This window comes from Nelusetta ayraudi, unplaced genomic scaffold (genome assembly GCF_046127955.1).
Source record: "Nelusetta ayraudi isolate G7.1 ecotype Tasmania unplaced genomic scaffold, CSIRO-AGI_Nayr_v1 ptg000018l, whole genome shotgun sequence".
Classification (NCBI taxonomy): domain Eukaryota; kingdom Metazoa; phylum Chordata; class Actinopteri; order Tetraodontiformes; family Monacanthidae; genus Nelusetta; species Nelusetta ayraudi.
Window position 1 is genome coordinate 4,492,914 of NW_027466068.1, and position 70,801 is coordinate 4,563,714.

The 70,801-nt window shown below is 45.1% G+C and overlaps 4 protein-coding genes across 7 annotated transcripts in view; 3 read left to right on the top strand and 1 right to left on the bottom strand.

The window, feature by feature from the left end:
- The window catches only part of LOC142887979 (tRNA (32-2'-O)-methyltransferase regulator THADA), a 17,475-nt gene extending 7,979 nt beyond the window's left edge, over positions 1-9,496 (top strand). For both annotated transcript variants that reach the window (XM_076025982.1, XM_076025983.1), the window contains 14 exons: positions 33-181; positions 256-393; positions 473-577; positions 670-882; positions 964-1,114; positions 2,252-2,510; positions 3,389-3,625; positions 3,713-3,926; positions 4,486-4,674; positions 4,972-5,225; positions 6,288-6,446; positions 7,391-7,672; positions 7,771-7,973; positions 8,820-9,496. In XM_076025982.1, coding sequence (XP_075882097.1) covers positions 33-181; positions 256-393; positions 473-577; positions 670-882; positions 964-1,114; positions 2,252-2,510; positions 3,389-3,625; positions 3,713-3,926; positions 4,486-4,674; positions 4,972-5,225; positions 6,288-6,446; positions 7,391-7,672; positions 7,771-7,973; positions 8,820-9,085 — 2,819 coding nt within the window. In that variant the 3' untranslated portion in view covers positions 9,086-9,496. The remainder of the gene's footprint in view (positions 1-32; positions 182-255; positions 394-472; positions 578-669; positions 883-963; positions 1,115-2,251; positions 2,511-3,388; positions 3,626-3,712; positions 3,927-4,485; positions 4,675-4,971; positions 5,226-6,287; positions 6,447-7,390; positions 7,673-7,770; positions 7,974-8,819) is intronic.
- A 3,342-nt stretch (positions 9,497-12,838) lies between these two features.
- pik3ip1 (phosphoinositide-3-kinase interacting protein 1) lies at positions 12,839-21,543 on the top strand. The gene is made up of 6 exons (XM_076025988.1): positions 12,839-13,127; positions 13,348-13,476; positions 13,826-13,942; positions 15,897-16,076; positions 16,502-16,580; positions 19,842-21,543. The coding sequence occupies exons 1-6, from the start codon at positions 13,019-13,021 to the stop codon at positions 20,062-20,064; spliced, it is 837 nt and encodes a 278-aa protein (XP_075882103.1). The 5' UTR covers positions 12,839-13,018; the 3' UTR covers positions 20,065-21,543.
- Positions 21,544-23,141: 1,598 nt separating this feature from the next.
- limk2 (LIM domain kinase 2) lies at positions 23,142-45,364 on the bottom strand. The gene is made up of 16 exons (XM_076025989.1): positions 45,097-45,364; positions 44,738-44,849; positions 36,582-36,717; positions 30,876-30,985; positions 29,928-30,113; positions 28,798-28,903; positions 27,862-28,076; positions 27,592-27,781; positions 26,800-26,886; positions 26,489-26,620; positions 25,598-25,654; positions 25,220-25,285; positions 24,462-24,636; positions 24,312-24,367; positions 24,036-24,193; positions 23,142-23,443 (listed from the first exon to the last, which is right to left on the bottom strand). The coding sequence occupies exons 1-16, from the start codon at positions 45,110-45,112 to the stop codon at positions 23,224-23,226; spliced, it is 2,022 nt and encodes a 673-aa protein (XP_075882104.1). The 5' UTR covers positions 45,113-45,364; the 3' UTR covers positions 23,142-23,223.
- Positions 45,365-46,324: 960 nt separating this feature from the next.
- Positions 46,325-55,717, top strand: LOC142887987 (sodium- and chloride-dependent GABA transporter ine). Of its 3 annotated transcripts, none has more exons than XM_076025991.1 (13): positions 46,325-46,723; positions 47,952-48,086; positions 49,885-50,101; positions 50,254-50,386; positions 51,124-51,258; positions 51,859-51,962; positions 52,069-52,193; positions 52,299-52,411; positions 53,196-53,336; positions 53,435-53,534; positions 53,643-53,743; positions 54,533-54,700; positions 55,279-55,717. In XM_076025991.1, exons 1-13 carry the CDS (start codon positions 46,483-46,485, stop codon positions 55,369-55,371), a joined length of 1,806 nt encoding a protein of 601 aa, XP_075882106.1. In that variant the 5' UTR covers positions 46,325-46,482; the 3' UTR covers positions 55,372-55,717. The 3 variants fall into 3 exon arrangements, with proteins under 3 accessions (XP_075882106.1, XP_075882108.1, XP_075882107.1); XM_076025993.1 differs by lacking the exon at positions 46,325-46,723 and adding an exon at positions 48,683-48,805 and having other exon boundaries at positions 47,954-48,086; XM_076025992.1 differs by lacking the exons at positions 46,325-46,723; positions 47,952-48,086 and adding an exon at positions 48,301-48,805.
- Positions 55,718-70,801: the final 15,084 nt, after the last annotated feature.

Here is a 70,801-nt window from a genome sequence, read left to right on the forward strand (position 1 = left end):
CTTAAATATGTGGTAAACATTCTTTCTCGCAGACGCTCCGCCTTCTTTTTGCGATATGGGAAACGCGATCAGGTCCCTGATAGTCCAGGCCTCAGGGGGAGGTGATGAGGACGGAGACGAGCATGTGCTGCTGTCTGAAGAGCACAGCCTCGTCCTCACCTGCTGCTGGGTCTCCCTCAAGGTAATACTGAGTAGCTAAACAAGCACATTCTTCAAGGTGCTTAACTTAATATATACTTAATATATTTTCGTCAGGCAATCGGGATCTTATTAGGTTGTTTGGTGGAAAGAATTCTCAGTGAATCCAAAGCTGGCATGTGTCTTCTGACAAAGGAGGATCTAACAAGAGCTTCAAAAGTTTTTGAGAATATTCTTCTCAAGTGCCGTCACTGGGTGAGTTCTGGCAAGAGTTTCTTTGCTTTTTCAAATTTCAAATATGTCATGTAATATTAAAAATAATCCTGTCCACCAGGGGGCAGTCGAGGGTGCTTGTGTGGGCTTCACAAAGTTCTGTGCTGCACTGTTGAGCAGCAGCGATGCAGAGATCAGAGACATTCCAGCCCACATGTTAACACAGGTGAGCGATGATATCTTTTTTTCAATGCGTGTTTTTATTCAAATTCCCCCCCAAAAGAATGCTTTCAATTTTCTGAAAAAACTCAACCTTAGGGTTTGAACGTGGTGCAGTCTCCTCGCTCCACCTCCGTGACCCGGCGGGCTGCAGGCCTGCCGATGCTCATCCTGTGTGTCCTGTCGGCCGGGGAGGCCGGGAAAGCCGGGAAGGGCGGGAAGCCTCTGCTGGCTCAGAGTGTTGAAACACTGCTGGACACCGCCAGGAGGCCTCTGCAGGACAACTGGGACCAAACGGTGGACCTGCCACAGGTCTGCAGACACCGGGACTCACAGAGAGGATCCGAGAAGAAAACCAACTGCTCACTCACACTGTCTGGCCCTCCTCCGCAGGCGTGTGCTGTTCACATTCTCCAGGCCCTGGTCCGGGGTTCCGGTCTGGCTGCCGCTGTCCTTCAGTTCGCTCCCTCTATCGCCGTCCTGTCCCTCACTCTGCTCAACTCCCCCTGCTGGGCGATGCGGAACGCTGCCCTGCAACTCTTCAGTAAGTCCTCCAGCCTCTGCAGCAGGAGTCACCAACGTGGTGCCCGTGGGCACCAGGTATCCCCTTAGGACCACATGAGTTGAAACGGTACAACTCTTTGAGCTGTGTCTAAAAATTCAATTTTATCCAACCTTGCTCAGTCATTGTTAATTGAGAACTTTGAGAACTCGATGAGTGTCTTCACATAAATGAGTATCTTTAATAATAATAATAATAATAATAATAATAATAATAATAATAATATAAATAATAATAATAATAATAATAATAATAATAATAATAATAATAATTGTTATTATTATTATTATTATTATTATCATTATTATTATTATTATTATTATTATTATTATTATAATAATATATAACTCAGAGAGTTTGTTGTTTCAAGAGAGTCTAGCAAACTGGTTGTCCTTCATATGACTCGCGGTGTCAAACTCTGGCCCGCAGGCCAAATTTGGCCCGCAGTGTAATTATACACTGTGTGGCCCACGAGGCAATACAAAATCACCAGAGCTGGCACAGCACATGCACCTGCTAATACCGCTAATACTACAAATTCCAGAATGCTGTGCTGGTATTATTCAGGATGTTCATTGAAGTATATTATTATTATTATTATTATTATTACTTAATTGGTTTATTGTTATTTTATTTTTACATTTATTATCAACCTGTGGAAAAAGGTTCCTGTTGAAATTTAAATCAGAAGGCTGAAAATAAAATAAGGGTGCTTTTTTTATTTATTTTTTTATCAGTGTATGTTTAATTCAGTAGCATGCAAGTGACTAAAACTACAAATGGAATCAAATTAATAGTCCTTAACCAGGGGTGGGCAAACTTGACTGGTGGGGCCACAATGACAGAGGGGCCAGAGTAGGAGTACATGGATGGAGGGTTTTGGTGACGCACCTATGTGGCTCTTCATTGAAATGACTCTTGAAACACTGAAAAAATGGATGAAATACAGCCATTTTATTACTTACTTACTTTCTATTATTTCTTCAAGTTCAGTGGGCCGGTTTAAAAAGCTTGACGTGCCGCATATGATCCTCGGACCGTAGTTTGCCAATACCTGTCCTAACCTCTATCTGTGCATCTTACCAAATATTTCAATGATTTCGTTCGACATTCCTGCAGGTTCTCTGTGCACGCGGATGCTCGGCCAGCGGACAGGCGCTGATGAGGATGGACCCAGCCAGCAGGGCGGCGGCATGTCGCCCGCCGCCTTCTTCCACCACTACCCCTCGCTGCAACCCTTCCTGCTGGGCGAGCTGACTGGGGCGGCACGATGCTTGCAGGCTCCCTCCCAGGAGGCCAGGCTCCACCTGCAGCCCTCTCTGTTCCCCGTCCTCACACTGCTGGCTCAGCTGCAGCCCGGCGTCCAGGACTCGGCACAGTGAGTCTATTCAGAGCACCACTGTATTGGTTCCCTCAATTTAAAGGTCCAGTGCATAAAATTTGGCCTGATTTACGATTTTTTTTTTATATTGGTAAAAGCTTAATATATTGCCTATAAACATGTTAATTAAATTGTATACTCACAGTACAAAAAAGTAATTTGGTTTTCCTACCCATAAAACAGTTCTTATTAATATATATCCACTGGACAGAGCAATAAGGGTCTTGGTCCCAGTTCGTTGCCATCTTTCCATTTTTCTAGGACGCCTGACAGCACGTTTCCTATTTAGTGTCACCGCTCAAATAAACCAGCAAAGACGAAGGAGGTTGTGTGCGCAGACCACCGTAGTTCACACACAATACATATAAACACATACCTATAGTGCAAGGTCGTCACTCCCATTTAGCTGCCATCTTGCGTCACCATATTTCTGAGGAAGCCAAGTGTGGACAATCCAGCTGCCTAAGAGTGTGTTTCGTAATTAGGGCAACTGCTCGCATTTTCAAATAAACCAACGAAGAAAAAGTTGGACGAGGTTTCCAGATTTGGGTGTTCAGGCCACCGTAGCTCACTGGCCAGCTTAGGAGGGGGAGAGATCTAAACTGTAACCACTTGATGTCATTGCTTCTTCTGAATTTCTGTGAATATCACACACTTAAAGGTCGAGCGTGTACAATTTTTAAGGAAGCCCAGTATTCAAAGTAGCCTGCGTGACAGCACGACAAGCAAACTGTTCTCAGGGTAGGAAAACCAAATTACTTTTATTGTACTGAGACTATACACTTTTTTAAAAGGGGCGGGGGGAGAAAGAATGTTTACCATGAATCGAATGCCTGAATACCTCACGTTGCTCGTCTTTCTGGTTTGTTCGTCAGAGTGTCGTCGGACTTCCTGCCTCCGCTGCTCCATCTGTCAGCCAGTCCAATCTACAGTGTCAGAGTTGTGGCGTCCAAGGCGCTGTTAGCCCTGACCCCCCCGTCAGAGTACGGCCGCATCCTGACCGAACTGACGGTTGGACTGCCGGCTCCCCTGGAGCGTTGCAGCCACAACCGGCTCCACGGGCAGCTGCTGCAGATCAGAGCTCTTCTAGAAAGATCTCTCAGCTCCGTCAGGTGAGACTCAACAAGTTTGTTTGTTTGTCGCACACTGTCGGGGTCTTTGAACCACCCGCCCTCCCCTCTCTTTTGTTGCATTTGTAGCTGCAGTGACACTCCTGCTGACCTGCGTGTGGCGCTGAGCAGGATAGAGGCCCAGCCCTGGCTGGCCACTGAGGCTCAGCGCTGCCCCCTGGTGAGGGCAGCCTACCTAGGAGTGGCTGACTCGCTGAGAGGTTTCTGCAGCGAGACGTTCTTGATGGAGCTCAGTGAAACGGTCGCACGGGGCCTCAAAGGAGCAGCCGAGGAGGAGCTGCAGGTGCGAGACAGACTCTCACTTGAATACAAGGACATTTTATATTATTGAGTTGTGACAGAAGTCCCTGAAGAGTCGCTGAATAGAATAGAATAGATTTTTCTTTTATTGGAAACTAATTTGCGATCAAAAAATAATAATGTAATTGCATCAATAGAAAAAAATTAACTTTACAGGAATTACAAGACACATTCAAGTCAATCTACAGTGTATACAACAAACAACAACAAAACAGACAGTCAGTTGTGCAGAGGCAGTGATAAGTAAGGTTTTTTAAACCATTGGTGCAATATTTGCCAATAAGTCCAGAAAAAGTCCAGAATCAAGGGGACTTTGTGTTCTCAGATCAAAGGATTTCGAATTTTTGAGTGACTGATCATTTTCTGTAACTTTAGAGCAAACTTCTTTGTCAAAATCCTGATTTCACCAGTGGAGGGTGTAGTAAGGATTGCCAAAAAAAACTGCCAAAAAACTGCATTAAAGTAACGCAAAAAGAATGAAGAAATGCAGAAGAACAAAAAGGATAAACTCTTCAGTCAATGTTGTTCTGTCATCTCCACAGATCGGGTTGGCATCCTTCTACCAACAGGCTGTTAGCTTTCTATGCGCAGACCCAAGGTGGGCGTGTCAGGTGTGGGACCACTTCCCTGCAGCAAACGTCGACCTGAGACTGGCACTAGTGACCTGGGTGGTGGAAGGAGGGCGTTTGCAGCAGAGCAGCATGAGGGAAGTGATCCGGAGGGTGCTGCAGGTGAGACGTACGCCACTCAAATTGAGCTAGTCAAGCTAAAATATTTTGCCCCAATTATTTTTCTCGGCATCTCCTTCAGTCTGACGCCTGTGACAGCTGTTTGTAAGGAGTGAAAGGAAACGGAGGAGAAAGTTTTAATGATGTATTCTAATTATTGACAGTTCAGGGCCTTTGTGTGAGTAAAAATTTAACCCAGCGACATGAGCGCACAACAACTGTCCACCAAGAGCCTCTAAAGTCCAAGTCAAAGTGACACGAGTGGACTAAAGCGACACGCTAACTCCCTGCTGTCTCCAGTCGAACCTGAAGGAGGCGCTGTCGAGCCACAGCGTGGACTACCGCAGCCTGTACCTGGCAGCCCTGGAGGCGGTGATGACCGTGGAGGATTCTGCTGCTACTCGACTCCGTTCGGCCGGAGCGGAGGAGCCGCTGCTGCCGGAGTGTCTGCAGCTGCTACTGGAGGAGCTGCAGCAGCAGCGAGGCGGCTCCGAGTATTTGTCCCGGGCTCTGTGCACCGCCAGCCTGCTGCTCTCCCTGCAGCCACAATCCAGGTTGGGAGCCTTTAATTACCGTCGGTGGTAAAAAGTCCCCAGACTTGTATTTAGGTCTATTTAAATGTGCAGTAACTCAATGTATAACTACACAATAGTATTATTTAATTATTATTATTTCTAAAAATAGTATTATTATTTATATATACATCCACATGTTTACATTATCATATGTCATACACTTATTCATGTCCTTCTGTATTTTTAAATTTGAAATATTTATTCATACCTATTCACATTCGTATTGTGAGAGCTTTGTTGTTCACCTTGCAACTCACTCTGGCCTGTCTGCCACTCTGGCTGCTTCCACTCTTCTCTCTCTCTCTTTCTCTCACTCACTCACTCACTCACTGTCTCTGTCTGTCTGTCTGTCTCTCTCTGTCTGTCTGTCTCTCTCTGTATGTCTCTCTCTCTCTCACACTCACTGTCTGTCTCTCTCTGTATATCTCTATGTCTCTGTCTGTCTCTTTCTGTATGTCTGTCTCTCTCTATATGTATATATACAGTATGTCTCTCTCTGTATGTCTCACTCACTCACTCACTCTCTCTCTCTCTGTATGTCTCTCTCTCTCACACACACTCACTGTCTGTCGCTCTCTGTATATCTCTATGTCTCTTTGTCTGTCTCTTTCTGTATGTAGGTCTCTCTCGCTATATATATGTCTCTCTCTGTATGTCTCATTCACTCATTCTCTCTCTCCCTCTCTCTCTCTCTCTCTCTCTCTCTCTCTCTCTCTCTCTCTCTCTCTCTCTCTCTCTCTCTCCCCCTCTCTCTCTCTCTCTCTCTCTCTCCACATTGTTTTGTATTTCAATTTCACCCCAACTGGTCAAAGCAGATGAGCGCCCTCTGGAGTCTGGATCTTCTCCAGGTTTCTTCCCACAGGGGAGGTTTTCCTGGCCACTGTTGCACCTTGCTTGCTCTGCTCGGCTCAGTTGGTTTTCCCCTGATTGTACAAAGCACTCTGAGACGCCTGTGGTTGTGATTGAGCGCTGTACAATTAAAACTTGATTGACGGAGTTGATTGAATTGGCTCCTGATGCTTCTCTCTTTCTTTTGTTCAGTCTAAAGGCTTCGGCGCTGCAGCTCTGGTGCGACGTGTTGGAGTGCCAGCGGTCACCTGACGCCACGGAGGTGCTGCGGATGGCGTGCGGCCGAGCTCTGTGTGTGGCCGGAGTCCCGGTCATGAGCCTGAGCCAATGCAGCGAGGCCGTCGCAAGGAGGTGCGTGGAAACGACCTCTGCCAAATTCTCCCCCTTCCAATCCTGGATAAATACTTTGTACATGGACAGCAGCAAAAATAAATAAATAAAATACAGTCCACTATTTTCCATTTAAGTCTATTTAAATGTTTAATAATTTGAGGAATAATTATGACATAACATTGTATTTATACAGTCAGCCAAATTTATTCAGACATCACAAGATTGATACCAGTGACCTTTGGCCTCTGCCATGACAAGGGCTGCTCAAAGTGGTGGCCATTGGCCTCCAGACATTGATGTGTACAGCCAACTACTGTTGGCTAAGTGTTGTTACCTCAACACTTGTTGATGCCACATTCACGAGGGTAGCACCACCCGCTGGGGAAACATGGTACAACAGGACACATTGTTATTGTAACATGATCAAACTTAGGAAGAGTTATCTAACTGTATAGAAATACTTACGCTATACAAATGAAGTATTTATGCAAGTTTTTCTTTTCCTGATGTTTGTGTTCATTATTTTTGGCTGACTGCATTTATATATGTACATGTGCTTATGCATGTCTTTCTATATTTGAATTATTTGTATATACATATTTATTTTATATCTTTACTATGAGAGCTTTGCAATTATTTGGTTGTTCATCCTGCAACTCCCTCTGCCACTCTGATACTTAATCTCTCTCTCTCTCTCTTTATACATTCTTTGTATTTCATTTTTACCCCAACCTCTCAAAGCTGTTGAGCGCCCTCTGGTGTTCAGATGTCGTCTAGGTTTATTCCTACAAGGTTGGGGGGCTCCTGGCATCTTGCTTGTTTTCGAGGGGGTTCAGTTGGTTTCAGCGATTTCATTTGAGTCAGCGCCGTACAACTAAAATTTGATTGATCAATTGACTGACGTCGAACTGACTGAAGAAATAGAATGAACGTGTCTCCTCCTCCTCCTCCTCCTCCCCCAGGTTGATCTGCACAGGCCTGCACCTGCTGCAGGACCAGAGCCTGCAGGTCAGAGCCACAGCCGCCACATTTGCCTCCCTGCTGCTGCAGCGAGAGCAAAGACGCGGCGAAGGCCAACTTGGCGGCGTCCACGTGCTCCAAGTCAACCAGGCGTTGCCTGTCCTGCTGGACCTGCTGCTTCACCAGGGCCGGGACAGTGGCGGCACGCTGGAGGTGCTGCTGTCGTTCCTGCCTCCGTGCGACATCAGCACCGTGGCGCGGGAGGCCTCACCAGACTCGGCGGCGTGAGTTCACCTTCATTAAATAAAATGCAAAAAAATGATGACGGCTGACCTCAATCAAATAATTTGATCCCTGACCCCTGACTCCTGACTCCTCTTAGCAGCGCCGCCTTGTACGAGCAGGACGAGGCCAACGTGTTCGCCGAGCCCTCCGTGATGGCGGAGCAGCTGCTGCCGTACCTGCTGCGGACGGTGGACCGTTACCCAGAGGGCCCCCTGCTGGTGGCGCACCTGACGGCCTGGGCCCAGGAGAACGTCCTGCTGGTGCTGGACGGCCTCGCCGCTTGCAAAGAGCTCATGCCAGGTACCGCGCTTCGTTTTTTTTCAAAGGTTCACAAAGTGTAAAGAGAAGAGACGCTGTAAACGGTGGCTCTCACCCTTCCGTCTGCGGTCGGGAGGAGCCGTGTTATTATTATTTATCAATGTTTTCACACAGATCAGTGTCATTATTAATGACCTATAGCTCAGGGCTAACTGAGAAACTGTGTTATTTCAGAAGAGTAATGGTAGCAAACTACTTGCCCTTCATGTGACTCAGGACCCATGAAGTAGCTCTCAGGTTCAAACTGGTTGGTGACCCCTTAGTGCAGGGGTGGGCAAACTACGGCCAGGGGGCCATAGGCGGCCCATTAAACTTTTTAATCCGGCCGGCCGAAATGAAAGTGTTGAAATTATGTTAATAGTGAGGTAGTCATAAAATAGCTGTATTTCATCCATTTTCCAGTGTTTTAAGAGTCATTTCAATAAAGAGATAAATACCGTGGGGCTTCAAACACACATATTTTCAATTAAACATTAAAGCACAGGTTTTCTACATATCCGATGATATTTTTCTTCCTCCACTGAGGTGGGTCACCAACACACTCCATCCATCTGCTCCTGCTCCGGCCCCTCTGTCAAATTTTTCAACCCATTGTGGCCCCACCAGTCAAGAAGTTTGCCCACCCCTTTCTTAGAACATTAGAGGCTTGGCAGTGAGTCGAGTGTAATCTTCGCTTCAGGATTTTTGTGTTCTTTGTTTGTCTGCACTTGTGTGTCATGTGTCCACCTTTTGTTTTTTTTGTTTTTACAAGCGAGCAGCTTTCCTCCACGTCTGCATTACCCTCAGGTCACTCTGTCTCACCCCATCCACCTTCCCTCCCCCCTGCAGCTGAGACGCTGAGCCCAGCCTGGCTGTCCCTCCTGGTGCACCCGCGGCTCCACAGCTCCCTGTGCGGCCTGCTGGCTCGGACCGCCGTCCTCCTGCGGCTGGCCAGCAGGAGTCGGGACGCTCTGCAGCGGCTCTGCGACCCCTCGTCCCTGCAGACGAGCTCGCGGGAACTTTGCAGCCTCCTCGTCCAGAACGGCGTCCATCTCCCACCTGCTCTGACGGCTGCTGCTGCTGCTGCTGCTGCGGATGCACAGCAGACTGTATGACTGGGAAAACTTCTTTTTTTTTTTCTAAATCTTTTTTTTTGAATGCTCGTACTCGGTATAGTAGCCGCGGATGAAATTTCCTGTTTATTTCTGGAGCGGCAGAGTCATCGTTATGTGTTGCTGCACCTGCTGATGCTGCAGTACTCCCAACAACTTGGCAGCCTGTCCCAGTTATGTAATGGATCAGTGCCTTCATCTTGCTGCATCCATAATTATAGTAGAGTAACAGGAGGGAAACACACATGGTGCAAAACAAATCCCTTCCTGCTCAGGGAGGTTGTTTTCTTTTTCTTTTCTTTTTTCACTGCAGTGCCCAGAGTAAGGCTTCATTTTCTCAAGCTTTATTGAAGAGACAGTTACAGCCAATCACCAAACTCCCCTTTAAATTAAACATTGATTTTAATTTCCAGAGCTTTATTTCAGCTCACAGTGTCCAGCAGCAGGTTTTAATGCTCCATTAGAGGCTTTTCTGCCTCTTCTGCTCATTCGGTGTCCATTTTCCAGCCACTGGAGGGCCAAGTATGATTGACTGGGCCTGATATGGAGCCGCAAGTTGCCTCGCAACCAGCGATGCGGCGTCGCGGCGGCACTCTCACATCATTGCATCGCCCACCGCCTTTGTTTGACATGGATCTTTCAGCGATGGACAAACGGAAGGAAAAAAGACACCATGTGTCATGTTTGGCCCTGCTGCTCCACTGAACTGACACGCATGTCAGGTTTTATCACTGGGCCGTCACAATTTCTATTCCCCATTTACTGTGATTGAATTTGTTGTTTCACATTTTTGCAATCAAAAATATTACCTCTTCACGTGGTGTGATTAGAATTGATTGAGATCCAAAAATGTGAAAAAACAAACCACAATCACAGTGAAAGGCTAAAAAGAATAAGTCATTTTGCGTATGATGAAGCACTGTGCATCCAGATTATTGTTATTATTATCGTGTAGGATTGAATCACAGTCGCAGGAGTGAATCACACTCATGCTGTAAGTTTCCCTACGACCAGTGCTAAGATGAAGACCTTGTGTGCGCAGTTTCGTGCCAGCTACGGGCAATGATTGGCACCCAAACAGAAAGAGCCAGGTGGGTTTCAGCAAGTTCACTCTCTGAATGATTGACACCCCGGAAATGGCTGTCAATCATTGCCGCCGAGCCCACACAGTCTGGAAAAAAGCAAAAACCCAAGCCTAAAGTGGGATGTTTCGGGTTTTGTGTGTGTGTGTGTGTATATATATACATATATATATATATATATATATATATATATATATATATATATATATATATATATATATATATATATATAAATATATACATATATATATATATATATGTATATGTGTATATACATATATATATATGTGTATATATATATATATATATATATATATATATACAGTATATATTTGTATATATATATATACACACACACACATTATATATATATTTATACATATATATAATGTGTGTGTGTGTGTGTGTGTGTGTGTGTGTGTGTGTGTGTGTGTGTGTGTGACAGCTGGGGGATCAAGCCCCCACAACCCTGAGTGCAGGAGGAAGCGGGTACAGAAGATGAAGAATGAATAATATGGATTTTACTGTTTGAAATTGAGTGGCTAAGGACTTTCGAGATTTCTCCTTAAACCTAAATGGGCTCCATTTGAAGTCGACCTTGATGTGCGTTTATCGACAAAAAAAAGTGGCCAAGGTTTTGTGATCCCGCTGGAGTTGTTTGATTTGAGTTGAACCCGCGGCCTTGTGTTGACTGGAAAAGTGACTGAAAATCAGCCTGAATGAACTGAAGGCTCCAGTTGTTTTCACAGCAAGGACTGTCTCAGCTCTGGCAACAGGCAGTGGGGGAGGGTCCACTGCTCCTCTTCTCCTCTGTGTTTACAGACATGTGCGCACCATTTGGAGCATGAAAGTGCTTTTCCACTGAATAAGCCAAATTTAAAAATAGCTCCACGCGCAGTTTGTTTTTAGCGTGCTGCAAATGTGATAACGGCAATAATGTGGAAAACTGAAATAAATGGGATTCTTTCACAATTCACGTGTTCTCTCTCTCTCTCTGTTTGCTTCTCTTGATGCCGAACTCTTAATTTAGATTTGACATCACTGTAAAGATCTAGTTTATCTTGTATGCAACGGTTACTGTTGCACCATAGCCTCCAGTGTAGTTGAACCGACAGACGGCTGGAGAAAGTGTCTGCTTGGAACAACATATCCTAATAACCACTTCATGATCAAGGACCCACTTTTTTTTTTGTTACTTATCATTTCCTTATCACCAACTCACGACCCTTTATTCCACAGCACTCAAATTTATTACACAAAAATAGAAAAACAGTGCAACAATCAGAATATCCAGTCATAATCATCATATGAATGAATTGGGTTGTGTATCCTGCAAAAGAAACCTTCAACATTTTCTCTATGTATGTATGTATGTATGTATGTATGTATATCTCCATATATATATATATATATATATATATGTATATATATGTATGTATATGTATATATATATGTATATATGTATGTATATGTATATGCATATATGTATATATATATTTATGTATATATATATATATATATATATATATATATATATATATACATACATATACATTTATCCATCGAAAACCCATTCAAAACAGCTCCATGACCCACTTTTGTGTGACGACCCACAGGTTGAGAAACACTGCTTTTACAGGTGTGTGAAGTCTGCAGCCTCTGCATGTCCCGTCGCTGATGCATCTGCTCGAAACACTGATGCATTTGTGGTCGCAGATGCACGAATCCTCGCTCACACAGCCCTGTGGCTCCTGATGGCGCTGGCTGCTGTCCAGATGCACTCTGTTTACTCTGCTGATTGGAGAACCGGCTAAGTACCTATTTGAAAAGTGGCTTAGCGAGCATACTGTCTGACCCAGGCGTTGGCAGCCACTTGGCGGCCTCGCTAACCTCTAACATTGACTGACAACAATGACCACGGGGCCTCTCTGCTTCTCAGTACACAGCTCCCTGTATGCACACACACACACACACACACACACACACACACACACACACACACACACACACACACGCTGCTGGAGGTAAACACCAGCAGCACTTCTCCAGGTTTCCTGTGGATTCCTCCTGATACCCGCACCAGTGGAAAAAAACCAGGGGAGTGCAGTAGGAGCGGGTGGGGGACCCTGTGAGGGCCTGCACGGTGTTGTCTGCTGACTCAGAAGTTCAGGGAGGTGGAAAAGACTGCAGGGATTTAAGAAGAGCAAAGTGATGTCTCAGAATGCGGGGCAGGAACCCTCGGATAAATTGTGTTCAATTTTTATCTGACGTTCCAGCACCTGTGCCTCGTGTTCCACTCTGCACAGAGAAACTCAGTCAATCCTAAATGCAAATCCTAATGCAGGAAAAAGTCCTTAAAAATCCTAAAAGTGAAAGTGTGTTTGCCCTATGTCTGCATGTTTATAACCTCTCCCATACATTTAAATACAACAAAAACTTTTCTTTTCTTTTCTCTTCTTTTAGTCCTTTCCTTTCCCTTTCTTTTCTTTCTCCCGCTCCTTTTCTACTGACTCAGTCAGATGGACGTGTGAATTAATCTGAACGCAGACCGGGTTGGACACCGGCTGCTGAGTTTGCGTGAGATGGAAGCGGGTGAGGCTTTAGGACCTGGAGGGAGCAGCGCCTCCTTCCTCCTCCTCCTCCTCCTCCTCCTACCCTCTCCTACCCCCACTGAAGGCTGTTTACGAACGCTGAGAACCTTCTGACAAAACAAGGGCTGGGACCAGAGCTGCGGCAGGGAGCAGTGTGTCTGAAGCACATTCAGCACAGGCTCTTCGTGCTTCGCTTCTCGGCTCTTTTGTTTGAATTTTGCACCCCTTTCCTTCTCGAAAATAACGCGCATCGGCGCAGCGGGATGTCGGTGGATTCAGCTCGTCAGCTGTGCACGATGTTTTTCTCGCTGCACGTTGTTTTCCTCACCGTGGCCATCGTGGAGAGCAGTGCAGCAAATGCGAGCGAAGAAGGTAAAAGCTGAACGACAATAACAATGCATGATTGCATTGACCTTTTTTTTTTATTATTAAAAACAAAACAAAACTGTATTTCTTTAGTCACTTGGTGCACAGCGGAGGAGAATTTCCTCATTATTGTTGTTGTTGTTGTTGTTGTTGTTGTTGTTGTTGTTGTTGTTTTGGGATTGCTCACGTCCCCCCTCCTCATGTTTGTGTGGCTGTGCTTCTCCAGACTGTGTGAGATCCAGAGGTGTTGGCTACAGAGGAGCCCGGGAGAGCTCCTCCTCCGGTCTGTCCTGTCTGAACTGGACCAACACCACCAGGGACTATGACCTCAACATCCACCCTGACTCACAGACAGGTAGACCTACACGGAAACCTCCATTGTGCCCACATCAGGGCTTAGATCAGGGCTTAGATTGGACTGCGATGGACTGAGTCCTTGTTGCTTGGTGTTGTTTCCCTGCAGCCTGATAAACACCTACGGCTTCATTTTGCACCGGTTTTGCCCAAAACCTACCACAGACCAATCTCTGTACAGGGTTTTAAAGGGACGTCTTTGATGCACTTCCTCTGTCTTTGTTGGCCCGTTCACCGTGCCATGATAAAGTAGTGTTAATGATTCATGAATGTCGTGGTTTTCCAGCCGGCCAGAGACGGACCTGCTAACAGACGTGCATTTCTCTCCTCCCCTCCTCCTCCTCCTCCAGGAGTTGGAGATCACAGCTACTGCCGGAACCCGGACTCCTCCGAGAGGCCTTGGTGCTACATCTCCGGCCCAGACGGGACGGTCCAGAGACAGTTCTGCACCATTGAACCATGCCAAGGTTGGATTATTGGTCGTTGTTTTATTTGTTTTGTTTTGGGTTTTTTTGTTTGGAATATTTGTCCAAAATGAACAGTCCTACAAAGGGTAAATAGTCAACAATGTTCCAACACACAAGCAGCAACAAACTAATACTTTCTCTTTCCAGAGAACCTCTCATTACTTTTAAACAGAGACTGCTGCGGCAAGATAATGAGATGAGCGCTGATGCACTAATTATTCAGCAAAAAGCAGAGAGGGTCTTAGTGAGGGGGATTCATGGATCAGCTTCAGAACTTGTGAGAGAAGTTTCCGTGGGTACTAGTGGCCTACAGTGGGTCAGTTGGTCAGTTTTAAAGCCGCAGTACTGAACAGCCTCCACGACCTCTGGCTTTGTTTCAGTCTGGGCTTTAAATCTACTCTGCTCAACAACAAAGAGCAGCCAGCCAGTCACATGTTGGAAACTTTAGTTTCCTGAAGGCTGTTGGCCACGCCCCCCGCCTCCTTACCCACCATCCCCCCTGGCCTCGGCTCATTGGCGGACATGGAAGACTTGTACCTTGGAGACGGAATCTAATTGGCTGTTTAAAAAAACCCTGCCGTCACGCCCTTTGACTGCCACAGACTTCATAAACAACTTGTGAGAAGGAAATGGAGAGAGAGAGAGAAAGAGAGAGAGAGAGAAAAAAGTGAGCAGCGGGGCCTTGTTTACGTCTGGCACTGGAACAGCTTCGCCGTGAACTGGATTATTTTCCCAGCAGTTTATGGAGAACAGGGTCAGGACGCTTGATTGGTTCTTTGTGTCGTGTTGACATAGCTGCAACCAAAAACCACCGTGGTTTTTTTTTTTTCATGTGAAGTGTGTCTCCAGTGCTGTGAGTTTAAATCAGAAACTAAACAACTAAACAAACAACTGAACTCAAAGTTTGCGTTTCCGTTGCGGGAAACACGTCACAGCCGTTTCGCACCCAGCAAACTCAACACCCCCGGAAGTGCTCTCGCACGCTGGAAACAGCTTGTCGTCCAGGCAACCGAAGACTGAGGGCCGTGTCAAGTTGTTCTTTACTATTGATTAAAAGCAGGTGTTTGTTGTGACACTGCTTTTACTAACCCGATAAAGTAAGCCTTTTTATAGGCAGTGCAAGCAAACCAGTGAAACACACAGTGTGTATTAATGTCTTTTTAAAGTGTTTTTAGTGCTCCAGGTCAATTCCTTTTGTTAAAATCTGATCAGTCAGTGGACTAAATAGATTTATGTCTAGCTAGAGCTCGCTAACAGCCAATGAAAAAAGACATTGGCCACCATCATACAAGCCTCAAAAAGTCCTGTGACATGAAATTACCATGACGAATGCCTTTGGAATGATTTTTATTTTGTTTTATTTCATTTTGTTTTCTTTTACCATGCACATTTAATTGGCTATATAACATGGGAGACCTTTCAGAAACAACTAACAGAGCCAATAAGCAGCCACAAACTCTGGAGGCCTTAGATTAGAGGGAGGGGACCTGTACAACCCCCCCACAAGCCATCCGCACTGATCTGCCCTCAGTTTCCAGTAAACCCGCCTCGGCCACACTGGAAATAATGAAGTTGAGGTACTTTATTGCATTAATAATCCTTTAATAAAGTAGCACTAAGACCCCCTGGAGGAGTTACAGCTGTGTTATTGTGGTGTCTTGCACATGGCCATAAAATAATTTATGGGCATTCCATGTCGGCGTTGGTCGGAGAGGGAGGGTGAGGGTGGGGGTGAGGAGGTCTCTCAGTTTGGAGCTCCAGGCAACGGTCTTGTTTGCAGACCCCCCCTGCAGTGACTCTGACCAAGCTGCTCTAATATGAAATAAATGTTCAAGCGGGAGAAACTTTGGTGAACTTCCTTGCTGCTAAACCTTTTAATGTTGGCTAAATCTGTTTTCAGGTGTAATGCAATAATTCTTTGGTCATTTATCGCCGCCTTAATCTTAATCCGTAGACCAAGCTCCCACTCTGCCAGCCGGAGCAGCAGAATCCCTCAACTCAACAGGAAGTCCAAGATCCTCCACACGCAGCGGCGTCCAGGCTCCTCCGTCCCAGGGGAAGGCGCAGCCAGTGATGGGAATCAGCCAGCGGGTGCACGCAGGACCCAAGAAGAAGAAAGACCTCGGGACTCTGGGTAGGTTGCAATCATAGGCCGAGCTAAGAACTAATAATAATGGATTGGATTTATGTAGCGCTTTTCAAGGCACCCAAAGCACTTTACAGTGGACCCATTATTCATTTACACCACATTTACACTGGTGGTGTTAAGCTACATGCTGCCCTGGGGCAGACTGACGGAGGCGTGGCAGCCAATCTGCATCAAACAGCCCCTCTGACCACCGCCCAGCATCCACTCACATCTGTATGAGGCAGTGTGGATTAAGTGTCTTACCCAAGGACACAGCGACAGACTATTTGAACCGCCAACCTTTCAGTCACAGGACAACTTGCTCTACCTCCTGAGCTACAGTGGCCCTAGCCCCGAAACTAGTCTGTCAATGGACATTTTTCCAGGCAAACTAAATTGAGTTTTTGTCTCTTTGTCTTTTGGTTCATCAGGCTACGTCATCGGCATCCTCATGATGGCCATTATAATCGTCCTCGGAGTTGGCATTACAGTGGGCTACTTTTACAAGAGGTGAGAATTAACCTTGTAGCAACATGTAGACATTATTCTTAATTCTTTACATAGACTCCCCATTATAGTGCATTAAAGGTCAAGTGTGTAATATTTGGATTTTGAAGAGGAAACTGAGAAAACAAGGGGTTACAGTTTAGATTGCAGCATCTTTCACTCTCTTTCCCCCTCATGAGCTTGCCAGTGAGCTACGGTGGCCTGCGCACGTAAACCTGGATACCTTGTCCACCTTTTTCTTTGTTGGTTTATTTGAAGATGCAAGCCTGCACCCTAATTATGAAACGTGCTGTCAGGCAGGCTAGATGGTCCACACCAGGCTTCCTGTGAAATATGACAGTGCAAGATGGCAGGAGCTAGGAGCAAGACCCTTATTGCTCTATGTGCATTCTTGATCCCATATATATGTATGTGTGTATATATATATGTATATATATATATATATATATATATATATACATATATATATATATATATATATATATATATACATATATATATATATATATATATATATATATGTATATATATATATATATATATATATATATACATATATATATATATATATATATATATATATATATATACATATATATATATATATGTATATATATGTATATATATATGTATATATATGTATATATATATATATATATATATGTATACATATATGTATATATATATATATATATATATGTGTATATATATATATATATATATATATATATATGTATACATATATATATATATATATATGTATATGAGAACCGTTCGAAGGGTAGGAAAACCAAATGACTTTGTACTGCGATTGTACACTTTTGTTAATGTATTTATGGGTAGTATGTTAAGCTTTTACCAATATAAAAATCATAAATGAAGCCAAATATTACACACTGGACCTTCAACACATAACACATCTCCCCACTCTCTAAAGAGCCAGTTTTTTTTGTGTCACATTCGTATTGCAGGCAGTGCTTAAATACGTGTTGTGAACCCAGGCGAACGCATGCACACCAATGGCACATTTTAAATTGAGGGCATCAGCTGTTTGTCACATTCCCTAGCTCTGCTCTGCTCTGCTCTGCTCTTGCTCTTGCTCTGCTCTTGCTCTTGCTCTGCTCTGCTCTGCTCTGCTCTGCTCTTTCTCTGCTCTTCTCCATGCTCACCCACTAACGGAATGAGGTGGCGTTATTGCTTTTACTCCGACGACCACACCAACAGAAGCCTGGCAGGCTATTGTTATTCCTCCATGTATTTTTTTTTTATTCTTGAAAAGAATGGCAGAGGTTAGTAGGGAAATCAGCTCTGGGGTGTCACTGGTGCAGCTGTTGTTGCATAAGATGGTGACCTGTCCTATGAGTGTTGCACAGGAGGTAACGCTGGTAGACCAGCACACCATGAACACTGTAGAGCACGCAAATCTGATTAGCCGTGCCCCTGTCTTTGTTTCCTATATTTAGGTGGTGATTATTAATAATGCGAGCGCCGAGCGGTGCGTTATGTCAGTGTTTATCAGCTGCTGACTTGGAGTGTGCAGCTCATCGACGTGGAGGATGGCCAGCAGGATGGCGATGCAGCTCTTTCTCACGAGCGCAGGCAACAGTGAAGTCTTTCGCTCCAGTCTAGTGATTTCTGCGAGCCCCTCTTCCTCCGCTCATGCAGTTGCATCCCTCCGTTACGTTACAAATCTCATAAAACAGTTGCGCAAAAAAACGTTCTTCAAAGTAACGCCACCTGTTGACCGGTAGCGATCACTGCTAGCAGGGTCGGTCGACCCGCAGGCATTGATGGTGGTGATCTGTGTGGAGCATTTTAGCATTTAGCCCAGGGGTGGGCAAACTATTTGACCGGTGGGGGGGGTTGTAAAATTAGACAGAGGGGCCGGAGCAGGAGCAGGTGGATGGAGTGTTTTGGTGACCCACCTCATAGGAGGGAAAAATATATGTACATGAGATATGTAGAAAGCAACTGATAATGAACAAAAGCAAAGTTACAACAAAATATTTTTGTTGTAACTTGTTGTTTCGCTATTTATTGAAATGACACTGAAAAAATGGATGAAATACAGTTACTTTATGACTTACTTACTATTAATATAATTTCTTCACGTTTGGCGGGCCGGATTAAAAAGCTTAATGGACCGCATATGGCCCCCGGGCCATAGTTTGCCCACGCCCACGCCTGGTTTAGCCTGTTGCCAAATCACACCTGGTAGTTGAATATGTGCGGTTCGCTCGGTGCTTTTCAGGAGAATCTCAGTCCTCTTGGTAGCTTTGCAGCAGACGGAGAGCAGACTTTGTTTGTGTTTTCGGAGGGTTGGGTGTATTTATGCCTGGCTTTGTCTATATACTTGACACCTTGAAACAATTGTATTGATGACAGCAGGACGTGAACTACGCTGCTGCTGATAAGGGAAGGTTTGTGTTGTGCTCCCATGTTATGTCTTTGCCCCAGTGGAAGGGGAGTGCTGCGTTGCCCCGGAGGACATGAATGCCCTGCCAGCTTGTCTGCTCTCTTTTTTCCTTTTTACCATCTGGCCCTAATGTTTGCTGCAGAGCCGCTGCATGGTGTGTCCTGTGTTTTCCAAACACTGGACGAAGGTCTCAGTTCACACCATTGGCTACTGTTACTGAAGGAATCGCATGAATACAAAATGAAAAATCAGTGACTAGAATTGATAACTTGATCGCAGTTAGATTTTTTTTGCACTCTTGTTCATTAAGACTTTGCTTATTTTTAATATTTACTCATTATTAGCGTAATGTTTTTTTTTTTCCATCATCAGCCATCGTCACAATTTTGAACATGGTGCCCCCTACATTGTGCATGGCCTCTCTCTCTCACTCTCTAAATATATGTATATATATATATATATATATATATATATATATATATATATATATATACATATATATGTATATATACATATGTATGTATATGTATGTATATGTTTATATATCTATCTATATATATATGTATGTATGTATTTATGTATATGTATATATATGTATATATATATATATATATATATATATATATATATATATAGATATAGATATAGATATAGATATATAGATATAGATATATAGATATATGTAGGAGGCGCCATGTTCAAAATTGTATATATACGATAGAAACTGGGCTAGCGTTCATTTTTTGGAATAAATCTGGGTCACGATTTCATTAGGAAAAATTGAGAACCGCTGGTCTAAACAGCCTCAGAAACACAAACTAACCCTTGTGGTGTGTCTGGATGTCCAGGGGTCGAGACTTGAAGAAGCAACACGAGCAGCGGGTGTACGAGCGCGAGATGCAGAGGATCAACCTGCCGCTGTCGGCCTTCTCCAACCCGTCCTGCGAGCTGGTGGACGAGAACACCATCGTCATCACGGCCGAGCAGGAGGCCACACCCGACCAGGAGGGTGGCGACGGCGGTGGGGATCCACTGATGGGCCAGCAGCAGGCCGGAACGCCGGGGGCGTGAGGACGACAGAAAGGAATGATGGTGGATGTTTGTGGACCAAACAAAACAGAACAAAAAAAAGGCACCGCTGGTTTAGAGGGAGTTGCTCCAACGTCCTAGACTCAGTTCTTCTGTTGTCGTCGTCCCTTTTCTAAAAAATCTCTATATTTTAGGCACACAGGATGCAACCCAGACAGCTCCAAACCATTGTGAGGTATCTTCTTACAACAAAGGTATTCACTTGAGGTCTTCAATGTTTTTTTGCTTTTGATACGTTTTAACAACCAAGAAAAGTAACGGGGTGGAGAAAAAAAAAAATCTCTTTGAATTTCTGTGCACTGTTCATGCTGGTGTGTAAAAAAGCCAGTTCCTTGTGAAGAGGTTTTGTTTTGGTTGTTTTTTTTAAATTGGGGGAATGTTTAAAACATTTTGTTTTGTACTATGGGAAGGTTGTTGTGTGGTTACAATATTTTTCTACTGACTTCCCTTCTACCGTGTGGAGGACAAGTTACGACACCGGACTGATCTCCGTCTTCAGGGAGAAAAAGATAACTGTCGTCCTCCTCTGAGGGGAGGATGACAGAACAAGCGGTGAAGGCCATTGAAAGATGGCGGTTTTTTTTTTGTTTTTTTTGCCTTAGCATGAGTCTGAATTTGAATGTATCTTTAAATATATATATATACATATATTCGTGGTGTATATATACATATATCTCCGCTCTACTGAAAGGGCCAGTTGCACATTCATAAAGCATGATGGCGGTCGCCGGTGGATGTGACGAGACTTTGTTCGCCCAGTTTATTTTTGGCTCACAGGTTAAGGAGTGACAGGAATCACAGCGAGCGCTCTCAGGGAGAGCGAGAGACAGTGTTTTTAGGTCCTCAGGACACAAATTAGCACTGCCGAACCGACGGCCTCAGTACGCAGGGAGCAGGCCCAGAGTGCATCCACTATCTATGCAGAGCGGCACAGCGAGTGTCTCACAAAAAAGGGCTTCAGTGGCTGGATTCCATTTGGACAGTTCGGTTTTTGCACTAAGATGGAGGAGAAAGAAAAAAAGGCCAAAGTTTGATCGCTGATCACGGAAAAAGAGAGAAATTCCCAAAATAAATTCATGCTCTGTGGCTGACTGCTGTAAGTTTCCGTTCACAAAAGCATTTCTTTGCATCACATCAAGTAGAACTACTGACCCATAAAGACCTGCGAGCAAGTCGGAGGAAGTGTTTGTTCCATGTGACTGGTTTTTTTTTTCTTACCAACTTGTTCATCGTGTAGTCTTGTCGCTCTAGATGACTTTTTTTTTTTTGCGATATCATCTCTGCTTTGCTGTGTTCACATCACTGGTCGGTCACGCTGCTGGTTTCAGTGATACTGTTTTCCTCGGTCAGGCGACGTGGCCAAGACAAGGTCCGTCGTTTGATTTTAGCACTTCTTGTCGAGATGAATGCAAATTTTGTGTCACAGTTTGAGACTGAAATAAAACAATGCAGACAATTTGATTCTGAGGAAACGTCTTCTCCTGCATTCACACACACATTTAAAAATAGAGTGCAGCCAGTAAAGCCTGCACATATTAAATATATAGTCTAAATATATAGACTGATAAATAATAATAATGATTACATTATCGTGTATTTCATTGTTTAAATTTTGATTGATTTAAAAACCTATTTATTGGTTTCAGTACATATTTCATTATGTCATGGTTTCTTACTGATGAGATGGTTACATTTATTTGAGCTGAGCAAAAAGTAAAATTGACGAAAACAATGATAAGAAAACACGGATTCAAAATGTGTGTGTATATATATTTATATAGACACACTTTATCTGGCGAGTAAATGAAAAGTATGTCGCCCTCTAGTGTTCAGACTTCCATATGTGTCAATCGAACAAATTGTTGATTCTACCAACTCAATCTCTCTCTCTCTGTCTCTCTGTCTCTCTGTCTCTCTCTCTCTCACGCACACACGTCCTTGACTATACAAGCCTAAGTTTAGTAAAGTTAACGTGATAGTATGCCTGAAGATTGTTTTTCTTGAACTGTGATTTGTGCTGCTTTCAGGTCATTATTAGATTTTGTCTCAAAAAATGGAAAAAGTAAAAGTTATAAACAGAGTGAGAGACAATAATGAGGAGGTTGCGAACGAAAGAGCAGATTCAAACAGAATGCCAGATTCAGAGAATTTATTTTACGAAACACTACAGCAATATAAATAATAGTGGTTACAACTGGTCATCAGTACCTTACGCGATTGTAGCAAAAAGAGCAAAAAAACTTCCATCTTGGACGAAATGTTGAAAAAAGAAATCTACAAAGATCGAGTTAGAAAATGACAACCAATTAGAAACATCATATATATACACGTCTATGTACATTTCATATGAAACTCCCACATCCCCACTGTGTTCAAAGCACCGTCCTGTGCTCCACTGCTACATTTTCAAGTGGACAGTTAGTGTTTGAGAGCTTGTCTCTGTTAAACTAGGCAGCAGGTTTTTATACACAACCAAGACATTGGCGTCGCAGACAAATCCAAACACTTTTAGTTCATCGTATAAATGTAAATCATTAGACTACAAAGTACAACCGCATTTGATTCTGTAAGACATTTTACCCAGCGTGCTCTGAGGGGAAAAAACAAAAACAAAAACAAAAACACCATCATCTCAGCTCAAATCTCAGAGTGAAACTATTTTGGGTCAGTGAGTGTTTTCTGCTTCTACTGCCATCATGGCCAATTTGTTTTTGTGTGTGTGTGTGTGTGTGTGTGTGTGTAGCTTGTCAAAGTGTTCAGACCGTCATTCTGTGTTGTCGTCGCCGGAGCGGTGGAGCGGTGAGGCGGGCGACCACAGATATGCACATTCCACACGTAGCAAACGACGACATGAGAACCAGAAAAACAAACCTGGTGCCGGTGCAACACGCTGCACCTTGTAACAAGGCTCCTCTTTCTGCAGGGAAAACTTCCACATTGACCTTATTTACAATGACACATTGCTACATATATACATGTCTCAAAAAAGGGACATATATATATATATATATTTTTTTTAAATGATGCTCCTTTCACTTTACTGACACACTTTAATCAGGACGTCGGGAGTCTAACTCAGAGCGAGTGCGCCTCCCTCAGGTGATCCAGTTAGGCAGCAGTTCCCAGGGCTCGGCGGCTCAGCTACGAGTCCCCGGTCGTCATGGGAGACTGGTCTGGGGAGGCCGCCGTCGAGTCCGTCCCCGGCTCCGGGCTCTGGCAGGGGGATGGGGAGGAGTCTTTGGGCCAGTGGAGTTCACTCAGGCTGTGATGCAGCTCGTCCAGCTCGGCCGGCAGAGGGATCCCCAGCTCCTGGTTGAGGGAGAGAGCTCCAAACCAGTCCTCCAACTTCTGGAAGGGAGGACTGAGGGAGGAGAGCGTCGGGCGGTTAGAACAGGACTGACGAGGCCGAGGACAAAATGGGAACAGACAAAAAACACAAAAGAAAACAAAAAAACAAGCCACTTGCTTTCTGAGTTGGCATTTAAAGGTCCAGTGTGTAAAATTTTGCTTGATTTATTACATTTATATTGGTAAAAGCTTAACATACTGTCCATAAATACATTAATAAATGTGTATACTCGCAGTACAATGATGCCAATTTGGTTTTCCGTCCCTTAGAATGGTTCTCATATATACTGTATATAAGAATATACACACAGCAATAAGGGTCTTGCTAGGGCTCCTAGTTAGCTGCCATCTTGTGCCACCATTTCTTACCTAAATCTGAAACGCGCAGTAAGACGGGCTTCCTAAATTATTTTACACACTGGACCTTTAAAAAATGATCTTGTAGGTTTTCTTTCCTCCTCACACACACTGATTCCACAGATTCCCTAATATTTGCCTGCCTGACCCGAAGAGTGGGCATTCCTTCCTTTATCGTAATGTTGATAAGTTGAGCCAGCGGCTCCCGATGCAGCGGCAGGGGGCAGTGATGGCAATGCCTTGCTCACCGGCTGTCTGGCGAGAGGTCGCAGCAGGCCACCGCCAGTGGGAAGAAGGGTGACGGACAGTCGTCCGGCAGGAACTTCTCCACAAACTTGCCCACGTTCAGCCCAAAGCTCTGATTCCTGGGGAGGCACTCGGGGTCGGCGTAAACTTTCCCGATGATCTGTGAGGGCAAAGAGGGACGGAGGGCGGTTGGTAATGACACGGACGACGGTGGCGACTCCACTCAGGAGCCACTGATGAGTCAGAGACGTTCCGACGGGGTGGCCGTGTGCTCTCACCTCACAGAGGACGATTCCAAAGGAGAAAATGTCGACCTTCTCGTCGTAGCGCTTGCCTAGAAACATCCAAAAGGCACTCAGTAAACCCCGTCAACAGTCTTGCCCCCCCCCCCCCCCACCACCCTTTTTGTTTTCCAATCTGTTCCTCACCATGAAGCATCTCCGGAGCCATCCAGTAGGGGCTTCCCACCACAGTGTAGCGCTTCTTTCTGTCCACCCGCCTGAACACCCGCTTCTTATTGGACGGTTTCTCGGGGGGCGGCTTCACTTTGTCCTCGACTACAAGTCGGGACAGTCCAAAGTCTGCTACCACCACAGTGTTGTCCTGTTGAGGGGAGAAAAAAAGAAGACTTGAATCCTGATGAGGAATTGAACACATTGATTTTTTTGAAGGTCCAGTGTGTCATATTTGGCTTGTTTTATGATTTTTAAATTGGTAAAAGCTTAATATACTGCCCATAAATACATTAATAAAAGTATATAATCGCAGTACACATAAAGTCATTTGGTTTTCCTACCCTTTGACCAGCTCTCAAATATATATAAGAATATACATAGATCAATAAGGGTCTTGCTCCCAGTTAGTTGCCATCTTGCACCACTATATTTCTAAGGAAGCCTGGTGTGGACAATCCAGCTGTCTGATAGTGTGTTTCATATTTAAGGTGACTGCTCATGTCTTCAAATAAAGAAAAAGAAGTTGGACAAGGTATCCATGTTTGGGTGCGCAGGCCACCGTAGTTCACTGGCAAACTCAGGAGAGGGAGGCTGCAATCTAAAACGTAACCACTTGATGTCACCGTTTCTTCTTCAAAATCCCCAAATATTACACACTGGACCTTTAAAGTGGTTCAAAGCAATCAAAGCAGGACTTAATGTCACATTGTATCAAGCGTGGCGCCACCTACCAGTTTGACCAGGCAGTTGTGAGAGTTAAGGTCTCTGTGTATGATGCTCATTGAGTGCAGGTAGGCCTGGGAGGGGGGGGGAAATCAAGAGTCATAACGATTCATCTATCACATCATCTCTCATTCCTCGCGTCTTTCCTCTTGACGTCAGCGCTCGATGAATCTCTGCAGATGAAGCTGCACCGTCTCGGCAAACCAGCTGCTGCTCGCATGACTCATCAATTTAAAAAAACACACCAAAATATTTTCACAGACAGTCAGCCCGAATCCTTTCCTCTCTGCTGTTTAGGGTCATTCCACAAGCCTTGTGTGTTGATAATAAACTAGCAGCTTAAGAGTTGAGTAGCAGATCCTTTGATGTCGTTGAGAGCAGCTCACCATGCCGGAGGCGATGCTTCGGGCAAAGCTGACCCTCTGATCCCATGGAAACGGGTCCTAGTTAGTGAGGAGAGAGACACACAAGAGAGAGAGAAGAAGCTACTTCAGACGCTGATTTTTTTTTTTTTTTTTAATGTTTGGCACAATCTGGCACAAATGAAAACGTAGATTCTAAAAAGACACATAAGCTGTAGACATTTGTAGACAAAAAAGAGCCATTAGAACCCCCGCCATCCCTGCCAGACATTGAAAACAGCTGCATTCTCTCAAGAGCCAAAAACATAATTAAGGACATTAAACACCCCAGTCATCATTTGTTGGAACTGTTACCTTCTGGCAGGCATTAGGTCCATCAAGTCCAGAACCTCCAGACTCACAAACAGCTTTTTTTCCCTGCCGCCCGATTGCACATGAGCACCTGGAGGCTCTGCACTTTAAATGCTGCATTTTAAACTGTTGCGTTTCAAATGATTGTATTTCACTGTGTACTTTTTTTGTGCCCAGTGGAGTTGCACTCTGAATCTCGTTGCTCTGAAAAGCATAATGACAATAAAGGTTTTAAATTTAATTTAATTCAGTTTGCCTCCTGAGGCCTTTGCTGCAGTGGCCTGCCGTGGCCACTTGGCGGAGGGGAGGACTTGAGCTTCACCTGGGAACACTTACAAAAGTTTTCTCATTCTGCGTTTTTCTTTTTTTTGGTTTTCAGGCCAGATGACATGCCAGCCGGCCCACCACCGGTCCCAGAGCCCACTTATCAGTGCAGAGTTCATTCCAGGTCAGCCCTCCTCCCACACGGCACAGGGCTCTTTTCTGTGACCACTGAAGGCCTGTGTTTGTGCTGCTGCTGCTGCTGCTGCTACGGTGTAGAGGGATCAGCAGCTCTCAACTCACGGTATCTCGGATGAAGTCCTTCAGTGTGCCCCCCTCGATGAACTCGGTGATCAGGTTGAGCCTCTTGTCCTTGTAGAGCACGCCGATGAACCTCAGCACGTGGGGGTGGTCCAGGCATCGCATGACCTTGACCTTCAGCCACGTGGAAAAACGCACGAGAAAGAGAGAGAGAGAGAGAGAGAGAGGGAGAGAGAGAGAGAGAGAGAGAGAGAGAGAGAGAGAGAGAAAAAGAGCAGGGAAACGTTAAACTGGAAGTCGGACATGAGTGAGCCGACGCCACCTCCCAGCAAAGGTTGCTGCCCACCACGCACCTCCTTCAGGAAGGTTTTCTGGGTCTCCTCGTCGCAGCGGATGAGCTCCTTCATCACCATCACCTCTCCCGTGGCTTTGTGGGTCACCTGTTCACACACAACCACAAGGTTTTTGTTTTCTTTGGTGAGTAAACGAGAAACATCACCAGGGCAGGAGCAATGAACCACCCAGCGATGGTCCTGCATAGTGATGTCCGATAGCTGATATCTGATATCCCGATATTGCCCAACTCCTAATTTCCGATACCGAGATCAAACGATATCAACCGATACCGATATATGCGGTCGTGGAATTAACACATTATGGCTGATTTGTGTTGTGATGTTCCGCTGGATGCATAGATAATGATAAATGTAACAGTTTCAAGGTTGCTGTTATGCTTTGATACAGTTTGATGACATCATCAAGCGTAGTATAGACAGGTAAAGTAAAGTATTGTTATTTACTATTTAGTAATACCAGGAAATTTGAGGAGTTCATTCTTTGGCATGACTACTAAATTTTAAAAAAGTCATATTTTTATAATATTCTTTCCCAATACCGATATTTTCCGATATAAATTTTTAATGCCTTTATCAGCCGATAATAACGGGAGGCCGATAATATCGGACTTCCCTGGTCCTGCTGTGTTTCATTTTTTTTTGTAGGAGAGTGAGGGCATTCAAAGTGATTTTTTTCACAGCTTTACATTACAATTTCCGGTCCGTCGATCTACCTGATCGTTATACTGTGGTGCTTGACCAATTTATGTGTGTGTGTGTGTGTGTGTGTGTGTGTGGGTTGGCGCTCACCTTGATGGCCTGGCCGAAGAAACCTTTTCCCAAGACTTCTCCGTGGATGAGGTCACACGGGCGGAAGATGCGGTGAGAGCAGCTGCTGGGCGAGCGCAGGGACTCGGAGCGTCCGATGTCCCGCGAGATCAACGGCATCTCTTTGGAGTTGGAGTTGGGGCTGGGCGACTTGCAGATGCTGTTGCTGCGTCTGAGCGGGGAAAACAATGTCAGCGACTCGAGGGAAGGGGAAGGGGTGCGGGCGGAGACAAGGGAAAGGCTCCGCTGTACCTTAAAGACCTCCTCTTCAGAGTGCTGTCGTCCGCCACTTCGGTTCGCTCCAGGACGGCATTGGACGGAGAGGAGAGGCGCATGCGGGAGGTAGCGGGGACCCCCAGCTGGGTTCTGGGCGAGCTCAGCCGCAGGCCGTCCATACACTGCCTGACGGGGTCGTACTCTATGAGCAGCTGCAGAGTGTGGCTGGTGCAGTGGATCAGGTCGTCCACCTGAGAAGCCAGAAAAAAACAAAATTGCCGTCAACCTCTTGTTAGCGAGCGACGTATTGTGAAGCAACAGCAAAAGAATGATAATAAAAAAAAAAAAAACCTGCCTCGAGCAGTTAGACCCAAGATAGATTAACTGCTGAGATGTTAAATACAGCAGCAATGAGTTATATGGGAAACAGGAGGTGGAACATGGATTTAAAAACCATTAGAAAAATAAATACATCAATAAATGGGAGCAGTGAATAGTGATGGAGTTGACGTGAAAGGAGGCTGATGCCAGACTATTGTTGGAATGAGTATCTAAGCACATATTCTTCCACTCCCTGCTGTATAACGTATGAATGACGGGGGGAATGGCAGGAATGTAAAAGAAAGAAAAAGAAATGCTACATTTGTTTACCAGCGAGGACAAACAAAGCCGTTCCATATTATACTTAATGGACTCCGCCCCTGATTGGCACACCAAGTAGCAATTACAATAATAGTATTAACAATAATAGTGATGATAATAATAATAATAAAAATAATGATGATAATAATAATAATGCCCTAAATGCCCTGCGATGAACTGGCGACTTGTCCAGGGTGTCACCCTGCCTTCGCCCTAAGACAGCTGGGAGAGGCTCCAGCAGACCCCCGTGACCCTGAATAGGAATAAGCGGGTATGGAAGATGCATGAATGAATGAATGAATGAATGAATAATAATAATGATAATGATACCTCCTCCTCCATCATGGACCCAACTGGAAGGCCGTTGATCTCCAGGATCCTGTCTCCCACGTGGATGGCGTTTCGCACCTCTGGGCTGATGAGCATCCCTCTGACTCTGCAGCCACACAGAGGAAACGTTGATATTTTAGCACCAACAGCTTAAGAGAAAAATGTCATTTAACAAAACAAACAGCCAAAAATAAAAAAAACCCTGGACTGTTAAACGATCATACCGTACAATCCTCTTAAAGAACCCATACCTTTCAAAATTCACGTTGTTTTTTTTTCCCTCCACTAACAATTGTGTGTGGGTCCATCCTTTGCTTACATCACTTTTTAGCATGGGAAATCAGCCCTTTGCGATGTCACAAAGGGGGCTGATACAGACCAGACCCACCCCAGCCAGGTGCTGCCGGCTCCTCACGGCCTCAACAACGCACCAGTCTAACATCACCAGCACCACTTTTAACATCAAGGTAACAAAACAAAAAGCACCTACACACTGCACGTGCATTTTTTTTTGCAGGAGGCTGTAGACTAGACAGAGGGCTAAATATGAGAGCAACATCTTGCGCTTATTATGTTATGAATACCGATTGCACGACTAATATCCAACTATACTGTTGCAGCACTAACAATTATACAAAAAATAAACTGTACAGTAATTACAAGAGAGAGTCAAGTGAATCTAAATCTAACAGTGTTGGAGATCCTGAGCAGCTCCTTCAGCTCCAGACTGCTGCAGCCTCAGTGCAAGAAGCAGCTGCTACCGCAGGTCACTTCTCCCTGCAGCCTCCAGGCTGTACAACGGCACCCAATAAAAATCATCTCATCAACCTTACATTTCATAAAGGTGCCATAAAAGACTTCTTTGAATGTCAATGAGTAGATAGCTTGTAAAATAATCAAACTGTCTGTGCATATGATGTAAATATCTTGCTTTCCTTTCGTGCTCTACTATAAATAGTTTAGTGTATTTCTTTATTTCGCTATATTTAATACAATTTTCATTCTTTTGCTGGAATTATGCAAGTTTCCCCAATGCGGGACTGATAAGGCGTTCTATTCTATTCTAACAAACAGGAGCCAGAGGAGGAAAATGAGAAGTCAGCTGTGTGCGGTGAGGCGGTTCAACTCACTCCTTGACCTGGACGCTGGCTGAGCCGCTGCTGTCCCTCAGCACGGCCACCGACAGGCCCCGCTGGCCGTTGGCGGCGGAGGGCATGGAGATCAGGGCCACGGTGTGAGGCAGCGCGGCCAGCACCGACTCGTGCGAGCGCTTCTCCAACATGGGCGTGAGGACCACCTGCTTGTAGCACTTCCCACTGGGGAGGAGAGAGAGACAGAGAGAGAGAGAGAGAAAGAGAAAGAGAACGAGAGAGTGACGAGTCACTGCATGTTTGTGGACGAGCCTAGGGGGCGCCGTGATTGATGGCCAAGTGAGTCGGAGTTCGGCTGAATCCACGACGACGAGCGACAACAACAACAACAACAAACACAACTCAGCTTCTAACCGCTTGACGCAGCTTTTATAATACATAATAATACAAATATCATCATCGTCGTCTAGACTGACTGATGAATATCCAGCAGCTCCCTGGCATTCACTAGTCAAATTGAGATTGTCATTTGTTTGTTGTGTTGTTGTCCAAGTAAAAACAGCAACTATATGACACTGATGTGGCTCAGGTGTGTGTGTGTGTGTGTGTGTGTGTGTGTGTGTGTGTGTGTGTGTGTGTTTTTTAATGTGTTCAGTACTTTCTAATGCTTTTTTAAATGTAATTATTAATTAATTCATTTTAATTGTATTATGTACAGTATATATACATATACACACATACACACACATATACTATACTGTATACATACACATACACATCTATATATATGTATATGTATGTATACATATATACACACACACACATTTATACACACACACACACACAGATTTTTTTTCTTTCTCTCTTTACTTTATTATTGAAATGAAGATACTACCATTAGGACTCTAAAAAATAAACAAACCCAACAGTTGGACCAGTAGCCTCCAGCCCAACCAGTAGGTCCAGTGACCTGTGCAGGCGCCTTACCAGTACAGCTTGGATCGCTCCACCAGGGCGTAGGTGTCCCGGTCCTCGATCACCACCTTGCAGCTCAGACACACAAAGCACTCGGGGTGATACTTGTGTTCACCGGCCACCTGCAGCAGAGCAAAGCAGAGCAGAAAGACCCTCAGAGGACACGCTGGTGTCGCTGCGTGCGTCGCTCCTCGCAGACAAGCATCGACTGCGGCGCCTCTCGCCGACTCCTCTATCCCTTCCTCCTCCTCCTCCTCCTCCTCCTCCTCCACCACCACCTCCCCCTCCTGTCGCCGCGTCACAAACCCGAACACCTGCTTCACTCTGGCACTGTCTGGAGTTGGCAGTGACGTCAGCCTCGGGTCCGAACCGCTCGTCCCTGCCGACGTTCTCGCCCGGAGCCCCTTGAAGGCGGCTCGCGTGCTCACCCTCTCATTAGCACTGACTCACCCGCTTTCCTTCCCCAGGCTTATGTCACACTCCCATTTCAACAGGCTTTGTTGTATGTGTGTGTCTGTACATTTTCTTGCTAGCATGCGAGATGAGATCATGCGTTCGCTCGCTTGTCCTTTGGCAAAACAAGTGCCTATATAACTACTGTACAAATCTGTTGCAACCAAGAGGTGCCGAGTCCAGGCCTTGGCAGCATGTAAGAGGAAGATCGGGGGTGGGGGGGACTGTTTGCATATGAATGATGTGGAGAATAAAGCCAACAGGGGAAAATACTTTACAAGCACGAGGTTCGCTTTGACTCCCAGTGAAAAGATGCATCTGTGAAGGTTCTCAGTCATCCAGGTCATCTTCATGGACCTTCATGGTCAGGACATCAGAGGAGTGGAGGAGAAGTTGCGGAATGCTCTAAAAACAGCTGTTTGGAAAATTCCGCAGGTAAACGGATAAACTAGAAACAGGCCATATTCTCTGGGGTTTGCTGCACTTGCCTGGTTGAAAAAGCAACCAAAAAAAAATACACACACACACACAAATATGTATATATATATATATGTATAAAGTTTTTTTTAAGTGTATGAGCATCATCCCTCAGCGTCTTTCAGAATTAATTTGCACATGTTTTTTTTGGCTTTGAATTAAATTTAGACAATTAGCGCAGCGTGGCTCCGCTTCCAACCACAGTCTGGTTCTCAGCACCTCCAATCCACATTGAAGATATGAATCAGTCCCATTTGTTTTGTTTTCTTTCCCACGTTAACCACAGCTCTGACTCAGAGTCGTCACCGAGAAGCGTTCCAAAGAACTGCTCTCACCGAGGGATCAGCGTCATGTCGAGTGATTGTGACATATCTAGTCTCTGTCTGTCTGTCTGTGAAGCCCTGCCCTGCCCTGCAGGCTGGAACAGAACGACAACCTGCCTCACGCTTCCACAACAACAAGCAGCAGCAGCAGCAGCAGAAGTAGCATTCGTAGTAGCAGTAGCAGTAGCAGTAGTAGTAGCATAAGTAGTAGCAGTAGCAGTAACAGTAACAGTAGCAGAAGTAGTAGCAGTTGTAGTAGCAGTAGTAGTAGCATAAGTAGTAGCAGTAGTAGGAGCATAAGTAGTAGCAGTAGCAGTAGTAGTAGCAGTAGCAGAAGTAGTAGCAGTAGCATAAGTAGTAGCAGTCGTAGTAGCAGTCGCATAAGTAGTAGCAGTAGCAGTCGTAGTAGCAGTCGTAGTAGCAGTAGCATAAGTAGTAGCCGTCGTAGTAGCAGTAGCAGTAGTAGTAGCAGAACTAGTAGTAGTCGTAGTAGCAGTAGCAGAACTAGTAGTAGTCGTAGTAGCAGTAGCAGTAGTAGTAGCAGAAGTAGTAGCAGTCGTAGTAGCAGTAGCAGTAGTAGTAGCAGTAGTAGTAGCAGTCGTAGTAGCAGTCGTAGTAGCAGCAGCAGCAACAGCAGAAGTAGCAGTCATAGTAGCAGCAGTAGTAGCAGCAGCAGCAGCAGCAGCAGCAGCAGCAGCTCCTCTCTGGCTGTGGCGTCAGGCCGGCTCTGCCAGAAACACTCGGCTCCGCTGGGCCAGTGAAGCGAGATGCCAATACTAAATAGAGGCGACCATTGTGTGCGTCCCTTGGTGGCAAAGAGGGAAAAAAACCAAAAACAAAACCATGTCAGTCTGACTCACTTTGATGTCAGACCAGTGACCCTGGTTGTGACCGGCAGGAGCTTCTGCCGCCTGAATTTCATGTTTCCAACCTGACGACGGGCAAACGGACGCCGGCCGACGTTTGCTCTTGTTTGTGATTGGCTCAAATGAATCTCTCTTGGAGAATGTGGGAGATTCTGGAGAAATGTACGTTACTGCGTTGGTCTGTCACATGAATCAGCAACGGGAAGCAGAAAGTCATGTTTCAGATAATGGTGAATCGGGAGCTAAACAAACAGATTCTGCTGAACTGTTGCGCCACTCACATACACACAGCTTAAAGCTTGAGGTAGAACATGCTGCAACATTGGCAAAACTAGCTACTGGATAGTTGAGCGCCATAAGCTTCTTACAATGGAAGTAGTAGTAGTAGTAGTAGTGGTAGTAGTAGTGCAACCACTACTATAGTATGATCTGCTGGTAGTTACTTCATGCTCCAGAGTGAATACATATCCAACTCGTGAACAAGGTGCTGATTATGATCAAATACGCAAAGACCCGTCGGCAAAGTGCTTCATATTGGGTGTTGGAGAGCAGCACCCAATTCTGGCGAGCCAACATCTGCGGCATTCATTACTAAACTCACACCGAGGGCAGTCGTGAGAAGAGAAAAACCTTCAACGTTCCTCTTTGCTCTTCTCTTAGGGTGAATTCCAATTCCTCCCTTAACCCTCAATCTCAACCCTCAATCTCAAAAATGCACGCTCCCGCGAAGTGCAAGTGCTGTCCTGATTCTAAGAACGTCAAGTTGAGGGACGAGTTTAAGGGCTGTATCGCCCTCAATATTGAGATTCTCCGGCACCACCCTTGGCAGTAAGGGCTACCCAGAAGGCATTGCGTATTTTCGCCGAGACATCTTCGAAAAAGATGGCGATGTAAAAGCGAGCTACAAATGGAAGTATTTTCTTAGTTAAGAAAGATATAAATATTACGAAACCATTTTATTGTCTTAGTTTAAGACTTTTTTATGGATTATTGACATTGTTGTTGCGTAACATTTATTTTCTTTACTTTATGATGTTTGTCAGCCGGACCGGCGGTGCTGGCTTCACGTTACTTGTGTACATCGTTGTGTAGCGACGGAGGACTTCTTCTTTTTGTTAAACCTCAAAAAGAAATGTCATGTGAAGGTTCTCAGTCATCCAGGTCGTTGTAAAGTAGAAGGGTTAAGTAGGGGCAACTGAATTTGTCTAGTTGCCCCAACTTAACCCTTCCACTCAAAAAGAAATTGTGATTTTAAGACATTAGTCAACAATGTTTTAATAAGTCCAGCAAAAGTACTGCTAGGTGAGCTTAAGTTTGTCCAGTACACTGCATTGTTGCCGTGTTCAATAAAAATAAAAAGGAAACAAATTATTTGCATTTCTTTTAGATAGTATGCAACAGCAAAACAATTATACAATAACTCGCCAGGTAATTTACCTTCAACTCCTCCCTCAGCCATTGGATCTCCGGGGTTAGTTAAGTCTGTATAGCTCTCACCAGCTAGCTGGCCCTCGTGTTGCAGACTTGGGATCTGATTGGCTATCGCAACTGACTGAAGTCTGTTTACTTACAGCGAACAGAAGCCTGCGATTTCGACTCTGAAGGCCTCAGGAAGATTTCGTGAAACCAGACAACGCAAGCTAGCTGAAATATGATTGGATAAGAACCATAATACCGTAATATACGACAATGGAAGCAACAAAACGAAGTGTATAATATGCAAGAAGAAAACAGACTATGAGAGTAACGTCATTGTCGTATTTATGGGGAAAACGTAACTTTTTCTGAGTATGTTTCTCCCAGAAGAGAAGCCTTGCTGGTTCCCGATGGCCCGCCAGTGTATAAATCTCATCCAGCCCGCCGACCGACAGCGCGCAACCCAGAGCGCTTTACTCGCTTATTAGCGCTTTGATTTTGTGAAAGAGGTGTTTTCCTTACTTTTGAAAATGAAATGTTATTGCTATGACAACAAGTTTGGAGCTGCGGGCGGCGGTGATTGCAGAGCCGACTCTCACCACAGAGGACTGAACATGCCGGCCCCCGAAAAACCACCTCATGTTCCTGTCGTCTCCCCACTAGATGTTCTGGTGAAGTGAACCGTGGAGAAGGTCTGTGCACAGACGCAGGGCCGCGGGGCCTCCGGGGGGCTGAGGCAAGAGGGAAGGTGGTTGGATGGTGGGGAGGCTTCGCAAGTGGCTGCCAGAACGTAAAGTATCACTCATCTGTGAATGTAATGCGACCGCAGAAACATCTCACGGCTCCTCCTGCCCTGCGAGTATCAACCTGGAGTATGGAGGCAGTGAAACACGGCGAGCAATGACACGCTCTGTGGGCATTCTGGTATTATTTAAGTAGGGGAGGAAATTGTTGGGAGATTTTTCTGGAAAAGCAAGACTTTTCTAAGCCCGGCAGAACTCCTATAGCGAACTAGCATCCCAGCGGCACCGACCCAGTGCCGGGCTTCCACGCGCGCAGAGTCCTCCTGCAACACCGAAGCCCAACGAAGAAACAATGAATACAGCCGGGCCAGCAGTCTGGTTTTAATAGAAGAAAATTGTACGAGTTTAGATCGAATAAATGGGGAGCGAGTGGTGCCAGAGAGCGTTCTGCTCGTCAGCGAGCGAGGAGGAGTTCAAGGTCCCCGCGTGGCACAAAACTGCCTTCACCAGTGATTCCTAGACACAATACGCACGTCTCCCAAGAACCGGGGACAGTCCGTCCATTCATCCTGCTCTCCCCTTGGATGCGCCACAAACATGCAATTGCTAAAATGTACTCTTTGTGATGTCACAAATGGAAGAGACCAATTAGTCAGCAAAAAACCTTTCTTAGTTTTATTTCAAATATTACGCAGAGTGCAGGGAAAATGCTGCATATGTAAAATATAATATACATAATATCAAATCTATCTATCTATCTTTGTGTTTGATAAATGTAAAGCAAAGTTCAGTAAATCCATTGGCTGTTATGATTATATAACGAGCCTCTGCATACCACCAACTGCACGAGACACTTTAAAAAAAAAAAAACTGGTTTCTGCTGCTGGTCTCACTGATCCCTCTCTCAGGTTAATGACGACACCCGCAGCCAAACGTGCAAATTTAGGTCTACAGAGTTTCGTGGGTCATCATCAGTTTCGCCAGGCTGCTCCACTAGAGCCCAGGATGAAAAATAGAAAAAAAAAACCCTGAAATAAGTTTCATATGGGACCTTTAAACAATTTAGCAAAGTGCTCTCGTCGTTTTTTTTCCCGGAATAAATTTACCGTCACGCAAAGAATGTCGATGTTGCCCCGACTTTGAGTCTTTTACATAACAGAGGTTTTTTGAAAAATATCGAAACCACGACTTTTCCCCCAACAGAACGACTCAGAAAACTATGGGCTTGCTTCACGTTTTCTGCCAAGATGTTTCTCATGTTCTGCATTTAAAACGTCTGATCGCATTACAGGGTTTATCTCCGAGCCAATTGAAAAGCCACACATAGATGGAAAACCAGCGAGCGGGAGTTACTCACGAGCGTGTGTTTAATCACAAAAAGGTCAGTTTGACACCGATTAGCCTCTGGGTTCGGATTGAAGAAACAAAAAGCAAGCTTACCATGGCCGGTCCCGTCATGAGCAGAGAGCAGCCGTGACAAAGCTCCCCAAACTTCTCCCAGTAGTGCTTACGGCAGTACAGCTTCCCATCCTTCTCGTAGTACCAGTTGGTCAGGTGGTCACAGCACACCGAACACCTGAGAGGACAAAGGCAGGCCCCGGGGCTCGGTCACGTGTTGCCAGTCGAGACAAGACAAACACTTTTCATTGTTCTTCTTTTATCCTTTCAGGACTAGAAAAACCTGGCCGCTCATCAAGACAGGCACTCGCTGACAGTGTTTTCAAAGTGTGCGCGGGGATTTGTAGGGACGCAGCGATACCACTTTTTTTTTTTAACAGAACAAGTAGAGTGCAAGTACTCACCGATACTGATGCTGAGTACTTAAATAAGGCCATTACACATTTTAGAATGACTTCTATATTTGTTTTTATGTTTCCCACAGATGTTCTGTTATTTGAAGGACATTCCTCAGCATGCTTCTCTAGAACAGTGTTTCTCAACTGGTGGATCGCGACCCAAAAGTGGGTCTCGGAGCTGTTGTGATTGGGTCATGCCTTGGGGGAAGTTTCCCATTTTTTTTTTCTTCAAAGGACTTTAAAATATATATATTTAGAGAGATATCGTTGGGCTTTTATTTTGTAGGACACACCATTCAATTCAATAATTTGCATAATTTATTCACTGGATATGATCGAAAGCAGGCAAGCGTTTTTATTTTTGTGGAATAAATTTTGGTCGTGACTTCATGGAAGAAAGGAAAAAATGTGGGCCCTGAGACTCCACCAGTGTTTGAGAGAATGGAGCAACTGCCACTACTTTCACTGCGGTACAAACAGAATTGTCATACACACACATCGGCTTTACACCGATCATATCGGCTATATCGGATCGGCCGATATTTGGCATTTTTTTAAATGTTCGTGATCGGGCGTCATGTCATAAATCACAGATCCGATCAATGACGTCATGGTCGTGTTTAAACTTTTTTAATCTGTCTCATTTACTCCAAAGTAGTTCCACAGCATGGACGTGTTTATTTGTTTGTATCCGAGAGCTAATGACTCATGATTCAAAAAACTTCATTTTCGTCTTCGAGCCTCTTCCTGTTTTGAGTACTGTCGCTATGTGACGGACAATAAAGTTTCTTTGAATCTTCACGACAGCAACATCCATGGGCGACACAAACAAACGTGTCGGGAGTGTGGAAGTTTTTCAAAGTGAGAGAAACAGACATAGCACAAGCTATCTGCAATATATGCAACGCTACAGTACCTCGCGGGGGAACGTCGGCAAAAAATTTTCAACACGACAAATTTAATCAGGCACTTGGAAAAGATACACACGGAGGAGCATGTGGAGTTCAAGAAACGCAGCGCGGAGAAAGAAAAAGAAAAGCAAACTCCGAAACGGATGCTAACGCAAACAACTTTAGACAGTGCTCGTCCGTATAGTCCGGAAAGTGAGAAGGCAAGGGGTGTACATAAACAAGTCATTCAAATATTGCTCCTCACGTGATCGGATCGGTGATCGGTTTATTTAAACTCACTGATCGGTGATCGGCACAAAAATCGTGATGGTGTAAAGCCCACACACACATATAACAACTCCTATCGGCGTGCAAAGAGCCCCGGTATCGTTTCCGATATCCAATGCTAGCATCGTTATTGGTGCATCCCCGATAATTTGGACCGTCGGGGTCAGGCTCCTTTCACACAGTGTGAATTCCACACGGCTGGCGGTGGGTGAAGCAGCGGGCAAGCTGGGAGTCGGAGCTCTCAGGGAACATTAGCCGGAGGCGTGACGACATGTACTCTGGAGTGCACAGTAAATACCTCTCACTGAGATGTGCCCGGGCTCGAGTGTGTGCCATTACATTACTGCTGCACTATAGTGTTCAGGGGGGGGGGGTTTGTCTTGTGCACTTACAAGCACTCTGCTGCACAATCCCAGGTGCTAAAGATAATTCAAGGTTCGTTGGTTTTCATTCATTCATTGGTTCGTTCGTGCCTCAAACCCAGGAGAAAAACCATACAAAGATCTTTTGACGTGAATGGTGAGGGTGTGCAATATTGGGACAAAAGTGCCGGGCGATTTCTGGGTGTGACTTAGCGACAGTATGTGAATAATGCCAAAGCCGCAAGCAGCCCAAGACGCATCTGCAGGCGACGAGCGGGCCGCAGAACTGGCTGCGCTGGTTATACAGAGAAAAGCAGCGGTGGTGATTTGATAGCAATGCGTTACAGGGAGGGATGGATTACTGTGCCGGAGATGAAGTGAGTGGTGAACGTCTGAAGGGGAACTCCATTGTCCATATATTTCTAATTTGAAGGTACAGGCTGCGAAAAAAGTTTGATTAGTTTTAGATTATCCGTCATTCCATCGTTGCAGCTGCAGGATTAGCCAAACAAAAAAACAAAACAAAAAGCAGATCCTTCAGGTTGTGCAAGAGGCATGAAACATAGGGGTGTGAATCTTTCACTAACAAAACGATCCGATTCAAATCTCGATTCACAAGCTACGATCCGATTCAGGGACGATTCATAAAAAATAGTTAATAATTTGGTATGATTCGATCCAATTCGGTTCAGTGCGATTCAATACACATGGACAATTTAACCCCAAGAGCTTATTTTTACTTTACCGATCTTCACCGATCCAGGGCTCCATCAACCGATGCACTCGGATCTCATACGTCACAGACCGATAACCGATTTAAATCGGTTTATCTTTACACCACTAATGAAACAGTATCAGAACTTTAGCATTTGAACGCAACAGACCGATTTTTGTGAATGCCGTTTTTTTTTTTTTTTTAACAACCCAGAGATTAAAAAAAAAACAACCCACAATTTAGAGTCGCAACTTCAGTACAGTTAAACCATCATCAGCAATAACACCATCAAGACCTGACACTAGCCAAGGCCTGCTTTGTCCCAGCTCTTTACCCACTTGATGAGGGCGGCTGAGGGGTTACATGCTGGTGTTGCTCTCCTGAAACATACTTTCAGAATAAGTGAGTCCAAGAAAATACAAAGGAAAAAAAAAAAGCATTTTGCTAACAATTGTGTATATTTAATGAGGACAAAATACAGCCCTTGAGTCAAAAATGGAATGACATTTTGTGACATGCACAACCATCCAAAATTAGCATTTTTGCAAATCTGCTCTTGTATGTTAGCTGTATATAGATTGATTGAGTTCATTTTTTGTATTACTTTTTAATGCTACAACAGCGCAGTTTATCAATTTAAGCTCAATAAAGTACACCCGATTCTTTTTTTTTATTCAATTGCAGTAGTAATGCAGGTTTTATTTTTAAACACCCCCCCCCACCCCCCCCACCCCATTATGGCAGCGGCCCACCACTAAGGGGTTTTCATGCATCGCTGTTGCCTCCAGCCGACACAGGTAAGGCTGATCCAGGCTTATTGACTTTGGCAAAGACTCCACATATTTCTGAGCGTGTTCTGGCATCGCTTGAGAAGGAGCCGTCGCGCAGAGGGGGCGAGACCACATGTTCGTGTCAGTTTTTGGAGAGGAGCGGGGGTCGGGGAAGGGAGGGATCGTGGGGGGGAGGCCCTGGACGTGACCGAGTGAAGCGGGAGCCTCGCTAACAGCATTAATTACAGCCAAGAGTTCTGATGAAGCGGCCCTGTTGTTCTCTGATTTAAAGCGGCTAGCGACTTGACAGCTCACCGGAGCTGCTCAGGGCTCCTCGGGCGGCGGAGGAGACAGCGATTTTCTTGTATGATGGCAAAGAAAAGCAACAAAAATGAGTTTGAATCGAAATGGAAACAGAGCCAGGAGGCGGTTCGCATCTTCCGCATTCTTCTCTTCAGGAAAGCCAGTCGGAGTTTAGTTCCCTGTTTTTGCACAATCCTGGATATTATTTGTATATTGCATACTTAGTGTTGGGCTATTGATCTTGCTATCTGTTTTTTATATTGTAAATATAACACATTAGGGTATAGTTTAATTATATGTTGCTTTTACAGTTTTGTTTTGACCAAAATATTGGAATTACCTTTAAGGCCAATAGTACAAACATAAAAAAAAAACTTTGATACACTTATGTACTTTTAAGAGCAGCGTCACTGTTAAATTGAGTTCATGATACTAGATGTGATGTGTTGCTTGTAAAAGAAGTATTCCTTTTAACTTGATTCTTAGGGCTGACTAACAGGCAACAGAGGGGAAATGGACAGAACTTTATAGTATTTATGTTACAAATGCAAACGCATCTGTGTCTCATTATGGGATGTCAAACTGTTATCACATTTAATGGACACGCATGAAAGAGGAGCAACATGTGACTTTCAAAGCGGAGCGCTCCACGTCCACTGAAGTGCCGCTGCGTCCGTCTATAGTCGATTATCTGCACAATCACTGGCCATTGTTTCAGGAGAGTGCATAAAGTCACCCAAGAGGTCAAATAAAAACACCTCACTTTTCCTCTAGGTGTAATGGCGAGCGAGGCACACGCAGGTGGCGCTCCATTGAACAATGCCAAGGCCGAGCCTGCACAAACACCGCAACGTAAACATGGGTCACTTCCTTAAAGGCACATTCCTGCTGGAGTGAATTCCTTTGTTGCGCTGCGGAGACAGTAAAAGCTGGGAGGTGATGGGCGGGCGGAGGGGGTGTCAGACTAAAATGCAAACTAATCTGGTTGCGCGTGCGTGTGTGCGCATGTGTGTGTGTTTCTGCAAACGTTCACCTCCCCACAAGGAGCTTTGCATTTTTTTTTTTTTATAACTTCAGATAAGACTATGGCCAAGTTTTCAATAATTTTTTTAAAAAAAGTAAAAGTAAAGAATCATAAGAAAGAAAGTTTCTGAGAATGCGTTGGCAGCCTTCATCTTTTTTTTTTATTCCTCCACACAATATTCTCCTGTTTTATTGCTGGATTATCACACCAGGGAAGATCAAAGTTTCTCCCTCTCGTGAATTATCATCAGGACGGGAAACCTCCAGCTTTTCTGTTGTTTTTGCTTTAAAGGGCGTCTGAGACCGTCGACTCACGTCCCTGAATCGTAGTCTAGGAATGTGGGAACCCTGCAGAATGGAACAAGCAGTTACCTATAGGGCTAAAAAAACAGTGCCAGCTTTACTGGAACAAGCTTGACGTCAGCTCTTAAAAATGTGGGACAAGGTGGAGGTGCACGCAGGGCTGAGTGGCAGGAAGCGCAAAGGAGGGCCACGCGTGAACCTTTGATTATTTCCCTGGAAGAACTAACACAACGAAACCCAGTTAGAGATTCAGGTAATCGGAGCGTGGAGATGTTTTATGGATATATTTGTGTGTTTTTTTTAGTCTCTTATTATCAGGAAGACTCTCAAATCTACAACAACAAATGGGCTGGATGAGTGTAAGCCGTCCTTTTTGAATTACACTGCCTAAGGTACCTAAGGTCAAAACTATCTGTTTTTAAAAAAAAACAGTTTTTTTGTTGTTGTTGTTTCTTTTACAGAAGACAGTCAACCGTCATCTCATCTGTGTCTCGCAAGGGAAGATACATCAGGAAAATCTATATGTAGAAAAATGTACATGTAAAAAAAAAAAAAGAGTCTGGCTACCCAAACCTAAACAATTCTCAAGTTATCGCACGAGAAGCAGAATCAATAAACGGTGCAAGAGGGCAGAGGATCAATTTCTGCTGAGTGTTTATCACAAAACATTTTCCCCTGCAAGTGGACTTTGACCGTGGCACTTGGACTGTTTCTCGGCACGTTAGGTCTGGGGTGTCAAACTCACATACACGCTGGGCCAAAATTTAAAACTTGGACAAAGTCGCAGGCCAACGTTGATATTTATTAGAAATAACTTTACTCCGCATATGACAGTGGAATTTTTACATGGACCCAAACAAGTTTTGCTTCAACCCGAATATGGAACAAGCAAAGCTTATTACGATACAATAAATAACTTAATATTTCACACAGGCAAAAAAACTCATCAAAATGAATAAAATGTAAATAAAAATTGTACGCCTCTTTTTTCATTTGCAGCCTTCTGATTTAAATTTCAACAGTAACCTTTTTCCCACGGGCAGAGAATAAATCTAAAAATAAACAAATAAAATATGAACAATAAACCAATTAAGTCGGAATAATATCCTTTAATGAATGTCCTGTCGCGCCAAAATACCAGCAGAGTATTCTGTGATTTGTAGTATTCGCATTACATGTGCTGTATAATACCGGCAGGCCAACTCTAGTAGTGATTTTGTATTGCCTGGTAGGCCAAATATAATTAAAAAATTTGGCCCGCGGGCCAGAGTTTGACACCTATGGCCTCAAAGAAGGCAACAGCCCCTTTCTTTAACTTGTGAAACGACTTAAACTTGTGACAAGGACCAGTTCCATTCATTCCGTAGCTGAAGATTGTAACTTTAGATGTGGCAGGAGAAAGAAACGCCAAGTTCAAACTGAGTTTGTCCACCGTCTTATGTCAGCGGTGACCGCACGCCTCAGGGGACACAGTGTGCAAATTAAATCACGTGTGTGTGTGTGTGTGTGTGTGTGTGTGTGTGTGTGTGTGCACAGTGAAATCAGCCCTCGTGTCGTGTTGAGATTTGACAGGTAAACAGCATTAGGGAGGCATAAATCTCATCCTGTTGGCCCATCTGGAGTGGATGTTACCTGTGAATGCTAACCAAGGGGTGAATAACCCATTTGTTCCCCGCATGTGAGTGCCATTTTGTGGCATTGCACATGATGCCATCAATCCGGCCTCAGGTTCACCGGCCAACAGTGAAATCATACCGCGGGGGTCACTGACCTGTGAGACACAGATCATTAAACAGCCCCCAGCAGAGGCACGGAGCCTGGACAAAGTCCACTTATAGCTGCTGAAAGACCACTTCACTGTCCCATGGACGTGTAGCAACCTGGATCTTGCGCCAGTGTCCATGCGTGAGCAGAGACAATCCCAACTGCAGCATTTTGTCAGTATTATGTCAATAACTAAATAATCGAACTGTTCATAATATGTAAATATTTTGTTTTCCCTCTTACTCTTAAAATATTTTCATTTCTTAATTTCTTCTTACTTAATAGAATTTTTCCTTCTCTTTGCATTACTTTTTGTTGCTGTAAAAAGAGGTGGGAAGTAACGAAATACAAATACTTTGTTACTGTACTTTTTCAGGTATCTGTACTACTTTTTCCGACGACTACTACTACTACTTTTTTTTTTACTTTTCATTACTCCCTACATTTGTACAAATATCTGTACTTTCTACTCCTTATTGGAGTAGAAATTGGGAAAACATGCTTGTTACTTAAGTGTTTAAAGTTGCTTCAAATATATAAATTCTGTTATTCACTTCACTTATTAACATCATAATAGTTGTTGCTTGAAGTTGAGCTATTACATTCATGCTGTTGTGTAGTTAAATATAAAAGTGGATGACATTTTAGAGGGAGATTATTTTAGAGTACCTCGGCTTCAGAGTCATTATTCAGTATGTTTTCAGTACAGAGAAAATGTAGAAAACAACATTGGTCAGTGTCATTAAAAGTGTAAACATGTATGTAACAGCCATGTGTTGTTTTATTAATTGCAGTTAATTGTTACTTTTTACCTAAGTAAATTTCAGAACTTGTATTTTCTTACTTTTACGTGAGTAAATTAGTTGAATCAGTACTTTTACTTTTACCAGAGTACCAGTTTACACAAGTATCTGTACTTTTAATGTGGTAAAGAAGATGTACAAGAATACGTGTTTGACACCTCTGGCTGTAATTACGCAAATTTCCCCAATGTGGTATTAATAAAGCCGTTCAATTCTATTCTGTGTAACACAGCAAAACCAGTGGCTAAAGAAGAGGCCTGAGCCTAATGTTTGATGCACAAGACAGAAGCTTCTGGGACTGTCCACACAGCCATTTGTGAAGCGCCTCAATCAGGGAGCAGATCAGAGCAGCTAGCATGTTGGGGCAACACTGCGTGAAAACAATGAATGCACTCGCCAGTTCGAGCAAAAGGCTACACACACACACACACACACACACACACACACACACACACACACACACACACACACACACACACACACACACACACACACACACACACACACGGCACGGCACCATCCGCCGGGATGTTTTTATTTATCATGGTTGCTTCTGAAAATCTCGGGACGCTAACTTACTGAAGGCAGGCGTTGTGCCAGGTATCCTGGAGCACCTTGGTGTGGAACGAGTCCCGGATCGGCGCTCCGCAGCCCGCACAGCGACCACCACCACCACCACCACCGTCTGTACCTGCGAGGACGCGGTGCAGCGAGGCAGCAGCAACAGACATTCCAAGGGAAATAGGTTAGACTGGTTCAACTGGACACTCAAACCAAAGTTGCAGCATCGACACTCAAAGTGCAACACAAACAAAAGAAAGCGTGAAAAATAAAAGACGGGGTGGTGGTGGTGGGGGGGGCGCCGGCTCCGAGAAATCAACATCAACCGCGTATCACTCGCGCTATGGGCGCTGCGTGATGGACACGATGGTGCTCACCTCCCGGCTCCTCCATCTACTTTGCGTGAAGCGTCGTCGATTCTCGGTCCCGGGTTCTTTCACCGCCGGGCGTTCATGCCTGCTTGCCGGGGGAGGCTGTGATGATGCTCCGCTTCCAAAACCTTCGCCGCTCCACGTCGTCAACACGCCGAAATTACTGCAGGAAAAGTGAGACGAAACGGCTCCAGTTTTAGTTCGCCGCCAAAAAAACAGCCTCTCGGCCCCCGGACAGAGTCGCTCTGCCGTCTCCGACCAGTTTAAAGTGACGTCATGCGTACGACAAATTCCTGCACGGGGAAGCGGAAGCGCTCCGCGACAGCACCTGGAAGCAGGAGGGGGAAAACCATGGGGGGAAACCACAAATGGGAAGCGACAGTGGCGCCACCCAGTGCCACAAACGGTGTACTGCAACGAGACCATTTTTCTTCTTTGGTTTTTACATTGGCGGTTGAAAAATGGCACGAATCTTCATTACTGCCCTCTATCAACCGGCTCCAGACTTACCGCTCAATAAAAAAAAAAAAAAGTTTACGATTTTCCACGTGGAAGCTGTGGGGGTGGGTTTTGTTGCATCCAATAGAAAGAAAGTTCCACAGACAAAGGCTGCTGGCCCCCGGAATCAAATTTTGTTGTGAGATGAGGAGACACGGAACGGCTGATGCGAAACCATGGTCCAAAGTAAATATGTTTGTGGTATAACACAATTATGACAAATTTTTCGGGAAAAATATTAAAGTATTGCACTATTCAATACTTGATGACAGGCATATAGCCTTCAATCCTATATGCGGGATGGATGGATAGACAGATAGATAGATAGATAGATAGATAGATAGATAGATAGATAGATAGATAGATAGATAGATATTCTTCCCGAACAACATCCACACTTCCACTCATTCAGCCGACCGAAGCACATTAATGTTAAAATAGACATGAGATAAACAAGGTAAAAAATAAATAATAAAAAAAAAAAGCAGATGAAGAGTTGCATTTAAAAATTTTAAGTCAAATTCTAATTTAAATTGTCCCAATTGTTTTGTCTGAGTCTTCTCTAAGTTTCTGAAATGCAAAGGTCAAAATAAGAAGTTACCATTTAATACATCACTGGGTTTTGAAACACAGATTAGTTCTATGAATGGGTCCTGCTCTACGGCTCTTATTTTGGAGAAGGATTCAGTTTTGCGTCAATTCCGCTGCCTTGACGGGATACCTTGCTCGTCACATCTTGCAGCAGAGTGCAGCAGCCCACTGTGAACGTGGGACGTGCAGAGATTCGGACGCGCTCAGAGTCACCGAGCACCTGCAGCAGTGATCGACTCGTCCTCAGAGGGACTGGTCGCCCCTGTTATATCGGCTCATAAAGACCACTGGCATTTTGCTGCGATGGAGGTGAGTCGTGAGCACGAGGGGGAAGATCACGCTCTCAAGCCTTTGGACCACACGATGATGTATGCAAAAGAGACCCGGGAGGCGCAGCAGCCGCAGCAGCCGCCGCCGCAGCAGCAGCAGCAGCAGAGAGCCACGTGGAGCGGGCAGCTGGAGTTCATACTGGCCACCGTGGGCTACGCGGTGGGACTGGGCAACGTCTGGAGGTTCCCCTACCTGTGCTACATTAGCGGTGGAGGTGAGGCCGCCTGCGGTGGTGGAGGTGGGGGTAGTGAGGGCTGCGGTCAGTCTGCAATCTCAACGTTTCTCTCTTTTTACCATTCAAATCAGTGGTGTGGTCTACGTGATACGCGGGTACACGCCGTATGACCGCTACATTGACATTTAGAAAATTACATCATCAGTCTTTCATGATCTCACTTATATGTGGCCGCATACATAATGCATTACTGAGCATGGTGTTGTAATACACTTGACTGGAAGGTACATGCAGCATAGCCCATATATATTGACCTCTACCAAATGAGATCAAAGTTGCCTTTACAGTTAAGACTGGTCGTCAAGGGAGTATTCTTGTCCCCTTCATACGCACATACGTTTGTTTTTATTATTTTGATTTATGGTATTCATTTCCATGTGGCAATGACCCGACGGTGTGGTTAATATCGTTTATCCTTAACCTCTTTGTCTCATGCATTAAAAAAAAGTTGTGCCTGGAATTGGGGTTTTACATCAAACGTGTGAATTCCTGAAATGCAGTATATACAAGTGTATATACACATGCATAACACACAAAGGTATGCAGTTGCTGTGTTGCTGCGTTATATTTGTCCTGAGACAACATCTAAATATAGCTGCAGGAATGTAGGGTTCCAAAATATTCCTTTAAATAGGAAATTACTGTTGTGCGCCCACAAAATGTTTTTCTTGTGTCCCGACTGTCCGATGGGGGAAATTATTAGTCAAATCTAACAGTCTCCAAGTCAATATATAATAGGTCAGTTGCCATTGTCATCGCATTTGTTTCCTGTCATCCATACATCCTTTGACCTTAAGGGTCATCTTTCTGGCCACATCAGCGTTTACAGGTCACATGGTCATCTTCACAATGAGCATCTCTCCACACAAAGAGACCATGTGACGGGTAAATTAGACCTACATGACAGATCAGACACGACACCAATACATCCAGTTTTTTTTTTCATAACCATTGACAGTCATCATCAGTGCTAGTGTAACACTGGAGCAAGCCTTAGCTTTTTAACTTCCCTGAGGGGGAACAATCGCTGGTGAACCTTCAACTGATGATGACTTTTTGGCTTCCTGGCTTTCTGTCCAATGTCCTAAATTCTTCAACAGCGAAAAGAAATGATGATCAAGCTTGTAGGCTCAGCTTGATGGAACAAACCAATGAAATATGTTGCGCGTTCAAATGATACGTTCTTGCTTTTTTCTTCTTGTTTCAGGTGCCTTCTTGATCCCCTACTTCATCATGGTGTTCATCTGCGGCGTCCCCCTCCTCTACATGGAGTTTGCTATTGGCCAGTATACTCGGTTAGGGCCTGTGCATGCTTTTGCCAAAATCTGTCCACTGTTCAAAGGTGAGTGGCAAAGACTCGCTCTCTCCAGGGAGCTCAAGTGAAGGGTTCATGTATTTTTTCAAAATTTTCAACAAGATGGTTTTTAGCACAATTTGACACTCTGGTCGAAAGCATTACTGTTATTATTATTATTATTATTATTATTATTATTATTATTATTATTATTATTATTATTATTATTATTATTATTATTTATTTATTTATTTATTTATTTTTTAATCAGTATTGGTCAATGTGGCTTCTCTTTCCTGAGAAATTAAAAAAAAAATAATCAAATTTTGCCTTGAATCTGTGATCTGCTTATAAGACACGTCTTACTTATTCTTTCTTTCTTTCTCCTTTTTTTTAAATGCGTATTTGATTGTTCTCATATGTTGATGGGTGAGAACTTGCCACGATAAATGTGAATCCTCCAACTCCCACCATTAATGTAACTCCACTTCAAAATTGTATATACATATCTTTAAATATAATCACAAAAAATAGATGTATAGAATTGCCTGATGATTCTCACCTCATCTCAACCATCAACATTCAGTCATTGCAGGTATTAATGAATTGTGCTGTCTTGTTCTAACCATATATTTTCTCCATAGTCTTCTTATCTCCTTTTAAAACAGAGATTATCTACCCGGTCAAAACGTTTGGGTGCCTCACTTGATTAATCGATCATTTCTTCCTGGTTAATGCTCTGTAAAAAAGCAAGGTCGCCGAATCAGGTAGTTTTTTTTTTGTCCCCCTCTCCCTGTATGTTATTTTGATTTTCCTGTGCACTTGATGTGCCCTGTCGTTTGCAATTAAGACAGCCACAAACATCTGTTTGAAATCAATGAATCACATTTTTAATCATGCTTAATAGATTATAGGTAAGCGCCCCTCCGACTGATTTATCTTGTCTTTGCTTTTGCTTGGCTTTAAAACGCACTGAAATGCGAAAGAGCTACGTCGAAGCCCTTATCTGCATCTGCTGCACCTGTGTCGTAATGCCATAGCCAAAGGGAGTGAAAAAAAAAATCAGAATAACAAAAGACCTAGTGTCGACCATACACAGTGTTTCTGGTAGGGGGAAGTTTTCAATGTTTTTTTTAGACATTACTGTGGTTTCGAAGACAACCTGCTGGGGAAAAAAAAGTTCTTTCTCGTGTTTCGGGCAGTCGACTTTTTTAAATTTGTAAGTACAATGACGACAAGTTTTCAGTGGATAAGACTGAAGGGCTGGTGTTCATTTGAATTTGTTGTTGGTTTTGTTGGTCACATTAGTGCTGGTGGGGAGCCTGTTATGTTCATTTACCTGATTAAACAGAGGAATTTCTAATCCGCTGCTTCTGGAATTCCTTTTGTCTGCGGCCACCTCTGAAAACACAGAATACACATTGCTAGCTTGTCTCTCCCTAACGGGCTCAATGTCCGAGACCCTCTCCTGCAGTATGTAGTGTAGAGCAGCGTTTCTCAACTGCTGGGTCCTGACCCTAAAATGGCTCGCGGAGCTGTTTTTTGTGAACAGATATATAGGCATTTACTTTGTAGGGCACAAAATTCAATTCAATAATTTCATAATTGATTTACTCGACATGATGGAAAGTGGGCTAGCGTTTTTATTTTTGTGGCATAAATTTGGGTTGCGACTTCATGATAAGGAAAAAAAAAATGAGAGTTCCGAGACTCCACCAGTTGACTGGTGTAAAGTATGACACTGACCAAACATCATATTCAGGAAATGAAGTGGACAGGAAGTGACTTGTTGTCTCCAAGTGGTCCCTCACTCGTTGTCTCCGTCCCCACTGTTGTCACTCTGCAGGTGTCGGTCTGGCCACTGTCATTATTTCCTTTGTCTTATCCACCTACTACATGGTGCTCATCGGCTGGGCGCTCTACTACCTGTTTCACTCGTTCGAATCGCCACTTCCCTGGACATCGTGCAACAGCACCTGGAACACTGACACAAACTGCTTTGGTGGTTTCTTCCCCAGAAACGGCACCAACAGTCGCTCGTCTGCCAGCCAGCAGTTCTTCGAGTGAGAATTCCCCTTTGATTTCTCTGTGTTCTGTTTTAGTGTCCCCTGTCCTATTTCACATTTGACTCTCATATAAAGAACAATAGCCTCACGTGTTTCCTGATTGCAAAGGAACTTGTGTTGTTTCTTCATAATTTATTTTTCCCCCACAGCCACAAGCTTCTCAATCAAACCGACGGCATTGAAGATGCAGGTGGCGTCCAGTGGGAGCTCTGCGGCTACCTCGCCCTCGCCTGGGTCATTGTGTATTCATGCATATTTAAAGGAGTCAAATCCACTGGCAAGGTGAGAATAATGGCCTCCTCTTCGTTGTGGATGAAGTCCTTCTCATTGGAAGTTTCATCTAATTTAATGTTTGGACTCCAGGGCTGCCTGCTGTGTAAACGCTCTTGTCTTGATTGAAGCCCCGTGGGTTTGGCAGAGCAGTGGATTTATAATCTTTGTTAATTAGCACAATGACATTTTTACATCGGCAGAATCTTAAATTGTATGTTAAGCATAAAAGTCTGTAGTTTTGCACCACATCTTCTTATGCAAATTATTTTATATTTATTTATTTATTTTTTCCGGTTCATCATCCATTGGCATATAAATTACAGAAAAAACATAAATAGGAAAATAATACAAAAATATTAATAAAAGAATAATATAAGAATACAACTGAAAGGAACCAAAAAGGTGCAGGCAGAAGCCATAGGTTATACTGCTACACCCATTTTCCATTATTCAAAATGCCACACCAAAACAAAACATCATAAGGAAACAGATATAAAAATGAAGTAATATATTTATACTACAATGCATAAACCAAATGCAACACTGCCATCAATAATAATACACCTGATGTAGATAAGGTACTATATGGATAAAAAAAACAACTACAAATATACATATACACATACCAAATTACACATTCAGTCGAGACATGCTATATTTATAGATTTATAGATCATAGATGTTTATTTTTTTCTGCCACTACCCAGTTTTTGAAAAAGTCTTTTTTTTATTTTTTTGCCTCACAGGTTGTGTATTTCACCGCTTTATTTCCGTATGTCCTCCTGTTTGCGCTGCTCGTTAATAACGTACGGCTTCCTGGTGCAGAGGATGGCATCCTCTACTTTGTGACACCTGTTTGGAGCAAACTGTTTGAAGTAAAGGTGAGACATTATTGATGAGTTAGTGAGTTAGTCCCCGTCTGTGGCTGCTGTGTGGCCAAATCTGACCAATGACTGACAATGCAGCTGGGCAGGCGCGGCAGCTTGTAATTAAAAATTAATGAATGAATAAATAAATAGTTGAATAATGTCAGCCCTGTTAGTCCCTGTCTATCTCAGATGAAAGAAACTTACAAAAAATGAAAACAGGAAAACAAAATATAAAAGATTTACGCTGAATATTTGGATGGCGTTAAGAGGTGTTGTGCTTCCTGAAGTGAGAGGTCATTTCTGAGACCCATCCAAGTTAAATGTTTTTGTTTTTTTCTTGAAGGTTGAATGAAAAGTGTGTGTACAGAGGACTAGACCAGTCTGGAAGTTTTCCCAATACTCTATTTGTTGGTTTATTTGTTGGTTTTATTTGACAGGAACATTATGCATTAATTGACATTTCTGTAAATTAGAGGTAGCACAGCTATAGTGTAGTAAGCAGATCATCTATTCTTCCACACTTGGTGCTCATCAGCCACTGCCTTAACTTCTAACAGGTGCTGAATGAAGGCAAACTGACATTGCGACGCTCTCCTCCATCGCACCTTGCAGGTTTGGGTCAATGCAGCAGCTCAGGTCTTCAATTCTCTGGGCGTAGGGTTTGGCTGCATGGTTTCCATGGCCAGTTACAGCAGGTACAACAACAACGTCCTCAGGTACGGATTGAATCCCCCAAATGAACACCGTATAGTGTCATCTTCTCAACAATTGAGCGGCCACAGTTCCACAGGATGAAACCAGCGTCTTCCTTCCTCAATCCAGGGACGCCTTACTGGTGGCGGGCATCAACTCGTTTACCAGCATCCTGGCCGGCTTTGTCGTCTTCTCGGCCATCGGTTACGTGGCTCACACGTACAACCTCCCAGTGGACAACATAGCCACGGGTGGTGAGCAATGCACGCTGACGGGCTCCTCGCCCTCATCCTGCCACCGCTGGCTGATCTCTCCGTGTTTATTGTCTCTGGTACTATGATGCCGCGGTTGTGGTCCAGGTCCTGGCTTGGTGTTTGTGGTGTACCCGGACGTCCTCTCCACCATGCCCCTCTCTCAGCTGTGGTCCGCTCTCTTCTTCTTCATGCTGCTGTGTCTGGGCTTGGACTCCGAGGTAAACCTCTGGAGCAAGTTGTGTGACGGAGTAATTTGGTGGGAGGAGTTGGGGAAAGGGCGAAATACTACACAAAGATGTAATCATTTGTCATATGTCAGCATTCCTGTTTGAAACAGGTTTGGGCCTGTCACTCCGGCATATGTGAGCCAGTTGTTGCTATCCCCTCAGCCAGCTTGCGACAGAAACTGAGGAATCTCTGTTTTAGAAATAAATGTTGCTTCACTGGTGTTCAGGTTCCCCATTGTGCTATTAGAATATACTCGAAAGGCCTTACAACCTTTTTCTTTGAGACATGATCACCATTGTTTCTTGTAGTTTTAAGAGTCTCCTGAATTACAAGGCTTAACGTTGTTTCCGCTGCAACCTTTATTTAACTGATATATTGCATTCTATTGTTCAAATAATATCAATGTGTCAAACAAAAATTTAGAAATTGTGTATGTTCAAACATACAACGCTTCTGTGGATGAAGTTGATGACAAAGACACATGTCAGCCCTACTAACGATGAAAAGTGTCACTGGGATTGTCATATTTGATATTTACTCATACCAAATTGAAATGCTGTCCAGGTTATGGTTTAATTGTTCCCCTGTATATTTTAACATAATGTTCAGTTTGCTCATGTTGAACATTCACATGCTGGTATAATCAGCACATCTTTCCTCCTCTCACATTCATTGACTCAAATCCACCACTGCTGCTAATTATCATCAATGACAACAATAACAATACCGGAGAAGTTGAGGCATTATTAACATTTCCTTTTTTTCGTTTCTCAGTTTGCCAATGTAGAGGTGAGCGTAACGTTCATCAAAGATGAGTTTGGCCCCCAAGTCCTGCGCTACCTGAAGAGAGAGGAGCTGCTGACCCTGGCTGTGTGTGTCGTCTGCTTCATCCTGGGGATCCCTCACGTGACCAGGGTGGGCAGAAGCAGCATCTTCTCACGTCTTGTTGTTGCTTCAAACATCTTATCAGCTGTTTCTCCACTCTCTCATCCTCCTCTCTCACTTTGGCCCAGGGAGGCATCTACATATTTCAGCTGATGGACCACTACACTGCGGTCGAGTCCCTTATGGTCCTGGCCTCCTGTGAGGTGATAGCTGTCTGCTGGATCTTTGGTAAAAACCTTGCTAGACCTATTCAGGGTCTTTCCCAGACAACATTTGTATGTATGTGTGCATTAAGAACATGTCAGGTTACTCTTTTCTTTTGCTTTGTACAATAAGGTGTTCCAAAACTCTCGTTAATGATCAAGAAGATGCTCGGGAAAGCGCCACACATCTACTTTCGTCTGTCTTGGCTGCTGCTTTGTCCGGCGTTGATGCTGGTGAGGCTTCACATGATCTCAAACACATCAGTTTGTTAAGGGTCAGACTTATTATTGGATGATGATGATGATGATGATGATGATGATGATGATGATGACGATGACGATGATGATGATGATGATGATGATGATGATTCCACCTACCCTTCACCTCTCGCAAAAGAGTAGTGTAGTTAACCCTCTGTTAACAACTTCCCTCTGGTTTGAACTTCCTGCAACTTTGCTGGACCTTCCATGTGTTTTGAAGGCACAGAGTATCGATAGAACCAGGAGGCAGTTGCATAAGACAGAACAAACACCCTATTGGTGGTGTTGTCACAAACCTGGGTGGAGGTATGTGACATCACATAGGGGCGCCTCACTTTTCTGGAAAGTTCATGACAGGACAGAGACGCCCTGGTTACATTTATTTATTATTATATATTTATTTGATTATCCTGTGCACTTGATGTTCCCTGTCGTTTGCAGTTAAGACAGCCACAAATATCTGTTTGAAATCAATGAATCACATTTTTAATCTACTTTGGACATGCTGAATAGATTATAGGTAAGCGCCCCTCCGACTGATTTATCTCGTCTTTTCTTTTGCTTGGCTTTAAAATGCAACGCACTGAAATGCGAAAGAGCTACGTCGAAACCTTATCTGCATCTGCTGCACCTGTGTAGTAATGCAGTGTAGTTATTTATTTATATATATGTTCACTGTGTAGAATATTCTAACACAAAACCTTACAGCTGTCTAATCCACGCCTTTCAATCAAGATTGTCCTTCTCCTGATCTTCATGAAGGTCATCATGGTCTCCAGCGTGGCCCAGCACACATCCACTCGCTATGGAATGTACACGTACCCGGTGTGGGCTGAGGTCCTAGGTTGGGGAATTGCATTGGTCTCTGTTGTGTGGATCCCAGTTGGAGCCATTCATGAGATCTGTCACTTGAAAGGCTCATTTCTGCAGGTGAGAACAGGACTGAAGTGTGATGGCAAGGGGGGTGGTATTTTTCTGTGTGAAGGGAACTTGATCTTGCATCTGTGGATCTGGCCCTAAAACTTTTGAGACTGTACTATTTAGGTCATGGACATAGCCTCTGTCAGTCTTCATGGTTTGTTTGTTTGTTTTTTAATCATTGTACACATTTTAAAAGCAGCATTGATCAGCGTGGAAGGTCATTGATTAATATCTGTGTATGAACATGGTGGATGTGGCCAAATTGTAAGTCAGCAAGGATAAGGTAGGCTAAATTAATCTTGAGCACCATCAAAGAAAGCACATTATTAGCAAGACTGATTCGAACAAATGATTTTACTGAAAAAAGTATTTCAAAAATATAGGCTACACGTAGGTTAGCAACCTTATTGGCACTACCTTCACAACCCACTGCTAGGTGAAGTGACTAATCCTTGCAAATTATAAACATTGTGTCAACTACTTTGACTTTGCTGCTGCACATTTGTACATTTTCACTTTTTGCTTTGTTGGTGTCTCTGACTTTGTGCCTGAGCTGTTTGTGAACTGCGGCCTTCTCCAATCCTCAGAGACTCAAAACGGCCTCGACCTCGACTGTGGAGTTTGAAGTGGATTCAGAATCAGAGAAACGAAACCTGCACAGCACACAACCCGGCGTCTGAATCCATGCAGACAGTGTGTCGCAATAACCCCCAAAGCCCTTCCTGTGTTTTCTGCACACATGATAAGTACAAGGCACTGGACTGTGAAGGAATGATTCGCATTTACAGCCTTGAATCATGTAAAGAACGTCCTGGTTTGGAAGCACAGAGTGGACCTTTTTGAATAATGTGATGGATTAATAGTAAAAGTATCTGATCTAATCTAATCTAAAAAGTATTCCGTATTCCTTTCCGCTTTGCCGTTCACTTCAGCAACTACTTTCAATTCGTAACAATTTCGCACAACTGTTTATTAAAAAAGAAAATACATCATTTTTTTGAATTCCCCTTTGTACAACAGTCTCTAGTTGTCTCAATCTGGGGGACGGTGGTTTCTGTCTCACGAGATGAGAAATGCATGATCCCAAAACATTTACAATATGGAGGAACAGTTCAGTCAGCAAGTGAAAAAAAAAACTCCAAGACATTGACATTAAAAGCTGTAAACCCTTTGGTGCAAGAAGGAAACGTTGAATCACCTCAGCATCAAAAGTTATTCTTTTAATTCACAGCTATGAAACACACACACACACACACACACACACACACACACACACACACACACACACACACACACACACACAGGCCATCTTGGAGAACCCCGCACACACACACACACACACACACACACACACACAACCCAAACCTGGAGTTAAACACTAACCACCCACTGTATTAATACATACAGGGGACAATGTTTTTTTTCCACTTGATACAAAACTCTTCATTTTTGTGCAAAATTTAACTTTGTAACGTTTGTTGTAGATGAGCTAAAGTTTTTAATGATTTACTGGTACCAGACTGTACTTACGGGCTGTACCTGAGTTATGAAGGTCCAAATTCTGTCTTGAAACTAGGGCTGAATGTTGTGGGTTAATCTAATATGTCAATGATTGGAGTATGTAAAGTATCTTGGGCAGAATCTGTCCAGGGTGCACAACTGGCTTGCACATAATCTATCTAGCAGCACCTTTTCAAAGCTCAAAAGAAGTTTTTGTTTTTTTTAAATTCAAAATTTAGGTAATCCAAACGAATGTTTTTTTTTTTAATGATGTGCTTTTATTGCAACTCTGTAGTCAGTGCTCTGAACACAAAATCAATGATCTTATTTTTTTCTATTTTTTTCTGAGCGCTGATGGCGACCTATGCCTTGTTCCAAAGTGCCATTACTGTTTTTTTTAACCCTTCTTTTTCAGAGAATTCAAACCAAAAACTTTGTATTTTTTGTAATGTTTTGTAACTGTAATTATGTGCAGAGTATGGTACGGTCTGCAGATTTTAGGACACTTTTTTCATATTTTAACCATATTTTCCTCAAAACTTTGAAAGCTTTGACCCTGCAGGGTCATGTACTGAATTACATGTAATTGAGTATATTATAGCACAAATGCAACAATTTTAGGGGAGGGAGCATGACAGATTATTTGAATGAAATTGTTTGTATGTTTTGCTGATAATCACAACGAGATATTATCATCATCATCATCATCATCATCATCATCATTATTATTATTATTATTATTATTATTATTATTATTATTATTATTATTATTATTTTATTTTTTTTTAATTTTATTTTGATACCTTTCCTGCATATTGGTTTCAGTCCATCTTCAATGGACTTGACATATTGGTCCTTTTAAAATCATAAACCATGACTTTTCCCATATTATTTCAAGTTGTCGTTATCTTGTGATTCTTTAGGATATTCACCATTTACTGCGTAAATCTCTTACAGTCGACTTTGTGTATTAATTTTTGTTTTGTTTCGTTTTGTTTTTTTGTTTTTTTTTTCGAATTTTTTTGTTTTGTTTTGATTGTTTAAGAACATTCGTGGCCCGTGTCTTGCAGTGCCATTTCTGCTGCTCGGTGAATAAATATATGCACCTTTTTTGGGGGGTTTATGTTTGTGAATGACTCGGGACACATACTTGTCTCACCTAGTCGAGAGAATCAAAAGGGGGTAGCATAACACAACGTTATGAAGCTGTCTACGTCACCTAACCCATCGAACTCGTTTGAAGAGTCTGTCTACGTCAGGGATGGCCAAACTTTTTGAGCGGTGGGCGGCAACAATGGGTTCCAACATTTGACAGAGGGGCCGGTTTCTCATAGGGAAATATATCACAGGATATGTAAAAAACAAAAACAAAATATGTGCTTTAATGTAAATTAAATAATGAACAAAAACATTACTACAGGTAGCAGTATAGAAGCAGGCCAGCAGATGGCAGTATACCTGCGTTCACCGTTCTCACCGGTAACCGGCACGCGACCGATTCACAACCCGGCCGGCACAATTCACAACTCCGTCTGCCCAAATGTGCGTCGGCCCACAAGGAATTGCCCGGTACGCCCGATGGCCAGTCCACTCCTGCTTTCTCACTATAAATCGAATTTCTTCAGGTTCGGCGGGCCGGATTAGAAAGTTAAACGGGCTGCATGTCGAATCCGGGCCGTAGTTTGCCCATGCCTACGTACACAGCTCAGTATAGATACCAAGGGCGAGGGACATGATTGGAAAAGTGATTGGTGATCAGTGGAAAAGTCAGCACGTAATAATGCAATTATGACAAGTTGGAATCGTGATAGGCACATACAGTCCTAACAGTTGACAGTTATGCTGTAGCTCATTCGAGACACTGTTTGAATATTACTAGCTTAAGGAAAAGCAATGCAGATGAACTTCCAGCCACCTCTCACTAAGTCAGTCAGGGTAGCGCCTATTGCGGCGAGTATAAACAGTTTCCAGAGGCCAACTGAGGCACAAGGAGGGAAAAAAAACTGTACGTCTGAAAACTGTGTTTACGTCAAGACTCAGCAGTAGTTGCAGTACAAGTGATCATTTAGGGATTTGTGGCCACAGAAAAACATCTCATTAAAGGGCTGTTCAGCTCAATACTGTCCTGCTCTGCATTGTTCAGAAATAGACAGCATCCCACGCTGGGTGCTGCCTGCCATGCTGTAATTGCCGGTGTTCCCTAGGTGGAGCCGCTGTTTGTGGTAAACAGTTGTTGCACTTTTGGCACGCCAGTCTGATCCCTCCCATGCACATCACCGGATGAATTCCTGTTTATCAATATCAAAGTGTGATGTAACAGAGTACCGACGTGTGGGGAAGTCAGAAGGCGCTGAAGGTTGTTTATTCATCTATTCATTTATTTTATGGTTGTTAGTATGGGCGCATTTCCACCAAGTACCTGCTTGGCCTCATATCCTGCTCATATCATCCTTTATATTTTTTTCGACCATGGCGGGGTTTTGATATGAGTCAACCGTATTAAACAAAGAATTGTCAGCCCTAAGAATGAGAAGCGGGTGCTAATGTAGGTGGGAAATGGAAACACAGAAGGTAGTAGTGGAAACACGCAATGTGAGCCAAGAACTGGAGTTCCGTATTCATTCTAGAAAGGCAAGACATGGATTGGTTTGATATCCTCAGCTCCAGTGGCTGTTCTGAGATTGGATTCTCTCCCACAATCCAAGAAAACACACGACAGGCAACCCTGAATTCAGGAGAAGGGCTGCTCGACAGTCGTTGGACGGATGGATGATCTGGTTAGATTTCTGCTTGCCGCATGGGAACCCTCCTCGCAAAGCACACAGCAATCCTGCTCTGCATCGTGGTCTGTCAGAGACCCCACAAACATTTCCCCTCTGACTGCGTCTCATGATTAATTTACTGGCCCCTTGTCTACTGCGCTCTGTGGTTATTGATCAGTCAGCGCCCCCAGCTCTATTTCTGAGTGCATAATCCATTCTGTCATGGGAGGGGGAAGTCAAGAGTATTGATTATTGCACTACCACTTCCTGATTTATCTGCCACCTCTGGAAACACAGTGCGTTACTTTTCATAAATAGGTGGAACGCGGAATAATGTATGTGATTGCATCCTCTGTTTTAGTAATGGTTCATCAGTGCATTCTAAATGCCTGCTGTCATTTGCTGCATGTCATTTGCTGCATGCCATTTGCTCCACCCCCCCAGCTGAGTTTCGTTAGCTTTGGTCTCTCTGCTTTCTCTTTTATTTCTTTCCTTTTGCAACTAAATGTATGAAAACTTGGTGCTTTCTACATGCTACTGTGAAAGAAACCCAAGGCCAAATTGTCCAGAGTTTCCAAGGTGACACTCTACATAATATTTCTGGAGTCTAATACATGAAAAATATAGAGACAGACAGACAGACAGATGGATAGATAGATAGATAGATAGATAGATAGTAATATTATTGTAGAAACATACCTAAAATGTTTAAATAGATTTATGTGGATTGTTGAAAATAAGAGTCATTCGACATGATCAGAAAGAGTCTTGACACCAAGATTTTGACAGCTGTGGGACCTAAAGATGAGAGCGGTGAAATTTGAAAGAGGTGTATTGTGTTCATTCACGTGCAAGTTTGATAACCACGGTAGATAACCGGAAAGTGGGGTAGCTGAGATTCACAGTCTCAATTCTTGTAGGTCTCAGTCCCGAAAAGCTCTCACAGGAATTGTTTTCAACTAAATGTATTACTTTCCTCTGAGAAGTTCCCCCAGCTTGCTTTTGTTTGCCTGTTCACCTCAAGAAATGTAAAACCGAGTTTTGAGCAGGCAGGGTCTAAACACCACCACTGACGTGTGTCATTTGATGCTAATTGTGTGTTGGTGGCAAGAGCCAGCCCAAATGAGCCATTATCTTGATCCACTTCATGGCCACCTGAACGATCCAGAGACACTGTGATTATGCACTATCCTCATGCTTTGTGAGGGGCAGTCACAATTTTTTTCTTTTTTTCTCTTCTCTGAAGATTGGAAGTGCAAACACTGACAAAGGCAGATGCGTGTTAACCCACAGGGGTAATTAAAAGGGGAGAAAATCGTGTTGAGCCAGTCTCATTGACTCATGGCAAAAAGTCAAAAACTCATCACACTGAACAACTTCCAACTTTGTCTTTTAGTTTAGTTCTTTTTGATGGTTTGACATGTCACTCAGGGGTTACGTGCTTCATTACAAACGCCATCGCAATGATGCTGCACTGTCTATTCAAGTGCGCTGCAGTGGGTTCCAAGCAGACATTTAACAGATATGGGGTGTTTAAGATAAATTTTTACCGGAAGCTTCAGGTAAGCCATTCTGCTTACTTATCGTCAGGACAGCTGTTAACGCTTTTAAATGCGTGTGATGTATGGCTTTAAGCCACAGGGCAGGGTCACGAGGGGCGTGACGTCACTGCCCAAGCAGGTGAACACGTGCACTGAAATAGCTGCAGTTTCGAATAAAGTTCAGTCAGCACACAGCCGTTATCCGCGTGTCATTGGACATAACATTGGCGACGAAGATGGAGCTCCCGTTTGCACCCTTGCCTGCCTTTCTTTCTCTACCTGGCGAACCGCCGGTACCGTGGCCCCGCTGGCATGAGTCATTCGGGACGTTTATCGAGGCTATCGGGCTAGCCGACGCTACCGATGCTCGGCTAAGGGCTATGCTGATCCACAGCCTAGGCAGCGAGGGACAACGGATTTTCGGAACTCTTGGACCCGCACCACAGCTTAGTGACTGTGTGGCCTTGCTGTCCGGACATTTTGCTGCTCCACAGAGCGTCACCGTACGACGCATCGTCTTTCGCCAACGCATACAACGACCGGGTGAGTCTGTCCACCATTATGTTGCCGATCTCCGGTGCCTGGCCAGCCTGTGTAAATTCGGGACTTTGGAGGAGGAAATGATTAGGGATCAGCTGGCAGAGCACACGACCAACACCCGACTGCGGGAAAAGCTGTTCATGTCCCCGGACGACATGACACTATCGAAAGCAGTGGAGTTAGCTTTCCAGCTGGAGTCGGCTGCTCAGCTGACATCGCAGTTAGCGGCTTCGGGCTCGCCTTCGCCTCGCCCCGCTGCACTGGCACAGACAGTAGCCCCGACTGCCCCACTCTCCGAGCCCTCCTCTCCTCCCGACGAGTTCGAGGTGAACGTCGCGGGACGCCGGGACGCCACGGCCCGGCAGCAATGTGGGAACTGCGGATCGCCATCTCACCTCACACGAGCACCTGGCTGCCCGGCCACGGGGCAGCGGTGCCAACGCTGCGGTAAGCTGAACCACTTCTCCAGAGTGTGCCGCTCTGCACCGGCCCCTGCGAACCCCCGGCCTCGTTCATCCACAACAACCATCCATTCAGTGGGCTCCAGCACCAAGCCATTCAAGTGGTGCATGGTGGAGCTGGATGGTGTCAGCGTATCACTGCTGTTAGACACTGCCGACTTTTCCCTTGGATGTTGATCAAACCTGGTGCGGAAGATCTGTACGGTTACGGCCACGCTAAGATTGGCATGGTGGGCACTGTCACCTTCGCAGTGCGTTACGGCTCCAGGACTCTCACAGCATTCACCTTCCAGGTGTCTCGCCAGGGCGCCAACCTCCTCGGTTTCGACCTGTTCTGCGCCCTGGGCTTCTCCATCACGGATAACCTGGGCGCCACCATACTGACGGTGGCCACACCCTGGCTGCACCGTTGGCCATCCCTGTTCGCCGGGCTGGGTTGTCTCACCGCTTTCAACCACCAGCCGCTCGTTGATCCAGCTGTGACCCCAGTCATCCAACCTCTGCGCCGGCTGCCCCTCGCCCTGCGTGACGATGTTACGGCTGAGCTGCACAAGCTCCTGGACGCAGGCATCATTGAGCGGGTGGACGCTTCTCCGTGGATCTCCAACCTGGTCGTGGCGAGGAAGAAAACGGGTGGCCTGCGGCCCTGCATCGACCTCAGGCAGGTAAACAAGTCCGTGATCCCCGATAAGTACCCGCTACCCACAACGGAGGAGCTTTCAGCCAAGTTTCACGGCTCAACAGTCTTCTCTAAACTCGACCTCCGACAGGGCTACCTGCAGGTTCCTCTCCACCCTGAGAGCCGCAACCTCACCGCCTTCGTGACCCACATGGGGGTCTTCAGGTACACCCGCATGCCTTTCGGCCTCAGCTCTGCTCCCAGCTGTTTCCAAAAGATCATGGCCACTATCTTCGCTGGCATCCCGGGTGTGGTTGTGTACCTGGATGACATCGTGGTGCATGGAGCAACGTCCGACCTACACGATGACCGCCTCGCCAAGGTACTCGAAGTGCTCGCTCGCCACAACCTCACGCTGAACGGGGAAAAGTGCATCTTCGCTACACCGGTCATTGAATTTGTGGGTTTCCGCCTGGCCGCTGACAGTTTGAGCCCGCTCCATTCCAACGTTGACGCTGTCCTGCGCCTGCCTGAGCCCTCCTGCCCCGCTCAGTTGTCGTCGTTCCTGGGGATGACGGCGTTCTACCTGCGTTTCCTGCCCTGTTATTCGGAGACCACCACCCCGCTGCGTGCCCTCCTCAAACAGGACGCGGCCTGGTCCTGGACACCGGAGTGTTCTGCCGCAGTCAACCGGCTGAAGACACAACTCACCTCCCCTCCGGTGCTCGCCCATTTCGACCTGCAGAGCCCCACGTTTGTGACTTGCGACGCCTCCAACACTGCCATCGGTGCCGTCCTGTCCCAGCTCCAGGGTGGAACTGAACGCCCTGTGGCTTTTGCTTCGAGGTCACTCACCCCGACTGAGCAGAAGTACTCCGTGGGGGAGAGGGAGGCCCTGGCTTGCGTCTGGGCATGCGAGCGGTGGCATATGTACTTGTACGGACGACACTTCACGCTCCGAACGGATCACCAGGCCCTCACAGCTCTCCTGGCCACATCTGGATCAGGGCACAAGCCGCTCCGCCTGTACCGGTGGTCGGAGAGATTACAGGCCTATAACTTCAATACAGTGTTCACACCAGGCAGGGACAACGTCGTGGCCGACATGCTCTCCAGAGCCACACCCACCCCTGCACCCGATACCATCAACGACCACTCTGAGTCGCAGCTGGTCCTCATGCTGCACGAACACCTCCAGGCTGCCATATCCCTGCGGGATCTCCAGACGGCGTCTGCACAGGACTCAATCCTCTCTCAGCTCTGTGCCTTCATCCAGGGGGGATGGCCTGCCAAGGTGCCGGAAGAGCTGGCGCCCTACCACCGCGTCAGAAACGACCTTTCCTGCTGGAATGATGACTGCATGGCGAGGGGGCTGTGTGCAGTGATTCCCAGCGCCCTGCGGGGCCGCATCCTGACCATGGTCCACGAGGGTCACCTGGGCGTTGTCAGAGTCAAACAGCGCTGCAGGGGCTTGGTCTGGTGGCCGGGGATCGACAGGGACATCGAGACGATGGTGAAGGACTGTACGGCCTGTCTCACCAGCGGCAAGACGGGCCAGCCACCGCCACCACCGTTGCAGCCCCTCCCATGGCCAGCTGCTCCATGGTCCCACATCCAGGTGGACATTTGTGGGGAACTTCATGGCATCCCCCAGCACCAACGATTCCTCCTGGTGGCCTATGACCTTCACTCCAAATGGCCTGAGGTGCGTCCTGTTGGGTCTGTAACCACCCAGGTGGTCACTGACTTTCTCGCCTCCCTCTTCGCCCGCTGGGGTGTGCCCGACACCATCACTACCGACAACGGCCCCCAGTTCATCTCGGCGGATTTCGCCTCCTTCGCGGAGAGGAGGGGAATCAAACACGTCAGGACTGCCCTGTACCACCCACAAGCCAACGGTGGTGTGGAGAGGTTTAACCAGACCCTTAAGAATGGACTGAGAGCACACCTTGCTGAGAATCTCCCATTTCCAGTAGCACTGCAGAACACCCTGTTGCACTACAGAGCGACACCTCATGCTACGACCGGTTGCTCTCCAGCTCTCCTCATGCTGGGACGTGAACTCCAACTTCCCTTGGATCGTCTACGGCCCCCTCAGATACACACTCCAGCGGCAACAACACCACCCGGCGACAGAGTGGACAGAGAGCAGCAGCATCGCATGAAGCAGCGCTTCGACAGGGTGCGTCGGGTGAGACGTCCCGCACTCACAGTGTCAGACTGGGTCCGGATCCGCAGACCCAGTCGATCCCACAAGCTGCGTTCGTTCTGGTCAGCACCACAGCAAATCACGGAGCAGCTGGGACCGGCCACTTTCCGTCTGGCTGATGGCTCACGGTGGCACGCCAGCCACCTCAGACAAGTCTCTTCACCGTCGGCCTCCAACCGGAACGCTGCAGCTGATCCGGGTCACATGGATGTGGACTGGGACTTTTCCCCTGCACAACAAGGGGCCCCGGCAGCAGACACACCAGAGCTGTCCACCACCGGGTTCGGAGGTTACTGCCGCGACAGGCACTGGAGACCTAACGACCACAACTGTGTTAACAATAGAGGTGGAGAACATGGTCCTTTCGGACTCAATGTCTCCAACCTACCCCGGGATCTGGGAGAAGCTCTCCCGGAGGTGGGAGTTGAAAACCGCACTGACAGAGGGCTCAACCAGATGTTCCCAAGAGACCCTCACAATACGTTTGGGCCTGCCGAGTCTCTCCGGTCTCCTTCCCCGCCAGCGGATCCAGCTCACCACCAGGTAGTGATCATTTGACAGCTAGCCCCTCTCTTCACCCGAGTGTCCAAGACACATGGACGGAAGTCAGATGACACGACGACAAAGTCGATCATTGACCTCCGCCCCAAGGCATCCTGATGCCAAGTGCACCGGTGGACACCCCTGTGCTCAAACATGGTCATCGTCACGGACAAACTGTGACTAGCACAGAAGTGCAGCAACAGAACACCATTCGGGTTCAGATCAGATCAGGGAGGCCGTTCCTCCCAATCACGCCTCTTCAGGTCACACTGTCGCTGCCCACATGTGCATTGAAGTCCCCCAGCAGAACAACGGAGTCCCCTGGCGGAGCACCATCTAGCACCCCTCCCAAGGACTCCAAGAAACCTCCTGCACCAGCTCGAGCTCCTTCCCCCCCCAGTGTTGTGGGAAAAAAATACTAAAGATCAACAAGGAGATGCGAAGGTCTTTTGGGTCTTTATTACGGAGCTCTGGGCAAGCACACACACAGCGAGTGTCTGCATGATCTTGCGAAGAAGGAACAAACTTGTACATCTTATATAGGTTGAACCATTTACAGAAGTGGCAATAGAGGGGTATCTGCATCCTCTGGTGGCCACCCAGACACTCGTGGACAGGTTAACAGAACAAAGTACTTTCGTTGCCCTTTAGCCACAGACGGAAAATGGACATTTATGATTACATAAACACATGTGATGTACATATAAGGCAGTATGAACAGTAACAGAACAAAGAGTTCATGCAGAGTGCATGCTCACTTCCCCAGGTCAACTGAGAGGGCAAGAAGTCGAAAGTTAACAGAAATCAGACAGATATGAAAAATGCTACTAGACAAGAACGCTCAAAAGCATGAGCAGAGAAGTCACCAGTACATCAGTACAATTTTCCATTACATCAGCGAGGTGACATTCCATGTCACTACAGCCAGAGGCTGTTTCCGAGGCCCAGGTTGTCGCTCAATCTTTCCCTCACTCGTGAACAAGACCCTGATATATTTGAACTCCTTCACCTGTGGCAGGATCTCTCCACCGCGTGATGCTGTGAGATTCTCGGACCGTCGGCGCAATCCAAAATGGCGACACCCAGTCATTGGTGAACAAAACTGTATTTTGATTATTTTCCGAATTACACATATTTATAAAATAAAAAAAACGATAAGAGATAAGAAGCCTAGAGACTGAGGAGAGCTTAGCCGATCTCAAAAAATATCTTGACGACATCTTCGACCGAAGAGTTATGGGGAAGACGAGCAAAACGCCAACGCCATCTTCCAAGCGAAGCCGTCCAAAGACTCCCCCAGTCGAAGTCAACAGCTCCCCACCCGCACCATGGCTCGATAGGACTTCTTCTTCAGCTTGACGGCATCTGTTACTTCTGGTGTCCACCACCGGGTTCGGAGGTTACTGCCGCGACAGGCACTGGAGACCTAACGACCACAACTGTGTTAACAATAGAGGTGGAGAACATGGTCCTTTCGGACTCAATGTCTCCAACCTACCCCGGGATCTGGGAGAAGCTCTCCCGGAGGTGGGAGTTGAAAACCGCACTGACAGAGGGCTCAACCAGATGTTCCCAAGAGACCCTCACAATACGTTTGGGCCTGCCGAGTCTCTCCGGTCTCCTTCCCCGCCAGTGGATCCAGCTCACCACCAGGTAGTGATCATTTGACAGCTAGCCCCTCTCTTCACCCGAGTGTCCAAGACACATGAACGGAAGTCAGATGACACGACGACAAAGTCGATCATTGACCTCCGCCCCAAGGCATCCTGATGCCAAGTGCACCGGTGGACACCCCTGTGCTCAAACATGGTCATCGTCACGGACAAACTGTGACTAGCACAGAAATGCAGCAACAGAACACCATTCGGGTACAGATCAGATCAGGGAGGCCGTTCCTCCCAATCACGCCTCTTCAGGTCACACTGTCGCTGCCCACATGTGCATTGAAGTCCCCCAGCAGAACAACGGAGTCCCCTGGCGGAGCACCATCTAGCACCCCTCCCAAGGACTCCAAGAAACCTCCTGCACCAGCTCGAGCTCCTTCCCCCCCCAGTGTTGTGGGAAAAAAATACTAAAGATCAACAAGGAGATGCGAAGGTCTTTTGGGTCTTTATTACGGAGCTCTGGGCAAGCACACACACAGCGAGTGTCTGCATGATCTTGCGAAGAAGGAACAAACTTGTACATCTTATATAGGTTGAACCATTTACAGAAGTGGCAATAGAGGGGTATCTGCATCCTCTGGTGGCCACCCAGACACTCGTGGACAGGTTAACAGAACAAAGTACTTTCGTTGCCCTTTAGCCACAGACGGAAAATGGACATTTATGATTACATAAACACATGTGATGTACATATAAGGCAGTATGAACAGTAACAGAACAAAGAGTTCATGCAGAGTGCATGCTCACTTCCCCAGGTCAACTGAGAGGGCAAGAAGTCGAAAGTTAACAGAAATCAGACAGATATGAAAAATGCTACTAGACAAGAACGCTCAAAAGCATGAGCAGAGAAGTCACCAGTACATCAGTACAATTTTCCATTACATCAGCGAGGTGACATTCCATGTCACTACAGCCAGAGGCTGTTTCCGAGGCCCAGGTTGTCGCTCAATCTTTCCCTCACTCGTGAACAAGACCCTGATATATTTGAACTCCTTCACCTGTGGCAGGATCTCTCCACCGCGTGATGCTGTGAGATTCTCGGACCGTCGGCGCAATCCAAAATGGCGACACCCAGTCATTGGTGAACAAAACTGTATTTTGATTATTTTCCGAATTACACATATTTATAAAATAAAAAAAACGATAAGAGATAAGAAGCCTAGAGGCTGAGGAGAGCTTAGCCGATCTCAAAAAATATCTTGACGACATCTTCGACCGAAGAGTTATGGGGAAGACGAGCAAAACGCCAACGCCATCTTCCAAGCGAAGCCGTCCAAAGACTCCCCCAGTCGAAGTCAACAGCTCCCCACCCGCACCATGGTTCGATAGGACTTCTTCTTCAGCTTGACGGCATCTGTTACTTCTGGGGGCCCCGGCAGCAGACACACCAGAGCTGGATGCACCAGCTGCACCCCTGCATCCTGAGCCGCGCCTGGCTCGGGTTTGCCGGAGACCTCTTTACCTCAAGGACTATGTTTAAAAGTTCAGGGCCCACTTTAGTCTAATGCATAACCTGTCACGTGGCAGAATAACCCACAAGGTTATGCGGATGAACTGGCAGTCTACCCTGTTCATCCAGTCAGGCTACATTTGTTCAATCCTCTGTTCAAGCCTATGTACAAGCCTTGTTATGCTTTTTTCAATCTGTTTTGCACTGTTTTGAAGGGGGGGCGGGGTAAATGTGATGTATGGCTTTAAGCCACAGGGCAGGGTCACGAGGGGCGTGACGTCACTGCCCAAGCAGGTGAACACGTGCACTGAAATAGCTGCAGTTTCGAATAAAGTTCAGTCAGCACACAGCCGTTATCCGCGTGTCATTGGACATAACAATGTGCAATGGCCTTGTCCGAGCACCAGTTACACATGAGGTTGTACTCATATTTTTTAAGGTAAAATCCTCATTTACCGCCCGCATACTACAGAAACACCGACATTTTGCAGCCAGTAGTATTGGTGACTTATACCAAGAATCTGTTTCTCACTCATCATCTGTTCAAACTGAATTGGATGAGTTTGGTGTATGAGACAGTCATGGAGACATATGCCGATGAAAATAATCTGGATTTATTTGAGGATTTCAGTGGCCTCCTTCTTAGAAATGTCTCTTTTTTCTGTTTGAATATGCAGGGAAGGTTTCTCTTACTGCTTCCTGTTGGAATCAGACATTTAACATCTTGCATCATTGCATATTGTGCTATTATATTTGTAACATTACATTTATATGTTGGAATCATTATATTGAGTTGAATGTATAAATGTATTGAATGTTGCTATATGTAGTGCTTTGGTGTATATTTGATGATCATGATCAGTGCCCTGGTGGTGTTGAAAACCTTGTGAGCAAAGACTGTGTAACTCATTAAGTCTCATGAACAGTGACCTGGGGTGACCAGAGAGTGGTCAGCTGAAGGAAGTGGCTTTGCGACCCTCATAGAGTTTGCGACCCATCCAGTCACAGGGATGGGAACTTGTAACCTGAGATTGTCTTGCCGCAAATTGGTTCAACAGGTCACACCGGAAGGAAGGATGGACCATTTTGCTCACGGCCAAATAAGGACCTGCCTCCTCATTCACAAACAATGACATTAACACCTAGCAACCGAAGGGGGAAGAATGGACAGCCAATCAAAGGACGACATTTGAGAAGACATTCAAATTAGGAGTCAGATTGTTTGTCTTTGCATTTAAGGACTTTCCTGGCAGAAAGGAGTCAGTCTGACTCTGGCGACGGCCAGGATTCGACTCCAGAGATCTCTCCATTAGATCTCTGTACCAAATGTCTTCTTCTTCTTTTCACTAAAACTTATTCAGATTCTACTTGTCTCTTTTCTTCATTAAACGAACACGCGGTTTGGGAGCAGGATATTAGATAAAGGAACCAAACCAACATTCCACTATACAGAACGTTGTTGAGGAGATGCAAAACATAAATGAGTTGAGCCAAACGTACAGTTTGAGTAAACTTATGTCACTCCTAAAAAACAAGACTTCATTAACGGATGAGGATATCACTAAAGTCTGTGAGTCTGTCAAGGGATTTGATCTGTTCTTTGCATGTCAAACATGGCCAATGAGGACAGCATACATAAGAGCTCAGACTTTAAAAAAAAAGTTCAATTATGTTGAGCCTAAGAAAATGTTCTTGGGAGGAGATGAGAACAGAACAGGTAGGTTTTCCTATTATATGCTGATAAGAGAGATGTTCAAATGTTTGTTAGACTCTGATCTTTTGCAGAAAAGAGGAAAGCATTCTGTTGAGGCTCCCTCAGATATTCTAAGTGACATCAGTGATGGTCAGGTATCGAAATCAAATGATTTATTTTGTCAAAATACATCATGTCTCAAGGTAGTGCTATACCAAGATACCTTTGAAGTCGTTAACCCTTTAGGCTCTGCAAAGACAAGACACAAAATATTAGCTGTCTATGCATCCGTTGCTAATTTACAATTTCGGTTACTAGAATTGGGATTAAATAATCTGATGAAACGGTGGTTGTTGGTGATAATTTGGGCTCTCATTTCGTTGGTGACTTCTCAGAAAATTTTAGTTGCTCACAATATTTCTGTAGGTACTACCTAATAAGACGTAAAGAATTGATTTAGCACTGTACAAATAAAAATTGATTGATTGATTGAATTCCAGGGTGATGATCCAAATGTCTGCGGACCAGAGCGCACCATTGAGGGCTACAATTCTGGAGTCAATCGGCTCAAGACTGACGATCTACCAGATTTGGAAGGTATAAAGTTCGAGTCAGTATTCAGCGCTTTAACATACTTTCATACGTTCCGGGAGGCATCCGAAACAGATGCCCGAGCCACCTCAGCTGGCCCCTCTTGATGCGGAGGAGCAGTGGCTCTACTCCAAGCCCCTCCTGGGTGACAGAGCTTCTCACCCTGTCCCTAAGGGTGCGCCCAGCCACCCAGCGGAGGAAACTCATTTCGGCCGCTTGTATTCGCAATCTCGTTCTTTCGGTCACTACCCAAAGTTCATGACCATAGGTGAGGGTGGGAAGGTAGATCGACCGGTAATTGAGAGCTTCGCCTTTCGGCTTAGCTCCTTCTTCACCGACTTACTGCCGGCAATGCGAACCAGACTCCTGCTACGATTATACAGAGACCGCACGGCCCTTAACAGATGGCCCCGGACTCCATACTCCTGGAGCACCCCCCGCAAGATGCGCCGAGGGACATGGTTGAATGCCTTCTCAAAATCCATAAAGCACATGTAGACTGGTTGGACGAACTCCCATGAACCCTCGAGCACCCGG

Bases quoted from the DNA above. Each gene is read 5' to 3' on its own strand.
- pik3ip1 (XM_076025988.1), top strand. From the start codon at position 13,019: ATGTCGGTGGATTCAGCTCGTCAGCTGTGCACGATGTTTTTCTCGCTG. The intron at 16,077-16,501 runs GTAGGTTGCAAT...TTGGTTCATCAG, and splicing joins GAAAGACCTCGGGACTCTGG to GCTACGTCATCGGCATCCTC. The intron at 16,581-19,841 runs GTGAGAATTAAC...CTGGATGTCCAG, and splicing joins GTGGGCTACTTTTACAAGAG to GGGTCGAGACTTGAAGAAGC.
- limk2 (XM_076025989.1), bottom strand. The intron at 26,887-27,591 runs GTGAGCGCCAAC...GTGTGTGAACAG, and splicing joins TCTTCGGCCAGGCCATCAAG to GTGACCCACAAAGCCACGGG. The intron at 24,194-24,311 runs GTGAGAGCACAC...TTGCCCTCACAG, and splicing joins TTGGAATCGTCCTCTGTGAG to ATCATCGGGAAAGTTTACGC.
- LOC142887987 (XM_076025991.1), top strand. From the start codon at position 46,483: ATGGAGGTGAGTCGTGAGCACGAGGGGGAAGATCACGCTCTCAAGCCT. The intron at 48,087-49,884 runs GTGAGTGGCAAA...GTCACTCTGCAG, and splicing joins AATCTGTCCACTGTTCAAAG to GTGTCGGTCTGGCCACTGTC. The intron at 53,337-53,434 runs GTGGGCAGAAGC...ACTTTGGCCCAG, and splicing joins GGATCCCTCACGTGACCAGG to GGAGGCATCTACATATTTCA.